Consider the following 70,733-nt stretch of genomic DNA (forward strand, 5'->3'; position numbering starts at 1 on the left):
ACAAAATAAGAACAAATCATGGATACGAACAAACATAATAAGATTTCTTCGCATATCACTTCCTGCATGAGGCCCAGTGTCTCATAAAAATTGTTCATATTTTCATTTCAGTTTAATTTTCTAGAAAAGACCCAATTTCTATAAAACTGACATAAATGTGAAAATCAGACAATCTATACTAACAGTTTATGTTATCAAGCAAGGTTATTTCAGGTGGTAAAGCACTTATATATAGTATTTGGTGCAAAGCAGTAATGGCTTTCTTTTCTTTTATCATCAGTTGTGAAGTAGTTTGTGAAGTCTGTTTCAATATGAGTACTGTACATTTCTGATCATCCTTCTGACATATAATAATGATGATTGAGATATCACCACCAGTGACGGTTTACAGGTATAAAGGATAAAATAGTGGTAAGGGTGCTATAAATAGCCACAACTGTGCATAACAGTCCAGCATAATGACAGCCGTTCTGATGCTGTTGGAGAACCTTGCTGATGCAACACAATCAGCAAAGCTGCACTTCTTCTTTGCCATTCTTCACACTGACAGGTCTAATGAGTAGTGGAGCGGGCACATCATCAATCTCTGGCCTAGGGTGTTCTGTCAGTAGTCCACCTATGAATCACCCTACTCTATGCTTGAACATGATGTTTTTTAGGGCCAATCCTTGACTTCCACAGAAGTTCAATAGCAAAACACCACTCGGGTTCAAATTGGGCAGGCCATTCCTCCCAACACAGCCAACAGCATGTGAGTATCCCACGTCCACCTGGTGCCTCTCACCCTGGGTAACTCTAGTATATCTAGTTTGTACCACTCTACCTCTACCTCTTAAATTACACACTTCTGACACATTTGTTTTATTAATTTCAACCCCACATGGAAACATGGGCAATAAACTCACTGAAAATTAGTTAGCAGTTACTTTATACTTTACAATGGAAACTTAATGGAGGCTTAATGTGTCCACAAAGGTATACACACTCTGGTAGGCAAATGCTAGCATACACCAGGGTTGAGTACCCTTCATTTATGGGATGAGGTATGAGTTTGATATGAATTTAAAGGTCACATATTGTAGAAAGTGAGATTTCCGTGTCTTTTTTTTTTTTATTATAAAGCAGGTCTAGGTGCTATATAAATACTGTGAAAGTATCAAAATGCTCAATCCATGGAGAAAAGCCCACAGCCCGTTTTCAGAAACTGTGCCTTTAAACGAGTCGTCAGGACTTCCGTAAGATTGTGATGTCACGACTATAAAGTCATAGCACACAGCCACGCCCCCAGCAGGTCATCTGCTCCAGACACAGCACCCCCAAAAAATACAGGGAATCGCTCATCCACCCACTCAGTCTGTCTAAGCTATTCGACCACTCTGCTCTGAACTACTCTTCAAGCTTTTGGAGGTTGTTCAGTATGTCTCGCAGAAAGTTTTTTCTTCGGTTGTGAAGGAAAGTTAGTTATTTTCTTGATGGACAGATGGCTTTACTTGTTGCTAAAGTAATCGCTAACTACTGATAACTGTAGCTGCCATTAGCTAGTTTGCTCAGTTAGCCGTGCAGCTTGCAGTCCTATTAGCTAGCTGACTCTGCCTGGACTGGGAGCTCGGAGCCTGGGCCTGAAAACCTCCTCCCCTGGTACTAAGCTAATAGCGCTGCTAGCTGCATGGCTAACTAGCCAATGGCAGCTAAAGTTAGCAGCAGTTAGCGGTTACTTAAAAGCTATCTGTCCATCAGGAAACTCTGACATCAGAGGGAAAAACAGAAAGAGAAAATATTTTCTCCATAAAACATGGTTTCAGTTTCACCAAAATCAGTGAATAAAGTTATTAAAATTGTTTTTGTGTGCAGTGTTTTTGTACAGTAATCAGTGAGGCCCGGCCCCCGAAACACTAAGCTCTGGTGTCTATCCATTTTCCAACCTAAATCTTGTCTCTGATTGTGGTCTGATAAACAGTAGATTTATCAAACTCGGTGCCCCATATCACTATTTTCCAAGCTAAGTTACTGAAGCTGTCACATGCCGTTGAGCACTCTGGCAAGAGGATGGGGCGGTGCGGGCTGTGCTCAGAAACACTGGGTGCTACCCCTCTGTAGGCTTCCGAAAGTTGGCCAATCAGAGGAAAGTTGACTTTTACGGAGGGGGGCCTTAAAGAGACAGAAGCTAAAATGAATTGTTTCAGACCGAGGGTCAACTGAGGAGCTGCATAAAGGGCCAGTTTATGATAAATCATTTTTTTGAACTGTGAATCATGCAAAGCTAGTGGAGTCCCAGAATAAAAATATACAGCAGGAAATTTTTCCTAATTCGAATTGAGTTTCTAAGGGTAGAGGGTGCTGTATGCTGTAGAGATTGTAAAGCCCACAGAGGCAAATTGTGATTTGTGATATTGGGCTATATAAATACAATTAACTTGACTTTAAATTGGCATAATATGGGAGCTCTTAAATTAATTAATTGAATTAATATTTGAACAAAGTTGGGTACGCAAACCCCACACAATTTAAACCTTTACAAAATCTGCACAAAATCCTTAATGTCCTGCATCCTAATATGAAGCTCAAAACAAAAATGGAATCCGGGCCAAATATTGTAAGAAGAACAAAAAAATCTGTATGTTCACTCTCAGGTTTATTAGGTAGGGTTATCTCTAAGACTGTACTCAAACAAAGCCTAAATATTGGCATTTGATGAAACTTGCAATATGGTATCAGGTGTGCCTGTGGTCTAGCCTGTAGACAGTGTCATAGTGAAGTGGTGCCATCATGTGGAGAGATCAGTGTTACAGCAATTTCAAAAAACTGTTGAACAGAGAAAGACACATGCCATTTCATGTATACATGTATACATACATTTTTGGATTTGTACAGGGGCTTAGCAGATTTAACTATGCGTTTTATAATTTAATGTGGGGAGGTTATAAACACCAATAAGATTTTAACATGTTCATTTAAATTATAGTGTACATTGAATCTTGTGTATCGATGGCCGAAGAGCAAAACCTCCTATCTGAAAAATGCACTTTTTTGAGAAACCAAAAATTGTTTGAATTGTAAACAAATTGCTGACCTGGTACAGTAGTATTCATGAAGTTCAGGAGAAGTTTCAGTTTTGAGAGCCGAGTTTTATTTTCCTCACTAAGAATGTATTTTTCACGGGTAAAGTGTGAATGATTCAGGAGTCGAGCAAGGCCAGAAATTCTTAGCATGAAGAGACACACAACTTTAACTATCTGTAAGTTGCTTGTTAATTTGGTTAAATAATTGCCTAAATTATTTGAATGGAAACCATTACACTTTGTATACACTCCCCCTTTAATGAGACCTTCGCAATTCAATAGTATCATTATAACTGACATTACAATCAGAGAATTCCCCATTGCTGACCCAAGGTCAAAGTCCTGTAAAGGCTGTTTTTTTTTTTTTTTAGGAAAAAATGTCTGTTTTAGGAGATTTAGCCACCCATCTCTGAAATTTCAGAATGTGTGCCTAAAGCTGTAATGTTTCTTATTGTATCTTAGCTAATTTCAAGACTTCTTATTGATTTATACCTCCATAAAAATGAACAAACAACAATCAAAAACATGCATTAGATTGGGTTAATTTACAACTCCAGGAAGAAAAAGACAAGGATTGCTATAGCTTATTTCAAGATGCTTATCAGTACATCCCTCAGTTAAACAAATAAACAATCAGAAATATCTGTAATATGATTAGCTTACAACAAAACAAAGAGACAATGATTCAAACTACTATGTACTGTTCTTTTACTATGTACTCTAAAAGGCCAAATTACTAGAATTTGAAATATTCTGAAGGCCTGAAGCACATCAGTTTTCTGTCTGTAGAGACACATATTTACTGGATGCTACTGGCTAATTGTTTTGGTGTAATTCTGAATGAGACCTTGGAAGTGCTGTGGTGTGTTTTTGTTTGGTTGAAAAATGATGATGTAACATTTTGGGAGAAAATACCACAACAGAAAGGAGTAGAGACTGGAGAGTACTGCCAGAGCGTTAAGAGTTAGGATGTACTTTCCATGGTAAAGCATGTACTCAGTGGCAAAGATGATCCAGGTGAGGACCAGCAGGAGCAGGCAGAATGTTATTGCTTTGGCTTCATTGTAATTTTTGGGGAGGTCTTTTCCCATGTAGGAGAAAATGAAGCAAAGGAAGCACAAAGATGAAAGCAAAATCACGGAACCAAAGGATGCTTTAAGATCAGTGTCACAGCCAAGTATGGTTTTGTCTGGGTACCAAAATGTGTCATTGTAGGGCTTTGGGAGTGCATATGAGTAGCCAATAAGAAGTAAGAGTGCCTGAGTAAGAAATGCCACAGTGATGACCAGCCATTGTCCATGATATTTCATCCACCAACTGTGGAGCTTGGGGAACTTGGCAGCTATTTTGAAAATGCACACAATTTGAAAAGAGCGCACAACAAAACATGCCAGACAAACAGTGTAGAACAAGATGAATGGCAAGGACCTTAAGATACAAAAGGAAATTGTTGGCTTTCCAAAGTAAAAGAACACACTAAGACTACACAGACTGAGGCAGCCTAAAATTAGGAAGCACATTGGTCCCCCAGCAGATCTGACAACAGGTGTGTTGTAGTTGATGGCAAAGAGAACGGCCATAGCTAGTGTGAGACCCACCAAAGCCCAGGCCCCGACCATGATGAGTATAGCCCCGCTGTCTGTGAATGGGATGTACTCCACCACCCGCAGATTGCATGATGTACTTCCTACTGCAGACCATTCTGTCTCCTTGCAGTGGATGCACTTGTAGGGATCCTCTGTGTTACATGAGAGACGTACAATTTGTCAATAAAGTTAAGGGTATGTTTTGAAAAAATCTTCTCTGGGTAAAGAGATGTCAAACAGCTGAGGAACATTGTTAGACACTTAATCTGTGATACTGTATGTTCTCCTAAAATTAGGTTTTACTTCATGCCAAACTTGCTTTAGTACTACTCTAACTACTCTAGAGGTAATTCTAAGAGTGTAAGAATGCATTGCAGATTTCCAGGAAATTGGTTCATTGTTCACAGTTAATCCTTAAAACTATTTTACACTTATTGCATAGATGTATTTCATTCATTAAGCTCAATAAAGTTAAGATTAAAGTTTGAAAAAAGATCATACATCTGAGGATGCAGTGTTACACTCTTTTATACAGTATATTCTCCTATGACGATGTGGGGATCCTCTTTTTTACATGAGAGAGGACTATTACTTTTGTTGTTCATAGTAATTACCAACCTAATTTTCACAAAACAAGAATGTATTGCATGATGAAAAGAAATAGTCCATGTGATGCAGAAGACCATAGCAAAACCTTTTATAGTCATGTTTTTACTGATAAAACTCAAGATTAGTTGTCATTTTACTTGTCAGAGTGGAATTAACACAAAATGACTGTTAAACCCTCTTAGCCATGAAAAAAAGCTTAATAGTCTGAAAGTAGCTCCTTTCAAGGCCAGAATGACAGCACTGCTTTTACTCATTTTCTCCCTCTTGTGTATAATAATAATAATACAATAATTTACCTGTGCTGTTAATATAAGTTCCATGTGGACAAATTTTACAATTGAAGCAGCATTTGTGGATTCCATCTTGCTTTTTTGCATATCCTACAGGGCATTCTGTAGAACACATTGAAGTAGGCACCTGCACAAGACAATTGTTTAGCAGACAAGTAAATGTAAGTGCAGGAAAGAGAATACATTAAGAGGTGGAGGCAAATGATAGAGAAGTAGCAGTAATTAGGCCAATACAGTTTTTTTTAAATTCTAAACCGGTTTTGTAAAATGTAAACAACATTGAGTATTATACCAAAATGTCCCTGCAAAGTACACCAAATACAACCACCATTGGCTAATGTTCCTGATATTGCTAAATAAACATATCTTTGTGTTCAGTATTTTTAAATCAACATATACCTTATAAACTCTTGGTATGAAACAACAACTTACTTCTCCCTTTGTGTGCCACTGAATTTTGCTGTTGTTGATGAAGACATGGGCCAATTGGTGAACTTTATTAAAGCCGACCTCCTCTGCATCACCATTGTGGTTCCAGAAAACTATAGAGTAGGATCCGAACTTGGGGTCACCATTCTCATCAAACTCAATACTGTGGTTTAGAAGTTTAAAGTTTGACTTCTTCAGTTCTGCTAGAACCTGATGTGGATACACAAAGTTCAGATGACCATTATTTCTTCGTGTTCACAATGAACATCTTATATTCTGATTAAACAGATTGTTAACCCTGACTTCTTTTGACTTTACACTGATTAGATAGGTTGTTTAAATATTGCTGTGTGATGGCAATCCTCCCATTTCTCTTTGGAATTTGGTACATGCTAGACTTTACCTCTCTCTAAAAGTTCTTGCCTGAGATTTTAAGGCCAAGGGGATGTTTGACAGATGAAATATCAGCTTTAATTGTACTTTGAGGATGTAAAGGTTTATATGATATGTTATATATGATATATATGTGATGACAAAGCACATTTTAGACCAGTATCAACAAGGTAAAGCTGTCATAATCATAAATGTAATGAATAAATAAATAAAATTCAGATGGTTAAATCAAATCAATTAACTAATTATCTGTATACTCACCATATGTGGGTACACTGTAATATTGCCATTACATCTATCAACTCCACATTGCAAGGTATTGTGTAAGGCATGAGCGATGGCATACACAGCAGAATAAACTGAAAAAGAAAAAGATGGGTCCATAGAAATGATATCCTCAGGACTCAGGCTGCTGCTGTTGCAAACCTGATTACAAAGCATATTTTGTTTTGCATTTTCACAATGAGTCCGGCTTTTGGAAGAATAGATAAAATCACTGAAACCAGATATTGTGACTACTGGCTGAGAGACCCCAAGTACAGTTCCAATATTTTTGATTCCTTTCTCCTTGCGGAGCCTCTCGTTTAAGGACCAGGTGTCCCCTGCTATCCAGACCTTGTTGGTGACATTCTGTTGTATTGCTGACTCAATGAGAGCCTCAGCAGTAATTTTTGGAGCAAAAAGAATAATGATGCGTATCAGCTGTGCTTCTATCTGTTTGAACATTTGAGGGTAATTTGTATTGCTGTTAAGATCCATGGTGTACGCCAGACAGATCTCCGTATCCTTAATCCTCTTCATGAATAATTCCAGGCCATCTTTGCCAAAATCATTATCACTGTTAAGGAAAGCAACCCAGCGCCAGTTGAAGTGCTGCACAATGTTAACAATCACTTCTATGATGTCGTTATTGGAATGCACTGTTCGTAGGAAAGAGGGATATTTGAGTTTATCTGAAAAGGCAGAGGTAGCAGCTCCATAACTGACCTGTTAAAAGAGAAACTGTTGTCATTTTCAGTGACAATAAATGTAAATACCTTTTATATCAATTGACAGACTTGATCACAGGGAATTCTTTTTTAAAACACAATAGTTGGCAAACTCACCATGGGAATGAGATTCATCATGAAAAATGGGGCTATAGTCAGGGTGTCAGTGCTTGAAAAAGGGCCGACCACTGCCATCATTTTGTACACTTTGGACAGATTCTTGTGTGGTTCACCCCAAGGTTGGATCAAGCCATTGACTGAGAGGAGTTTCAAAATTCCTGGGAAAGTGTGTGTATCTGAGCAGTGGTCAAATATCTCATAGCCGAGAGATACATTTGGCAGTAGATTGGTAGAGTTATTGATTTCCTCTACAGAGAATCTCATCAACTGAAACCTCCGATAACTTGACAGAGTGAATGGTTTACTGTGAACAGAGAAAGGACAGCAGGAGAGTAGGATTACCTTTGAATTAACATTATCAGTCTCCAGACCTCTACGCAGATATGAATGTTACAAAAAGGGATTTCATGGATCAAGGCCTGAGGTCAGTTTTAATGTTATACAGCAACTTTGATAATGTAGCAATTAACTGGATTGATTTAGGGGGGAAATGGGCTACTAAGCTATAGCTATTGACCTTGCATTTGAGGTAAAACTCTTGTTCAATGTTCAACAATTATATAATCTGTTACGGTTTAGAGTTTTTCATTAGAGTTACAGTTTTTTATTAATTTCATCTTGAGAAGTTATTTACCCAGATGTATTATAAGACTCACCTGGAGCAGTCGATGGCTTCTGGTCTGTCTCGATAAATTGAGGCACTGACATGATGAATATCAAAAAGTCCACCTATCAAATAATCTCCTTCCAGCTGAAACTCTGAGGCCGGGACAGTGCATTGAGCCAAGGCATGTAGAAGAGATTCAAGTAGACACAGAAAAGCAAGAAAATGTTTCATTGTTGTAGTTACCATTTACAGATCTGATGTGAACTAATGGGATTAGCTTCTGCCTTTAATAAGCAATGTAATGCTCGTAACAACAAGCCCCCTGTGTTCATTTCCATGCACTTGGCAATGCATGACTTCAGATGTCATAAATGCACACCTGTAAATGGTTGGGGGAGAATACACAAATCGGTATGCAAAAAGCATCTGATTTGTGTGATGACAACACACAGAGATTAACAATTATTATGAGCAAGCAAATGTAATACCTCTATTGTGAATTATTCTGGTAATCGTGGGTAATCCTTCCTTTTGCCAAGATAACAAATGCACTGTATACATAGGAATCCCTCTCTCTTTCCTATAACATTTGCACTGTTTTGCACACTTCATAGCAGCCCCTCATTTCAACATGAAAGGCTTGAAGTACTCCTGAATGGTTTTAGAGAAGTTTACAGAGGAAGTTTAGCTGTTTGTCCTTATTTGATGAGTGCCTGCAGAAAATGGTTTCAGCAAAATGGAAGTTCTGTGTTGAGAAAGGAAAGCTGACATCATGTTTTAATGGTGCACATTAACTGAGGAAAGCATGGACTGGGAAAGAATTCAATGATTCATCTGCAGACCAGAAAAATTTACTAGATGAACTCAATGTAAAGGGGTGATATATCATTCAAAGAATACAAGGAGTGCCCAAAACCTCCATAGCGACCATGTAAGTTTATGAACAGGGTTTTGGTCAAAGGCATTATACCACCACTTGTGGTCCTTTAGGTTCACCTTAGTAACTTAGCACACAGGCCCAATGATGAAGCGTTCTGATAACCCCCATTTCCCATGTGTGAGTGGGTGTCAAGGCTTCTGTCCTATTTCAAGTTCACTGCACAGTACAAGACAGCCAAGACTGATGTCCTCTCATGTGAACCTGATGTTGCTGTCCACTGAATTGATATGTTCTATGAAGGCTTGCACTTGTTGAGCTTTTATTTTGACACAGGTGTTGTCCTTATATCTGAACCAATGGCAAAGTGATGCTCCCTGAACTCAGTGAGATTGGTTCTGTTGCCTAGGGTGTCATCCTGTAGCAGGTATTTCCTTATGGACTCCGCTGCCTCAGTAGTTGGTACACATGTGAAAAGTGAGGTAACATAGATACCATGGTTTCATCCATGTCTAGTTTTCATTCCCGAACCTTGTTGGGAAGTCTTTGGTAGCATTGAATGTGACCGTGTTGATGCTGCTGCAGATGGGCCTGCATTGTGCCCCTTCCTCGTGTTTGTAAGTTAAGGATTCCATCTAGGCATGGGGTGGCTTCTCAGGGATAAACATGGTGATATTGGGACCAATTAATGGCTTTGTTCGTCTCCAGCTGTTGTATGCAGTCTATGACATTTGTTTTATAGCTGCTGGTGGGATCTCGCCTCAGTGTCTCATACTGTATGTATTCATATCACTGTTTGGTCATTTTGGAGTGGTAGTCTGCTGTGTTGAGCACAAGATGTTCATTGATCCTGCGGTTGTAGGCACACCCATGGAACGGATTAAGACTATTTATTAATTAACACCTGAGTCAGTTTGAGACACTAGTTTTTCTAAATGTAAATTAGTCTACACATGCAACCTGAGACAAACATGGTTGATTGACACACATAATGATAATATACAGTCTACAGCCATAAGGGGTGGACATAATAACAGAAACACCTGTGCAAAATAATGCAGTTGAATAAAATAGCCCCTCAAAAAATTATGCACAAACGTGTGAAAGTCAGGCCACGTTTAACACAAACTGTCAATAGTTAACACAGAAAATTAGCTATTAAACAAGAACTCATGCCTGTCAAAGTGAAAGTTTCAAAAGTATAGTGAAACGTTGTTATACTGAATGAAAGTTTTGCTATAGAGATGATCCATGGAAGACAGGGATGAAAGAGTAAAGAGGAAGTGCAGATGAGGTAAAGATCACATGGGGTCACAAACAAATGCACACAAATTAATTAATTAATTCAACCAGGTATCTTTGGTTTATGCTAAAATGCTACATCCTCTTACAAATGAGCTCTGCATGGCTTAAGTTTTGGCCACACAGGTCATTTGAAAGGAGATCATTTGCAATCACTCTGTGAATGACAATGATAGATGGCAAGGCCATGAGCTTGACTCTCGCCAAAGTTTGAATCCAGGTATCCTCCTGAAAGGGCGGAACTCCTCGTTCTGCTTGGTAGGAAGGGATGGGCCCTCATCTGCAGGACAGATAGGTTCTAGGGTGATGTTGTGGTTAATAAAAAGTATACATAAAAACTTTTAATGGAAGCCATGTGAGGTGGGTAAACTAATTTACAATATGTTTTGGTGCAAAGCAGTCATTTCCATAAAATGTTTTCACTACCAATAGATCACTCGCTAATTAATAGTGTGGCCTGTACTGTGACATTTTGTTCCCTTGTATGTTAAGATGACAAAAACATTTCTCGTATGTAAACAAAAAAAAGGACTACACTGGTGTGTTGTCCTTTGCCAGACGTGTCAACGTTCATTTCACATTTGTTGTTTATTAAGTAGTAGTAGTATTCAGTAGTCATATTTAAGTACCAAATGTCCTTTGATGTTGGGATACAACTTGAACAAGACTCTGCTACAAAGGAAACGTATAAACCAGATAACTAGATCTCCACACTGTACTATCATAAAGATGTACAACTTATCCTGGTCTTTGCTGAAACAATAGGGATCATGAAGAAATCAAAAGCTAAAATTATCATTATGAACATTTAAATATTTTGGGAACCTCCTCTGTGGAATTAAGGAGATCAGATGTTAAAATACATGATCTGTCTGCAAGGTGTCTTCAAGATATAGTTTCAGAGAATCCCTGTATTCATGGAAAAAAATTATGAGCCATCCATTCCATAAAAGTAACATGTTTGTAATAAGATCTACTTGATGCTATTGACTGATAATATATTTAATCACTGCTTTTTTCAAGTGTTAATAATCTGCATCTTGTGTGCTGAAAGTGGTCCCCACAGCTCTGTCCAATATTTGAAAATAACACACTAAGTACTCATGTTTATTATTATATTAATTTAAATCTAACCAATGGTGACAGATTACATGTCTACAATGCATAGTTCAGTGTATAGTACAATATGTGTAATTAAAGCACACTGCAACACTATACAGTGGGCACATGTCATTACTGAGTGACAATATCAAGCTAACCAACCAGTTATTGTTGGTAAAGAGGCAAGGGTGAAAAATAAAAATTAAACCACATCTATTTTGCACATCTCTATCAGTCTCTTGCATAAAGCAGTGATGTCATTACAGCTGTATCACCGTACAATAATGTACTGATACAGTTGAAGATTATATGATGGGTAATATGTTATTGTATGGGTGTATAAGTGAGTAGAGAAATTGATAAAATGAGGTTGACCAATTCGGGTAGAGGTTTGTTTCTTACTGGTGCAACTCATTTCAAAGGTATACAGCATGCTCTTTTTTGGATTGACATGAAAGACGAACATTAAAACAGTACATATATATACATTATTTATAATAAGGTAAATTTTAAATGTATATTTGACCAAAGTTGCGCTCACAAATCCCACAAAATCTTGAATCAGTATATCTGCTCAAAAACACTGACATCCTGCACCCTAATTTTGATCTCAATACAAAAAATTATGTTACACAAGTATATTCAAGGTGTGACTGTAGACTGCATCACAGGGAAGTGACGTGTTTATGTGGTGACATCAATGTAATAGCAACAAAAAACTGTTGAACAGAAAAGAAAACACACATTCCATTTAACATTTTTATTGAGTAACATTTACTGTTATATAACTGCTATACACAGGGCTGTTTCTTGCTATATGCAGACTATGCTATTGCATAGGGACCCCAAGCTGTGCCCTTGCGTGTTGAGTGAAAGCACCTATATGCTCAAAAACAAAATATTTTTAATTTGTGTGTGTATATATATATCAATAACAATTGATAGGGGGATAGGGGAGCTGTGTCTTGTGAGCAAAATAGTTCACAAAATAGGGGCCTCCAAACAACATTTTGCATAGGCCCCCTAAAAAGTTAGAAACGGTCCTGGCTGTACACGTAAAGATGTAAAGCAGTACAGGGTTTAACAGATTTATGTGATTTATGATAACAGTATTTATGTGAATTATCACTGAATGTGCTGCTTTGAGCTAAATGCTAAAGTTAACAAGCTCACAGTGACAATGTTAACATGTTGATGCTAAGTAGGTATAATGTTTAACATGTTCACCATCTTACTTCAATGTGTTAGTATGCTAATTAGCACTAAACACAAAGTACTGCTAAGGCTGGTGGAAATTGTCGTTAGGTTTTCAAGTATTTCATCATAAGATTTAAAAAAAAGTATACTGTATATATTTAATATATTTTATATAGCACATCACATCAGCTTCTCTAATCCTCTTTAATGAAGATTCAAATAATTAATGAAGGTACTGGCTGTGCAAGCTATTCGTAAAATTATGCACTTCAGATAAAAAAAATGGAGACTTCAGATGCAACGCTCATATTTCTTCTACTGGTGGCTCCAGGTTAAGGTATAATATGTAACATGTCTGCATTATTAATGTTTCAAAACAACTAGACCAATTTATTTAGTTGAGTTGTGTACTAACATTATCCCAAATGTTTCCAACAATGTTCAAACCCAGAGAAATCCGTAAATTTTATTGAAGGTAACTCTGCATCGTCGTGTAATGCCATCATTGGTTCAAATTTTTTAATTCATCAAATTGCTATAATGAGCCTCAAATGCACTTTGTGTTGAGGCTGCTTGGCAAATGTTAGCATTCTAACAGGCGTAACTAAGATGGTGACCATAGCAAACATTATACCAGCTTAGCATCAGCATATAAGCATTGTCAATAATTTAGCCTGTAAGTACAGTCTCACAGAGCTGCTAGCATGGCTGTAGACTCTTAGTCTTGTTTAGTTTCTGAAGTCAGAAACTCTCATTAGGATTAAGAGATGCCAACCATCCCCAGAACATTATGAGTGCCTCTTGTTAAAATGTTAATCACTGTATTTTGTTCAAGCGAATTTCAAGATGCTTATACATCCCTCAGTAAAACAACCAAATAAACAATCAGAAATATCTGCAATATGATTAGGTTACAACAAAAAGCAACAAAAACAACAAAAGACAAACATTTATTCTACAATGTCCTTTTTTGACCATCTACTCTACAAAGCCAAATTATTATCATTTCATTGAAAGTTTTCAGAAGGCCTGAACCACATCAGTTCATATGTATACAGTAACACATTTACTACAAGCTGCTACTGGCAAATTCTTTTGGTGTAATTCTGAATGAGACCTTGGAAGTACTGCTGTGTATTTTTGTACGATTGAAAAATGATGATGTAACATTTTGGGAGGAAATAAAACAAGAGAAAGGAGTAGAGACTGAAGAGTACTGCCAGAGCATTTAGTGTTGGGATGTACTTTCCACGGTAAAGCACATATACAGTGGCAAAGATGATCCAGGTGAGGATCAGCAGGAACAGGCAGAATGTTATTGATTTGGCCTCATTGTAATTTTTGGGGAGGTCTTTTCCCATGTAGGAGAAAATAAAGCAAAGGAAGCACAAAGATATAAGTAAAACCACAGAACCAGAGGCTGCTTTCAGACTAATGTCACAACCAAGTATGATTTTGTCTGGGTACCAAGATGTTTCATTGTTGGGCTTGGGGGGGGCATATGAGTAGCCAATAAGAAATAAGAGTGCCTGAGTAAGAAATGCCACAGTGATGACCAGCCATTGTCCATGATATTTTATCCACCAACTGTGGAGCTTGGGGAACTTGGCAGCTATTTTGAAAATGTACACAATTTGAAAAGAGCGCACAACAAAACATGCCAGACAAACAGTGTAGAACAAGATGAATGGCAAGAATCTTAAGATACAAAAGGAAAATGTTGGCTTTCCAAAGTAAAAGGACACACTAAGACTACACAGACTGAGGCAGCCTAAAATTAGGAAGCACATTGGTCCCCCAGCAGATCTGACAACAGGTGTGTTGTAGTTGATGGCAAAGAGAACGGCCATAGCTAGTGTGAGACCCACCAAGGCCCAGGCCCCAACCATGATGAGTATAGCCCCGCTGTCTGTGAATGGGACGTACTCCACCACCCGCAGGTTGCATGATGTACTTCCTACTGCAGACCATTCTGTCTCCTTGCAGTGGATGCACTTGTAGGGATCCTCTGTTTTACATGAGAGACGTACAATTTGTCAATAAAGTTAAGGGTATGTTTTGAAAAGTCCTCTGTGGGTAAAGAGATGTCAAACAGTTTAGGATTCATTGTTAGACACTTAATCTGTGACACTGTATGTTCTCCTAAAACATCAAACTTGCTTCACAGTTTACTCTAGAGATAATAGTATTGTAAATAACTAGACTAATAATGTATTTCTCTGGTGTAATTGGTGTGTGCAGTGTTCAGAGTGAAAATGTAAGCCTATATAGCTATGTCCCATCATCATGATATGACTGTTAAACCCTCTGAGCCATAAAACAAAAGCTTATCCCATCAAGGCTAGAATAACAGCACTACTCATTTTCTTCCTCTCATGTAAAATAATGTACCTGTGCTGTTGACATAAGTTCCCCTTGGACAGATCTCACAATTGAAGCAGCATTTATGGACTCCATCATACCTTTTTGCATTTCCTACAGGACATTCTGTGGAGCACAGTGAAGTAGGCACCTGCACAAGACAATTGTGTAGTAGAAAAGTAAATGTATGTACAGGAAAGAGAACACAGAGAAGTAGCAGTAATTAGGCATATACATTGTTTTAAATTTCTAAACAGGTTTTGTAAAATGTAAACAACATTGAGTATCATATCAAGATGTCCCTGCAAATTACACCATGATATTGTGTTTTGCCTCCGTCGCAGCTATTACTAAAAAAAAACATATCTTTGTGCACATGTGCACTCATTCACAGACACATCCTGCAGAAGTAGGAAAACCAAAACAAAACAAGTATTTTTTTAAAACAACATATATCATATAAACTCTAAGAGGTAAGGTAAGAAAAAGCAACTTACTTCTCCCTTTGTGTACCAATGAATTTTGCTGCTGTTAATGAAGAAATTGAAAGACGGGTGAAAATGATTAAAGCCGACCTCCTCTGCATCACCATTGTGGTTCCAGAAAACTATAGAATAGGATCCGTTCTTGGGGTCACCATTCTCATCAAACTCAATACTGTGGTTTAAAAGTGTAAACTTTGTCTTCTTCAGCTCTGCTAGAACCTGATGAGGGTACAAAAAGTTCAGATGACGATTTTGACATTGGAGGTGTTGATTAAATAGGTTTTTGAAAATATTGTTATGGAGAGAGGAACTGCAGTGTGATGCAGGTTTTAGGGAATGGTTTATTAGATCGTACACTCTTCTATCTGAAATTTCTCTTCTGAGATTTCGATACCAAGTCAATATTTAAAAGTTAATAAGACTAGAGAGAATGCACATGCAGGATCAACCGACTCAATGCTAAAGGCAGAAATCAGACAAAACAATTGCACACTGTGCTGGTAGCTCCCAGTAAATTAAATGTGATACTACAATGATTCAGCCTCAAAGACATCTAATGAGATTGAAATGTGTCACAAGGCTTTACGAAGCCTGACAAAGATCTCTTTGAGATTGAAATGTTGCTCTATTTAAAGTATCCTACTGGAAGCAATCGGTAGCGCGTGGATCTATGATCTGATTTCTAATGTTTGACAGATAAAAATCAGTTTTAATTGTTTGCTGTGAATTTAAAGACTTTGTTCACATCTCGTATGTATGATGAAGCAGACACTATGTTGTGTTGTGATTGGTCATTTTCAAATAGGCTTTTCTGTAAGATAAACTTGTAAGAAACATAAATAGCCAAGAATCAGATGGTGACCTGTAGAATACCACGTGAAAAGTTTTGTACTGAAATGTTGCAGGGTGTTCGTGAGAAGAAAAAAAAAAGAATCAGATGGTGAGAATAAATCACATGAATTCTGAAATTATTTGTATACTTACCATGTGTGGGTAGACTGTAATATTGCCTTTACATCTGCCAGCTTCACATTGCAAGACTTTGTGTAAGGCATGAGCGATGGCATATACAGCAGAATAAACGGGAAAAGAGAAAGATGGGTCTGCGGCGATGACATCTTCTGCACTCAGACTACTGCAGTTGCAAACCTGATGATAACACATACTTTGTCCTGCATTTTCACAATGAGTCTGGCTTTTGGAAGCATTGATAAAATCACTGAAACCAGGTATTGCCATGACTGACTCAGAAACTCCAAGTACAGTGCCAATATTTTTGATTCCTTTCTTCTTGGGAAGCCTCTTGTTTAAGGACCATGCATCCCCTGCTATCCACACCTTGTTGGTGACATTCAGTTGTATTGCTGACTCAATGAGAGCTTCAGCAATCCATTCAGGAGCAAAAACAATAATGATACCTACTCCCTGTGCCGCTATCTGTTTGAATATGTGAGAGTAATTTGTATTGTCGTTGAGACCTTTGGTGTATGCCAGGCACATCTCAGTGTCCTTAATCTTGTCTATGAACAAATCCCGTCCATCATTTCCATAATCATCATCAATGTTAAGGAAAGCAACCCAGCGCCATTTGAAGTGCTGCACAATGTTAACAATTACTTCTATCACGTCTTTATTGGGATGCACTGTTCGTAGGAAAGACGGAAAATCCTGTTTTCTTGAAAAGACAGAGCTAGCAGCTCCATAACTGACCTGTTGAAAGAGTATTTGAGAAATTGTCATTATTTTCAGTTACAATAAATTCTCAAAAGTTAAAAGCGGTTTTGATTCTTAAAAACTGACACAAAACATATGTTAAAATACAAGTTAGGAAATTTACCATGGGAACGTGATTCATCATGAAGAGTGGGGCCACAGTCCGTGTCTCAGTGCTTGTATAAGTGCCGACCACTGCTATCACTTTGGAGAGATTCTTGTGTGGTTCATCCCACGGTTGGATCAAGCCATTGACTGAGATGAGGTTGAAAACACCTGGAAAATTCTGTGTATCTGAGCAGTGGTCAAATATCTCATAGCCAAGAGATATATTTGGCAGTAGGTTGGTAGAGTTATTGATTTCCTCTACAGAGAATCTCATCAACTGAAATCTCCGATAACTTGAAAGAATGAAGCGTTTACTGTGAACAGAGGGTAAAACTGGTATCATTGTTTAAGTATTACTGTTTGCGAAGCCTGTACAGACATATTTGTTACATGGATTTCATAGAACAAGTACTGGGGTTAATAATGCAGACTTGATGTCCTTCAACTTTGATTTAATTAAATTGATTTGGGGGGGAAATGTGCTACTAGCTATATCTGCTGACCTGAAATCTGAGGCAAAACTCTGGATTGTGTAATAATGTAATCTGTTAAACTTTGTGTTCATTAGTTTCATCTTCAAAAGGTATCCTCTCAGTTTTATTATAAAACTCACCTGGAGCAGTCGATGGCTTCTGGTCTGCCATTAACATGATCAACAGAATCACTGGCATGATGAATATCAAAAAGTCCACCTATTAAATAATCTCCTTCCAGCTGAAACTCTGAGGTTGGGGCAGTGCATTGAGCCAAGGCATGTAGAAAAGATCCCAGGAGACACAGAGAAGCGAGAAAGTGTTTCATTGTTGCAGTTACCATTTACCAATCTGATTCAAGAGTCGTGAAGTTATGAGACACTGGTGATGGCTAAACCCGAGTGATAATTTCCATGAATTTGGGAGTGATGTGGCATAAATAGAAACCTACACATGGCTGGAGGAAAATACACAAATCTGTATGCAAAAATCATTGGAACTGCTGCAGAGTCCCTGCGGTACATACACACAGGGTTTAATGATCATCATGAGCAACAAAGTTTAATGTCCCTATTATTAATAAATCTGTTAACCCTGGAAATTACAGATTTGAAAATTAGAAATATTTATCTTTTATGGGAGACACCTCTGTTGGGCTTTTTAGTTTCCCTTCCTCCATAGCAGCCCAGGTTTAAACAAGTAAGGCTAATAGTGCCCATGAGTGGGGGAGAAAGTTATACTTGTCCCCCTGATGTGTTGAGTGCCTGCAGAAAACTGCAAAATAGAAAGTTAGATATTAAAACAGCAAAGTATTTGCTAGCATTTCTGAATGTGGCCTATCTTAAATGGTGCACATTAAGTGTGTTAATTAACAGGATGTCAAACTCTTACATTGTCTTTTTGTTGTATTTCTCATCACCAATCTAGAGATGCTTGAGTGTGGAAAATGTTAAGTGAATTATGAACTGTATTGAAAGGCAGTCGACTTAAGGAAATAGAAGTGTATCGACACCTTGGGCCCCAATCAAATTCTGGTTGTTTGTCCTTTGACTCTCCTCCATGAATTCCTACAAAATATGAAGCCGAGACACCTATGTACTGTTTGAAGGGACACAGCCTCTTTAATAGCATTTGGAGTGAAAAAATTACACTTAAGTTATTAAAATCAAGTTTTTGTTTGTAACTGTAGCACAAGAAAACAACATGCAATCCATGAGAAACATAGGCTATTTAATTCATCAAATCTAGAACCCAATTAACCAGTTCTGCTTTCATCAATTTTAGCTGAAATAAATTTAAACACTTGGAAACAGTATGGTGGTTGGAAGAAAAAACTAAAATAAAAATAATCTCAAAAAATTTCATATTTTAAAATATATATATATATACATACAAATCCTCCAGACAACCCTTTGAAACACAAACTTTTTACAGAAAATGTTTTGATCCCTTACTACAGTGTTGATCAAAGTTTAGTAATGACAGATAAGCCCCAGCATTCTGATAGAAATGGAGAAAAAAAAAATCAACAGGTTTATAGAAAAGAAAGTGTGATCACCACCCACTTCATCCATTTGTTATAATAAAAGCTCTCAATCTCTGTTTTCTTATGTTTCCTCTGCAAAAGAAAGAGAACAAAAGTTTGCTTGGAATGACTACATTTACCATAACGTTTTGTCAAAGTTAACACAGAATATTAAGGACTACAACAGCTAGTCTACACAAATCGAATGGACCCCAGGCTTTGAAACACAGATGGGAAAATGTTTCAAAGAGAAAAGGTCATCGGGGTAAATGTGTGATTGTTTGACTATTACCTCAGATTAGGCCTTGTTCTGAAATGGACTTGAAAACTGGCCGTGCACTTTGAAGACACAGTATATTTTGAATAATTACCCACATAATGGTGTAATAATCTGAGTTACAGAAAATGAATTCACTTGCCATTGTAAGCTACAGTAAATGCCCCCTAAAATAGAAGAAATTTGGTTCATAAGGGTAGTCAACAACATAGTATCCCATCTGTTAAACTCTACGAAAGGGGCAAAAGTAGAAAGAAGGGATTTAAAAAAGGTAGACTACAGGCTAAAGGAGACTAAATGGGTTGGGGTTAGTGACACTCTTTGAATTATGCATTCAATGATGTGGTGGGTGTCTGAAGATTTAAATGAAGTCACCGATAACCATCCACATTGATGCTTGTTCCACTGGCTATGCCCGTGAGAATCAGGTAATACTTTAAACTTACAAAAGTTCAATCAAAATGTATTTGTGATGAGCGTTATCATTTCAAAAGATGAACTATGATAGGTGTTTTTTTTTGCCCGTCATGAATGCATATTCAGGTGAAATGTGACTAATTTCTCCAAAGTGTCTGCGTTTAGTATAGAGGACAGCTGGCTGAGACACTTCTAAGCCAGATTGGCCGCACACTTTTATTACAAAAGATGAAATAATTCAATTTGAAGATCGTTGCATTTCCTTCAGATTTCATCTTACACATCTAAATCATATTATTTTGCTACTAACACTACTGACTTTCAATGTATAACTTGTTACAAATAAGTAGGTACCAATATATTAATCAAAAGTTGGCAGATTTATTTCACTTGGGAAAAGTAGATGTACTGAAATTGCCATCGAATAAAAAAAAAAAAAAGAAATCACAAATTTCACTGCATATATTTTTTTCAGTGTAGTTCCTTCTTGATGACTTTATACTTACCCCATGGGGTTAAAAAGGCAAAAGGCAGCACTTAGTCTCACCTACTACTGAACAATTGCAGACCAATCCTAAAATGAGGATCAGGGTCCTCAAAAAAAATTCCTACCCCTTAATAGACAAAGGCAATATTCCCAGACTAATTTGATCCGTGTTGCTCATATCCTCATCCAACACTGTAACCACGGATCAAAACTTGTATTTTCCACGTTATGTTACTGTCCCGCTTACAAAAAAAGAAAGAAAATAAATGTCTAATCCTTGTCACTCCCCACTAGCTGTGACTGATAGATTTCAAATGAGAAGGAGAGGAAGGGTAAGTGGGAGTTTTTAACTAGCAAAAGTTTTCCCTGTGTCGTCCTTGCCTTTGTATGTCCTCTTCCCATGTGTGAAGGGTAGGTATCTGTACTTGACCATGTGCTAGAGAAGATGGGGAAGAAAGAGGAGAGTTAGCAGGTATTTCGAGGATTTGCTCAAACATTTTTACCAACGTATCCCATGTGGAATTAGCACTTAAAACAAGGTATTCAGATATTCAAAATAATACATATGCACTGCACGTAAAGGGTGGACATAATAGAAACACAGGTACAATATAATGCAGCCTGAGGTTTGTTAAGTCATCTTGTCTCTCAGCTACAGTGTCAATATACACAGTGCATGTATACGTCGGCCAATGTATATATTTTTTTTTACCTTGATCTGCCTCTTCATGGTGATGCAGAAGAGCATGATGAAGTACATTACAAGTATAGGCCAGAACACTGGCACATTGAAGGCATCAAAAAATGTGCAAATCATGGCGATGACGATGCCTTTTGTCGCTGAATGCCTGCCAAGAAAAGTAACATAATCTCAGTTGAAACAGTGTAACCACATTTGTGACATTGTCTAGACACTAAAAGATATTTCATTTTGGGATCAATGAGGGGAGAGTAATCTGAGGAAGGGATTTATCAGGGTGTCTACATGCGTTTGCAAGTTTAATGCAATGCCACCGTTTAAATTCAAATTCAAGGCCAATTATGTTTATTTGCATGAAAAAAATATATTTGTCCTTAATGATATTAATCACTGTAAGTATGAATGCCAATTTCTATGCTGAAAGTCATTTCGACCCCTGTATTATTATTGTGGTTATCTGTTTTATAACTTATACGCAGCTTTTAAATAAATAGGTAAATGCCATCCTGTCTCATTTAGCCTATGGACAGGCTGTTGTCATAAGGAATCTGGTCAACTTCCTCGTATAGATTAGACTGATGATTGCCCCACTTTTTAGAGTTAGTTGTTTGGCCAAATATTGCTGGAGTTGGACAGTTATTTACTCTGCAGTGTTTCCTACACATTATTTAGCCAAATCATTCCTCGGATTTATATTCTGAATAGGGAATGCGCGAGGGAGCATGTGATGCGAAACACCAGTTCAAGACGACTGGTGCAATGACAATGAAATACTGGAGATTAACAGCTAAACCGAAGTGCTGGAGAAAGGGTTAAATTTAGGTTGAAAGTAAACCCACAGAAACTGGTGTGTTACCTAACTAGCTAGCTCCTCCATGCCACCCAGACAGATGACATGTGATCACCAAGGGACAAAGTTTGCAAACACAAATAGCAAAACAGGATAACTGACACACTCTTGTCGAATTTGCCCAAGATTAAATGTACAGGCATTTTGTGCTCAGAGTAAATTTTTAAATGATGCTTACAGCATTCAATAAAATATTCAATACCTTCCCAAAGAGCTAAGTTACAAAGCAACCAATGCCAAATCCATGCATTGATGTATAAAGAGAACGGGATACAGTGACGGAGGCAGGGCCCCATTCATTCTGGACACTTTACTTTATTCTGGTCACTGCACTGTTTGTTATTTATCTTATTTTTATTTTTATTCTTATTTTACCTTTTATATTCTACTTATTAGTTATCGAAACAATAGCACCTTCAAACCACGGCAAATTCCTTGTATTGTATGTTACTTGGCAATAAACAGTTTCTGATTCTGATTCTGATTCCTATAAAAGTTGCTCAGTGGTGCATGAGGCCAAAAAAGTTTGGCTTCCGAGTATAAAATTACCTGGATCTTCCGCATTGTGTGGCCTATAGAGCAAGCGCACTAGCGTTTCCTTTAACCCTGCCTCCCAACCTCTCGGTCTCGGGCTTGCTCACATGAACGAAAGTGACAATACCGAGGTGAATAACCCTTGATTCAGCCATTTGTGAATTTTACAACTTTAAGGACATAATGATTTAGGGCTTTGTAAGTGTTTGTACTGGAAGATAATGTACCACAAAAAAAAATTATCTGCTGATTTATAGACATCTCTATCATGGGAAGTCTATGGGAAAAGGTATTCTACAAATATAGACTACAATTAACATTGTAGTGAAAGGTGTAATGTTGCTGATATGATGTCAATATGACTATCAACAGATCATGTTCACTCTCTACTTTTGCTGACAACTGCTTGCGTCACACGAAAAAAAAAAAAAAACTCTAGATGACACATGCGGACGCAGGCTGTTAACATGGGTGTCAAAATAAAAAGCAAGAGGTTCCACAAAGCACACGCGCTGCTCACGCAGGATGTGTGGCCCAGCTGTAAGACAGGATCTTACAACGCTGTGCAGTGTTTTGCCGTTTGAGAAGCCTTCAGATTCACTGATCTCTTACTCAAACTGGAGGCAACCTGCCCCCACCAACATAAGTCTGTTTGTCTGAATGCCTGCTTAGGCACAGCGGTGCTTTGAGCTAAATGCTAATGTCAGCATGCTAATATGCAAACAATGACAACACTAACATGGGCTGATGTCGTTGGGCAGGTACCATGATCACTATCTTAGTTTAACATGTTAGCATGCATTTGCTAATAAGCACAAAACGCAAAGTTCAGCTGGTGCTGGTGGGAATGTCATTAGTTTTGCAGGTATCTATTTGGTCATAAGTTAACTGATAAAAAACATTTGCACTTAAACATGAGAAATGCGGCACTTTATAGTGAACAATAGGTCTATTTTTTCATTCATTTAAATGTCTGGAGGAGTTCAGTAATAAATTGTCAACTCATATAATAAGTTGCTTTTTGTGGGTGGATATAAATGTAAATGTGTTAAATGGGCATATGATATCGTCTCATATCGATCGCAGGCCCCTGAACTGAATCGAAATTGTATTGTGGCAGACTTTATTATAGACAACTATCGTATTATTGTCCAAAGAATCAATATAATATTGTGTCCTGATGAAAGTTGTGCTTTACAACCCCTACTATTCAGTACTATTACAGTTATCTTACAATTTTAAAAACAACTTGGTCATTTACATTTTCAAGTTGAAAAAAACCTGAAATGTTTTGACAGTGCAGAACCACATGGAAAGGGGAACCACAGATTATCTTTTAGACTAATGCAAAACTACTTTAATCTCTTCCTGCTTTAGCACACAAGAGGATCTGGAGTTTGCATAAACACAGACAAGGCTTAACACAAACTGTAAATGGTAGTCCAGGTAGACTTAATCCTCAATTACACCATTTTTCTAATGATCTAATGGAAATTCTCTGTTAAGGTGAAGGTAATGCGATAGGGATGGTCTATGGATGACAGGAATCAAGTATAGATTAAGTTGAGATGTATAGGGTCACTAGCAAATACACGCAGATTAATTCAATCTTCTTTGGTTTATGCTAAAACATTGCAACTTTGGCCACACAGGTCATTTGAAAGCATGTAATTTGCAATCGCTCTGTGGATGAAAGTGATAGGTTCCCAGACCATGAGCTGGACTCACCAGAATTTGAATTCAGGCAACCTCCTGATGAAAGGGCGGAACTCCTCGTTCTGCTTGGTAGGAAGGGACGGGCCCTCATCTGAAGGAGAGATAGGTTACGGGGTGATGTGGAAGTTAATAAAAAGGGGGAATCTTCAATCATGACTCTTAAGACCAGCAATATCCATAATCAACAATAAAAAAAACACTATCCGATCAAAAGTATGATTGTTTTGTTTTCTTGAAAAGACCCAATTACTGTGGAACAGACACTAGTCTGAAATGTTTTCACAATCTATAACAGATTATGTTTAAATTAAGACTATATATATACTATAGCGGCTTTTGTAACCCATAACAACAAGTTGGTCCATACCCATGTTGTGTATGAGAAAGTATTCTTTCTAACATTTTACTTTTACCTTTGATGGAATTGATACTGAACATAAACGTGACTAGTCAAAAGCTTAAATGAACAGGCAGCACCCAAGAGGCAACCTACTGTCGAGTACACAACATGACCACATTACAAAATACCAATCTGACATAACTGAATCAACTTGCCTTCGTCAAGCAGTGAAGGGTCCACTTTTGGCGATAGAAAAGCAATGAACAGGTTGAGATGGTATATTCCCAAAGCATATGTTACTATATACCAACCCTGAAAAGCAGTATAAAAGGCATATCATCACATTAAAATGCCTTCTGGGCAGCCAGTAAACACAAAAGAGCAACTTTGTTAGAAACATATAAGCACTTTCATGGAAACAGAGAGGTGAGTAGGCAAACATTTAAAACACACACATTAGACCGGTGAGTCACACAAAAAAAAGTCACTATCCTCTTGGAGGGTCCCCTAAGACAATCTTTCACCATTAGTGAAAATCAGCAAAAAACAAAAACAATGAGCTTTATGCAATCCGGTACAGCAACAGCACAGACTACTAATAAATAATTAGTACAGGTGAAACACTTCTCACTCTGACAGTCTCAAAAAACTGGACATTGCAGGGCAATGGATAATTTTATAACAGTATTGCTTTTATCAGAATTATCTGTAACTCTCATGGCTTACATTTTCTGAGCAAAGAACAATATAGTAAATTGGAAAAAAACTGAAATACACACTTACCTGTAGTATGTACACTCTGATCATGTAGACAGCAGTAAGTAGTAGAGTGGTTGCCCATCGCACTGCATAGAATGGCGTTGACTTGTCTAGCCATGACTGATAGACCTGTTACAAAAAATACACAACAGGAAACAAAAAGTAGTCATTAGAGGTAGAGAATATCACCTATGAACAAGATAGACACAACCTCACATAAAATATTGCAGAGCCTCTGAAAAACTTTCACTTTGTGGAGAAACAGTGATATTGGACATTAGCATGGCTATCATTGCCCTAATTTCTACTTACAGTAAATGAAAATATTTTCAATTTAAGTATCCCCTAACCCTTGAACCTATGTCTTTCTCTGCCTGACAATGCACAATGTCAGGAAGCACTGATACCACTGTTGAGTACAAAGCTTGAGGATTACTACACTGTCACTGAGTGGTTATTTTAACGACAAAGGAGAGAAGAATGTGTGAGTGAAAATATCAAACTGAAAAAGTGGACAAGTGCTACACTGGGAGACTGTGCTGCTTATTTGCAATTGATGCAAATGACATATCTAACTTCGACTATGGTGTAAGCCTGTGTTTGTGAGAGTAAGACATTTGAAGATGGGTGCTGTGATAACAGGACAGCAACACTAGTCATGTAACATTTCAGTACAGAAGTGTTTCTGAAAATAAAATGCCACTGGCATAACTAATTCATTCCATGGAAGTGACTTAAATCACCACTGCTTTAACTGATACCCATTTAACGTTTTAGCAGCAAATCTGAATATTTTAACTTCTGTTAGCAAGGTAATTAGACTCGTAGCTGAATGGTCATGAGATACACAGTATCAAATAATTTAATCCTTAATTACTTAAATGATATAATGTGTGTGATCTGAGTGATAGGCACGTTACCTGTCCAATCCGTGTGAAAAAGGCAGCGACTACAGATGGTTTCCCATGGATTGAATCCCCAACACTGTCCCCTTCTGACATTCTGCCAATGAAGATAATTAAAATAACATTTTGATTCGTGATGCAGGAATATAAGCTACTGACTGAAATAGACTTTATAAGCTGCAGTGGGCAGTACCATTATGTAGCATGCACAAATCTAGCATCTCCTAATCTTGGTTATATAGGCTGGAATTTCAATCAAGACTAAGACAGAAACTGTTTCCAGCCTACATACCTTTTTGAGAGACATATCAACATTGACTTAATTTGTTGTTTATTGACTTTTTTTAATATTTGACCTCTTAGTAGGGGTAAGCAAGAAATGCCGTTCTTTATAAATACCTAATTTCCTTGGATTACATCTCTAAACCGTAACATCCGAAACATGTCTAATTTCTGGTCTCCTCTATAATTGCAATGCTGTGCTTCAACAATAAGAACTATGACAAAATAAAAATCTAATAGCATTATTATGATGAAATGTTTTATTATTTTTGAATATTTTTCACAAATATACTATAATTACGGCAGTCATGGGGCATTAATACCATAAAGTTAACATGAGTTGGTATTACAGATCTAGTGCTAATAATAAACATCTGGTGAGATGAAAGTTGTACCAAGAAAAGATGAAACGGTAGAAGAGGACATGGATATTGGTCTGTATGCACCAGTTTAGTAGGTGTGTTCTCAATTCTAAATAAATGCTGTGCCTGCTTTTAACTGAAGGTTCTGACAAGTAACCCTGTAAGACTGGTTAAAAAGGGAATGCGCCGACTGAAATTTGCGATCAGCTTTACAAAGAACCAGCCGTTTGGAGCTGTAAAGAAGTCTCTGTGTTGTGTACTCTTTCAACTGTGATGGAGTGAGTGCAGATGGGCAGCTGCCTGGCAGGTACTGACGGTCCATGCATATTACGGACATGGCGGAAATGGCCTGGAGAAAATGTAGTCGTCGCTTTGTTAAATTAACAAGATAGGTAACGATTTTTATCACTTAAATCTAAGTAATATTTCGGCTACTTTCACTTATGACTTTCAAGAGATCCATTGAGTTCGTAACTAGTGGATCATGAGTTTTCTAGGCAACGTTAACCTAGCCCACCTTGAACATTGTAGTTTGCGGTCATGTTTCAGATATTTGATTACCAACTTGCACTGTGTTGCCGTAGCGACTACAAGGGATATTAATGATTCATTTTGACATGTAACATTAGCTAAATAAAGGCAAGACCACGTAGAACTGTTCGTGGTTGTAGCTAACGTTAGCTGCATAACTAGCTATCAGGCTTAGGCAGAAAAGAAAGCAGCTAATAAGTCATATTTATCAAAACGGACTCTCTAGGAAAACCACAACATGGCTACGATCAAAACAGATAATGCAATAACTTCTACTAACGTTTCGTCGGTGATAATATTTAAGTTACTCACGTTAGCTTACAAATTAGCCCTAGAAGTAGCTAGTTAACTAGCCATCTAAATGTACATTGCCCTTTGGCCCAAATTATTGCGTGTATGGGTTATGTAGTTTTAGTAAGGCTTCGGTTAACCCCTGTCGGCCCTTAAATGAACGCATGTAACTACATTTCCCAGAACTCCAGCATAGTGCACATTAAAGCCCGGCAAACGAAAATGTAGTTCATGGCCCGTTCTCTCACCATTGCAATTAATGTCTCACAGGAAAACGTTGAACTACAAATACCAGCAAAGGAATTTCACAACCTGACAACTCACTTCCGGAGATACGGTACTACGTTGCCAACTGCTCCACAGCTAGCCAGCTAGCCCAGTTAGAAATCAAACCATTCTCTTGTAACCACAGCCGTATTCACTGAATAATACAATCACTTTGAACTGTGTTTCTTAGTTTCAGTACCGGCCTGCCTCTCTTGGTTGTGTTTACAATTGCAGTGAAAAGAATCAATGACAGTCCTTTCTTACCTGATACGGCCGCTGTGTCACAACCCGGCTCTACCTAGCTAGCTAAACTAGCCACTTCTCGTGCAAACTGATGTGAACACGTCAGTACTTCCGCGAGGATTCGAACATACGACAGGCAGGGTAGTAGAGCCCCGAAAACGACGAACTACTGAGCCTTGATAAAGATTGAAGACTCAAGCCAGTATACGGTGGAATGAACAAAAGCGCGTACACTGCCCTACTCGAGTAACATAAATTGATAATATTTAATAACTTAATTTCGATGTATAAATGCTGCCAAGATTTTTGCATTGAAAATTAATTTAAATGTCCATTCAAATAAAACTCAGAACTTAGTCTGAAACCTTTTATGACTTTGATAAAGAGAGACATTAAAGGAAGGCAAATATTTTAATATCCACGATTTTAAGAAAAGAAAAAACACTGAACTTAACAACCTCAGAAACTAATGGACATTGATGAACAGCAATAGCTATATTTATACACATGTTTATCAGCTTTACAAAACTGATAACAAAAAACTTACCAGGAATATCAAAACAAGCACTGTTTCTATTTACATTGTGGTAATGCATAATACTTATCATAAGCACAAATAATCCTAGATTACTTTACTTTCAAAGTATTAAAGTGCTCTTTGTTTGACCAGTTGGTGGTTAGTGGGTGAAAATATGTATGTATTTGTAAGTGAAAAGGCCTTTATAAAGAAAATGGCTGCAAGTCAGGTACAAATTATTATCATGGTCATGCTACAAAGTCATGTAGTTACTACAAACAAATTTGCCACCATTACTAGAATTGCGTCATGATTAATCATGCTGGATGACAATCTAGAAATAAAACTGGAATGTTGCTATTAAATATTCACAAACAAGTGCCATGAAGATACATACGTGGTACACAACTAGTTATAATCAATAATCAATATATGAGGACCTTGCCCTGCAAGGTTTTTCAAAATACACAGAGAAGGAAGAAAATGCTACTGTCTTGTCTAGTGTCTTGGTAAACAGGGATGCTATTCTTAATTTATTATTCACAATTCTGATTAAGTCCCTGCTATTAAGATATAATACTGTTTTGTCACTCAACTGTTTTGCGATGTGTTTCTATACAAGAATTAACACAGTATTTCCTACGACTTAATAAAAAAGAAATTGATGCAATGTCTAACTTCTGATATTACTTGTTGACTGTGATTTCCATTAGTTTTCATGAATACACACTATTAATACCAAAGCCCATTAAACATTTTTTTAAACAATGAAATGATAAGGGCATACCGAACTAGAGGTCATCACATCATCATAGCCATGAAAAACATACATGACTATGTGTTCCCGCAGCTGTGAGTTTGATTTATCATTCAATTCTATACATTTGGTTCAAACAGGATACACCATTTTGAATCTAAATACCCCTTTTCAATCACATCTAGTCCAAAACATTTACAAGATACAGTATATACATTTGTACAAGTGAAGGAAAACTGAAAGAACAATAAATAAGTTAGCTGAGAACTAATTATGTGTATTAAAATACAAAATTGAAACCAGCAAGTTGTGAAATGGTGATACGTGGCATTATTGCACGGTACAACTAAACATCTGGTTTTCCAGAAAAATGTATATTTCCCTCTTTTAACATGCACTTATCAAAATCCCCAAAAGTACAGTCCAGACCATATGTGTTTAGCATTACATTGACAATGCTATTGCCAGTGTGGTATTTGCTATTCAGACTTGAGACGTCCTTTTGTGTAATCTCATGTTCAATCTTTTGGGTGGAACAATTGTTCAAGCGCAAAATAAAGACTGCACAGTAAAGTGTATTAACACACTGAATGCCCCACACTCAAAATGGAACTGGATTCTCTGCAAAATCACTGACTGAAATATGACAACAACACCTAAAAGCACATTTAAAGGCCTTATCCACATTCTTTTTCTCTGTAAATAGGCCGATGCTGACAATAATATTGGCAAAACAGTCCAAAGACTCTTCTCAGGCTCAGTGAACATCACTTTCCATGAACTCCTCCTTGATGGAGTGCTTGCTACGTGCCAGCTTGCAGTCCGGCATGTCGAAACCAAAGTCGGCCCACTCATCATTAGCTGCTGCCATCCCTGACGTCCCAACGACACCTGACCTGTTGGGGATGGTGATGGTGTGGCGGACACGAAAGTGCACGGCCTCCATGACGCGCTGACGCTGCAGTTCCCCTCCGGCAGCCCCAATGGCCGCCATGGCAGAGGCAGCCATGTTGCTGCTGGAGCGAAGAAGCTGCTGTCCGTGATAGTCATGGTGGTGATTTGAGGCAGGCAGTTGGAGCGCAGCACCTTGTTTCATGTCCTGCAGACCTCGCCAGATGGTAAGGCGGGACTGCTCCGGTATCTTCAGTGCACCTAAATCCTGGTGAAGACACACAGTTAGACATTGGAGGAGTGTAAGAATGTAGGAGAAAACTAAGAAAAAGAGTGTATGTGTATCCTCATGTGTTTCCTTATAGACACAAAAAATGGGGCCTGCTCATCAAAACATTGCTCTACATCATCTCTAGTGGTCAAAAACTCTACAGGGTACCTTAAGTAAGACTATAAAATATAAAAAATATAAAAAGTTATTTCCATCTTTCTCTTCTGACTTTTGTTTGTTCTTCCCTTTACTGCTTCCTTTTCCCCCATCCTTTTTTTTCTATGAAGCTCTATACACATACAATTTGTTATTATAATTATTATAATCGCTGTGAGATTGTGAGTGCAAGAAAAGAGTTACCTCCATGGAGAGAGTCTGGAGATGGTAGATAGACTGGACGCCTTGGGAGGTGAAGTACTCGATGAAGTTCTGACAGCCCAGACTGGTGAGAAAACTGTATGGGGAGAAAAGCAGGGCTGCTTAGACTGCCATTAGAGCACAGCTGCAAAACTAAAAGTAGGACCAATACAAAAACCACCTTCATTAACACTGATGAAAAGTGCAGTTGTGCTTGAGAAGAATAGATTATCCTAACTTGATAATTAGGGTCAACATTTATTTTTAAATAGAACAGGATAGAAAAGCACCTCATTCGTTATGTTGCGTCGTTATCTCACTATCTACTCAAGCCATTATTAGTTTATTTCAAAACTGACATTAGGGCACAGATCTAGCCTCAAGTGTACAGAAACTATACATCTTGATGGATGCAGTGGATGTAAAATCATAAACATGCATTTATATTAATGATTCATAAGGCCACTCTTGCTTTGATGAAGAACCTTTATTATAAATACATGAAATGTTAAGGTTTTGGCAACATACAGTGTAATTGGAAAAAAAGCTAACTGTGCAATTGAACTGTACAATAAACATAACAATCTACAAACCAAAAAGGTGGACAAAGTCTGCTGTATCAAAAGTGTTAAAATTGCAAAAGCGAAGTCTAAGAATTAAAACCACTGTATCGACACATTATCTTAGAAAAAATATGAAAACAAACAGTAATAAATTTAATTTAAACAGAACTTAAACAATGGAAATTTCTTTTGAAGAAAATTCGCTATAGTGCATTGCAAAGGATGGCTGTATACACAGTGACAGTGTGAGTGATTTTAGATGTAAGTGTATGACACACAGTTTGGGCCTTCGGGTGACATAACAAACCCTCTGGCAGCCATAGTGGAGGTCTACTCCACTCTTACGCAGCTTGGCTATATGAGCAGAGTATAAATAGACATGATTAATGTGCTGGTTTTGAATGGGAGCTGATGCGTATGCAGCTAGTAGGAGCTGGCTAAGATATGAACACCAATTGCTTTGTAAATTACTTTTGACAGGCTAACAAAGACAGGGCGCAAAATTTGGAAACAAACGTACCAAAACACACTTTTCACTTTTACTTAAAACATTACTGAAATAAGCTACTCCCATAACACAACCCCTCCTGGTAATGTCTTTTTCCAGTTTAGTTGTATTATATTTAGACATTATTTCCATGCAGCCAACTCTCCAGTGGACCCTCATTATGGCACCAGGTTGCGAGGAGATTTGTGATGTAATTGCAAGCGTTTACAAAAGCAGCCATAATCAATTCAAACTGTATAACACAGTTGCATCGAGACACATTTTGCTGCAAACGGGAAAAAACGGTTTGACTAAATTTGTACGAACATTGCACCCATTCGTATTTAACCCAACAAGTGCATGTGATTGTCTGCTGGCCCTTTACAGGAGGATAAAGAAGGAGTGTCAATGGAGGGTGAGGTACCTGACAAGGCTGGGGTCAGGGTTATACGGAGGGGGCGGGCTGCAGTGGGATGCAGACACTAGAGTCTGACTGCTGTGGCCACCATTCATATCACCATTGGCCTGCATGTGGTGGCTGTTGAGCATGTTTGAACCTGTGAGAAAGGGAGGGGTGATCAATAAAATAATGAGCAGCAAAACAGCACAAAGAACTGTTCTACACTGGCATAAGTAGGCTCTCTTGGCATTGATGTTTTCTGATCAGAAAACTTTAGAACAACTTTTGGGTACATCTGATTTGATTTTAATCACATAGATACTCACTCATATGAGCTATGGAGGTGGGGGCAGTGACGTGTTGCTGGGGCTGCTGCCCCACCAGCTGGTTGACTGAGGGCGGTTTGCTGAGGCCTCCGTGGCTATGAAGCTTGTTCATGTTGGACAGAGGGGAGTAAGAGGAGGGGGATGCTATATGGTTCCTAGAGAAAAGAGGAGAATGTGGCTGAGGTTAGAGGAATATGTGAGTCTGATGAAGTCAACAAGACTCTAAATTCAGCTTTTTGTGAGGGTAATTTTTTTCAATTCTGAGTTTATAACCTCAACTTCTTCCCTTTATTTTACTCATAGACTTCAGCAGAAACATTTGTCGTACAGAAAGTGAAGAGTATCTGTGTTTACGGGCCATTTTTTGTACACGCATGTGTTTGGTTTGATCAAATCTCTTCAGTCACACATTTATGTACAGTATGTATATATGTGTACCAGGAGGTATCTGTGTTGGAGTTACTCACGGTCTCTGCAGAAGTTGCTGCTGCGTTTGTTGTCTGTAGGTTTCCACCAGTGGCTGTGGCACCAGCTCCACCAGCTCCAAACTGTCTTTAATCTTCATCAGCAGCTCAAAGTTCTCCCGACCACGAACCTACACACAAACACAACACACACAATACTGTAACATAAGCCAGTCTGGGAATTATGACTGGTGAGTCCGTCCTTTCAAAATGGTTAATTTGTTTTCAGTTTGTGAAGCAATGGTATTAAACTTCTTGTAGTCAGCGAAAATATTTCCACATGCATGAATTTGACAATTTGAAGGGCTAAAATCTCAAACATCAAAGTCTAAATTATCTCTGACATATACTTTGTATGTGTAATGTGTAATGTATTACACTGTTAACACTGTTTTCATTGAAAATGAGTGTGAAAGGCTCTTACAGGAATATAGTAAATTTCTTCTTCTCCATGCCGCCTCTTCCTCATGTTAACATTTGGACTGGGAATATTTGGCGGACTCTGTTTGAAGTCTGCAGATGACAGGAACAGAATCACAATCAAACAGTTTTCTAACACATTTCACCATCTCATTCTCTCTGAGGACCAATATATCTCGAACCATTTTGGTCGGCGTTGACAGACAGCAAGACAAGTATCACAATATATGAAAAGTCACTGGACCTGTAACTATTTGAATGTGTCGTTAACATGAAAACGTGTCATTCGGTTTAATCCAACTTACTGCGCTTGTTGGCACTGCCATTTTTGGCCACACTCTCATTCAGGGCCTGTTGTTCCCTGAAGTGGTCCTCGTCTGCTTTGCGGTCTCGGCCAGGACACGCACATATCCGACCTTCAAATGACCTTCTGCCCAACACTTGACCACTGTGAAGATGATTGGGGATATTAAATAAACTGGTCAAGTGCAGTTTGTTAAGAAAATTCTGATGAAATGCAGGTTCTCTAACATTCCAAGTCTACGATCATACTTTGGGCTAAAATGTGCTTTATCATTGTAAAAGGTGCTGAATATTAAGTATATGTAGAAGTGGTATATATAATCTGATGTGTGTAATGAAGTATGCTCTGCACTTCCCATTGTACTATGGGTTGGTCATTCTGTCTTATATCATTTGCCAGTATGTACTGTTGCAAAACATTTTGTAAATTCATAAAACCGAAGTATCCAGTGCCATAAAGACTAAAAGTAAAGCAAGTGACAAAAGACGAACCTTGTTTGACCTGTCTGTGTGTATGAATTGTGAATTGTCGACTTACTCTCTGGTTTCCAACGTGATGATGATGAGGATGGGTCTCCTGTTCATGCCGCCCACGCAGCTGCTGTTGCACATGAAGTTATACAGGATAGTGGTAAACTCAGTCCCCACCTGAAACACAAAACAGTGAATCGTACCAATAAGTCAATGTTGAGGGATTTAAGTCGGTTTAATTGTTGGTTTAGTCTCTGATACTTATCAAGAAATTTCAGGATTTTTAAGGCTCAAACAATTTCTTTCAATCTGCACACAAGCAAACCTCCCGTTTTACAGTAAATGTGACCAATCCACCACTAGAGGGCAGTGTTGCAATGCACTTTGATGTGTCAAAGAGACAATTGTGCTTTTCATTAATCTCCTCAGGTGCTATTGCAGACATGATGATTTCTGACTCTTGCACTTGTTTGGACATGCCCGGCATCTTTATTTATAGAAGTGCCGCAAATGAAGAACCTCACAAAAATTGACTGTTTCATTGATATGGTACATCCTTTGTGTGTCTTAGACATTTGGCCTTAATGTACAATATATTAGGGACATCTTTCAGATATTGCGATGTGTAAACATTTACGCAATCCACATCTAACAACCACATCTCATTTTTGTCAAAGGCGTTCTCTATGTCTCCTTTTATTTACCATCAGCCCAACCCCTGTTTTTAACTGGTATAATGGAAATCAACGAGGATTTACCTCATAAGTATGCTTCATGAAAAGCGTAAATCTCCCAAATATTTTGTACATTCACTGTAGACCATCATTTCTGGTGTTCAAAGTCATGAATCCAGTCCCTAAAGCACCTAATACAATGCATTGTGTGTCTCTATGATACACAGTAGCTGATGAACCACCAACCTGTGGAGCCTCGTATGGCACGAAGACACTCTGGCGGCCAGTGACAGGATCGTCGACGTACTGACAGAGGTTATTCCCCTCCACCCGGATCAGGTGACTGGCTGGGGCTGCTTGACCTGTGAAGAAGAGTGATGGGAGAAAGGTGAGGACACAGTTGAGTCAAAGTAGTATTTAAAGTATAACGCACAAAATTCACACCCAAGTTATGATTGATGAAATATGTATCTTCTCCTCTCCTGGGTGATTTGACTTCATAACCCAGACTTTTTCACCCAACAACAAAATAATCTCATTTTGGGATATTATTGGCATGTTTTGCGGGGGTAGAAAAGTACAAAATGTCAAAGGACTTGTGGATCATACCATCATTGAAGTCTCGTCCTAATTCGTGGTTGGGGCAGCGTTTGACCACTTCCGTGACGTGCTCCGCCTTTTTGTAGACGGGCATGGCTCTGATGATGCTGCCATGTGGAGGAGAGGACGACAGCTTGATTTGGATTGGACAGGTCTTGGCGATCTGACAGTAGAGCTTCTTCAGCAAGGGAGAGTACTGGGTGGGGAAAGAACACACACACAGTCATTCAGTTACGGGGGAGTGTGAACTAATGCTTTGCCCAACAAAATGCTGGTGGCAATTGTTGTGTTAAAATGTGCATCCCCAAACTGCAGTTCTCTCTGAGTTTTGACTTCCTATTTATAGTTGAGTCATTTTGCAGATCATATCCAAAGTGACTTATAATGTAGTAAATTAACATACCTAAAGAATCTGGTGCATTAGTTATCAAGTACATATCAATTAATGCCTTCACATTTACATTTTCTGAACCTACTGCAAATCAAATTAACATTAAACATTAAAGATGCACAAACTAAGAGCTGTGTCTTCTCAATTTCATGTAAATGCTATCAAGAAGTAGCTATGGTTAAACTGGACTGAGCTACCACTGACATCATAGCAAAAATAATGTTTCAGTAGGTGGAATCGTTGTTATATGAAATAACATTTGATTTGAGCCATTAAGCCAGCACAGCAGCCAAACAAGTATTTTAAATAATAGAAGACAAGGTGGACAAATGAAGAGCTGGGTGATAATATGATGATAAGATAGTGGGGTGTGACCACAGGACACTGTTATTATCACATAAAATCATGACTGGAGAACAAATTGTGCCATTTGAGGAAAGGGAGAGCATGAAAAGAAGGGGAAAAGAAAAATACATGAGGACTGTAAAACAGTCAGCAGGAAATTTACGTCTGAGAAGTAACGGTAATTACTGTGTTATTAGAATGAATAAATGATTATTATCCTGCAGACTGGGTTTGTGGGTGGTAATCTGAGATGCTACAGCTGGCAGAGGAGAAGTGGTGGAAGTTCAAAAGGACAGTTTGGAAAAAAATGGCTGTGTCTCTGTAACAGCTGCGCCAGAAACATGTAAAGTGTAGGAACTTTACTACTGTCAGTCAGTTACAGTAAAGTTCAATGAGAATATTCTGAGTTGTGCTAAAGCCAAGTCTTCAATGATTCCTCAGTTTATGGGCATTTACGCACACACATGCACGCTTGCATCTGTGTGTAAATGTGAGTACAGCATCCAAACACACCGGGACAAGGGATGGAAAAGCCTTAACATGCCCCAACACAATCACAAAATCTCAAAAATCTTCCCTGTGGAAATCAAATTGGGAGCTTCCAGAGAAAAAACGGAGAAGACGGTTGTCCTGTGTGGACTTGCTACAATGGGCCTGAATACAAATGCATCCGCGCACCCTGTGGCAGAAATACAGTACATGCAGTTCAAGGTCTGTAACGCTGCATGTGAAAAAAATATAATGTAATTTTGCCTTTTTGTATTTGATAGGTGAGAAAAAGCAGAGAGAATCAAAAAAACAAGGAGAGAGAGAGAGAGTCGGAGGAATGGCCGTACTCGAGCCCAACCAGTATCTTAAATCTCTGGGTAACCAGAATCCCATTTCAAGCATTTTTAATGTTTTTATCTGATACATTTCATCAGATGATTTGCCATTTGGAGAATGCTTTTAAGCAAGAAACGTTGAGCTTCATAGGTGTTTGCATTAAACCCTGAACCCTGGTATTAACCAGATCTGTTAGCCAAGTATCAATCACCCTGTTCTGTTGTCGGCAATGGTTTTTCAGAAAATACACAACATAAGCTAACATGTTATCTTAGAAGCACCTTCCACCAGCTTTATCTTTCTTAAAGGGACATTCCACCAAAAGTTATTTTTCTTGCCGTTTATTTCTAAACTCATCTCTCCCCCCTCATGCAAGATCATTCTTGGATTAATTACTATTTACTTTTTTGTCTGTACTCTCTGCACCTTGCTGCTACTTATAATTTAAGAATTTAAGAGATTTCAGATATTTCTATTTGAACTCTTCAAATTTAAATGTAATAACTAAAATGTTCCACTGATTATCCAGACTCTGATTCGACTCTCCCACCAGACAGCCTCTGGCCCAATGACGACTGGGAAAGAGTCATTCCTACACCAGCAACTGCTTGGATTCCTTGTTGTGACACCGTTACTAAGCCCCTCACAACCACACACACATTGCAAACTCTCATACACACACACACACACACACACACACGCCCTTAGCCATGAGAACTCCCTTGAGGGCAATGAAAATACCTGTGCACAACATTACCTTTTCCCACCTAGCTCTCCCTGACAAGTCTCAACAGCCCGTCCATACCATGAATAAATAATTTCTCTGCGATGCAACAGCCAGACAGACGTCTTATTTACAGACATGGGGACTTTTCCTGCTGCAACAATCCAATGGTTTTCTTTCCAGCAATGAATATGAACTCCTTTAGCATTTGCAAAGAGGAGCATAGGAAATGTGGTTTCTATGTTTTAGTAGGCAGCATCACAGAAAGAGTCACTAATATCCAGTCATGGTGGTGGTTAAATGCATTTGTGTAGAAAAATGCTGGCAGCACACTGACTTTGTGTTTCAGTATCAATAGTACCCTACCTCATTAATGCAGCGCTTTTTAGCAAATGAGTCGCAAATGTCAGATGTGAAGACAACAAGAAGAGTTTCAGAAGTATCCATGTTTTCAGTTACAATGATAATATAACTTTGACAAAAAAGCACTGTTCATATTGGAGGACATGTTCGGTCCTGTGAGCTGATTAGTCATTAGTCAGACAGGTTAACTGAGTAAAAACGCAGGGTGTTTTGAAGTAAAGACTAACTCCAGAGGACTAGGTTTAACATAAAAATACTCAAACCATTTACCTTTACCTAGTGCATTCTAAAATCCTGTTGGCCCACTATTCAAAGGAACCATCACAAAAAAGTTTGGTTTTTCAGTCACAGGAAAAAAGATATTTTGATAAGTTGTGGGATCAGCAGGGACCAGCATTTGGTGATATGGTTTTTGAACACCGCAGAGTGCATGAAAAAGTCATAAATTGCTTTTTGTGTTTTCAGTCTTCCGGGGTACAGATGCCATGGGAGGCGTCTCAACTCGTCCACCACACAGACTAGTGCGCACATGCACCAACGAGGCATAGGCATGCACGCGCGCACACACGCACGCACGCACGCACGCACGCACGCACGCACGCACGCACACACAAATCTGTGAGTTCAGCTCCATGTGTCATTGTCAGAGGTGAAGCGCAGCATTAATAAAAGAACTACAGTGTCTGATGAGTATCTTCTTGTACTGGCAGGTCATGAGTGATGGATAAACTGGGCTTCGTTTCAGGACATAGAGAAGGATGAGGGGATGGAGAGGCAGAGGAAAAAGATGGAGAGAGAACAAACACGCTTAAAGACTTAAAGATTATTAGAGATTATTTGCTTTTTTGATGGCTTGGGAAAAAAAGAGAAAAGGGGGAAATTAATAAAGGGAAAAATTAAAAAATGGATTACATGACGACTAGATCCTAAGCAAGATAATGTTTTACATTTTCAACAATATTAAGAAATCCTTTAAAATGTCCTGAATCTGAAACCTTGGCCAACTGCCTACCTTTCCACCAATTTTCAGTAACAATTTTAAGAGATATCAGACTACCCATAACAAACACATATTTCCTGTAAAAACAAGCTTTGCAAAGAAGCTTTATTATTTATCTTTAGTATAATTTACATGCTGGACTTCTGTCTTTTCTAGAAGTAATTAGGAAGTTTTTGTTTTACTACAAAAATTACTTTGCGTTTTGAGCTATAAAATGTATCAGTAGCTCAATATATACATTTAATCAAATGTGCTGGTCTCTGGAACAGAAACTTCCAGCAATTCATCCCAAAATGTTGTAATGTGATCATGACTTTACAAGAGCACTGTATAATGCTCCAAGTAGCTATTTAGTTGTACATTTTCATTGCAATTCAATCGGTCGATCCATTAATCCATCCATCAATCCATCCAACCATCCATCCCTCCCTGCCTCTACAAGGTGGACCAGTGGAGGCAGGTCTTGACAGGCTCCTGGAGACAGGGTGATAATTGCCAGACAGTCATCCCTATACACAAGCAACAGCTTGCCCGCTGCAAATTCGCTTAACTGTCCAAATATCGAATATGCTTACGCGCACACACACACACACACACACACACACACACACACACACACACAGCGCTGACATACAGTAGGCATAGTGAACACATCCACACAGTCTAGGCTGAATGTCTATACAGTCTGTAATTATATTGGACTCAAATCAATATAGAAATTTAGAGACTCTGCTACACTTTCTTTCATGTCATGGTAATTGCTGTTTGTCTCTATAAGACTTAGATGTAATGACCTTTAGAGAGTGAGTTTTTTTAACAACAGCTATTATCTAAACTTGGTTGTCTGTAGTTAAAGATCTCACCTTGAAATAATTGATGTCATCAAAACATTTTTGTCAAACATTTTTGCGTCAGATAGCATAAATTCGAAATTTCACTGCAAAGTTGACCTTTTTAAACATAAGTGTTAGAGTTGAGGGAACCATTTAAGCTTACGATCTGACGATAATAATTTCGACCCATCCAACCTGTTGACAGATCACATACTGTAAGTAGTTAGAGTAACTTGAATAGCTTCATTATGACTGCTTGTCACTCTCAAGGTTGCTTTTACAGTACTGACACAGTCCATTGAGACTGTGAAAGTTCAGTCTTCTAGACAGGATGGCATACACACCGTGTTACACAGAGTGTTCAGGGACAAATAACTAACACATTAGTTTCCTGGATTGATGGCATCCCACAGCCAAGAACATATCCTGTCCTGTGTTGATACTGGACAATGTACACTGTTAGATATTCATCCTGGAGGCTGTTTTCTTTAAGCACTTCATCTACTGGGTAACTTTAACAAGCACTAGCACTGGCTATACAAACTGATCTGAATCCCACAAACTTGTATAATTATGAACAACTTCATGTATTTGCTTGCGTGTTAATAAAATGCACCTGAGCATGTGTAAAAAATCCTCCTCATCATGAATGTTTTCCAAGATCTGGTGCTTGGCAGGAAGGCCTGTGGTGATGTGGCCACGGATGATGCATGGGTAAAGGAAGGGAAGGATACATTGTGCAGGGCGTGTTGGGACCTGTGTCCTAACGGAGAGAGGCTAATAGCCGGGAAGAGCAGCTTCTGACAAGCCGCCTAGCAGTGCATGCTCGAGCCCGCACCCACCGCATCACACCCCCTCCCACCCCTGACACATACTGTACGCACACACACATACACATAAGGTCTGGGTGTATGGAAAGACGTCTTATTATTTGACAAGACTGAGGTGTTAGATCTCATTCCCAGCCGCGGTGACGCTTGCCGGAGTCCAAGCCAAGAATCACCTTCAAGAGGCAAGAGAGCAGCAAAGTTTCAGAGCTATTATCACTAATGCACGATGTCTTGACGAGACAGGAGGGGGACTGGAAGATTACCAGACTAGCTTAACATGGGCTTGAATGGACTTACTGTATGTGGAAACATTAAAATTGTGTCTTCTGTTGCCATCTGTTCTCGTGGTTACTCTTCTCTTCTCTTCTTTCTACTTTTGAATGGTGAAGCGGATGTGGACTGACTTGGTAGCCAGTTGTGTGCAGCAGCCACCAACCTAACCTCCCATCAATCATTCAAGTTGACAACTTGAGAGGAGGGGATTCAATGAGAAATGCTTGACGCATTAGGCAGCTACCTTTCTCGTAATCTCCCAAAGCACTGCATGCCACTGCTCTTAGTGGGAGGCAAAGAGGAGGTGGGGGGCAGCTAGGTAACTGATTATAGTCAATATGCCCCTATGGCATTCGGCATTCCCCACTGCCTGAGGCCACAAGAAATCAGCGAGAAACCCAGAGACTGTTAACTCTTTCATTCAAACAAGGTGACTCAGTCTGGTCCACATAGTCATCCTCTTTTTTTTTCAAGCATGTTCAAACCTGGGCCTTCCTCTGAATTTTGCACCAATACACTCACCCAGATGTGCATGCACATTAGAAACACACAAATCCTCATGCACATTAGAGCACATTAGCTCATGCACATTAGAATGTGTGTGTTTCTAATGTGCATGCACATTTGAACACACGAATTCTCATGCACCCCAGGTGCTATTTGTGGGGAATCCCCTCCTATTAGCAGAGGCATGCTCATTCAGAGAGGCTTGACCGTAACCTCTTTTCTTTACAATACCAACACTTCTAAAATGACTCGACATGATCTGAGCCCTCGACAAGCATTTTGCCCCTGAGCTCAAACGTAGCCTGGCAAACCTTTATGTACACTTGGTTTTCATGGTTTTTTTTTTTTTCTGTGAAACTCCTGCATTTGATTTTTATTTGGGATGAAACATTTTCTTATGTGCATTTGAAGAAAATGTTTTAAAGCAAACAGTTGCATGTCCTGTAGCTACTGCAGATGTGTGTAATGTACTTTTTAACATCTGTAGGGCTTCCTGTAAGGCAATCAATGGTGTCATATAGTATCCTACATGATCACACATGATCATACTGCATAATTTTACACATGAAACATTTTGTTGTTCCATAGCTACTGTATAATAACACTTAAATACATCTTCTGATACTTCGCCAATCTTATAATCAGGCGTGCAAGATGAAAACAAAGCATTACAGAAAACTCCATGAAAGCTATCACCCGGTCTCTCTCTCATTCTAATCCCTCCTGTTTAATGGCAGCAGAGGCATCTGAATAATCACAGGTTGCCTCACAATCCTTTTTCTGCTGCCTCATCTGTATCTTAAGTCGTGTGCCAGTTAAAAACTCCTTTGTCTCTCCTCTCCTGGTAACAAAACAATGGCTATGACTTGAATTGTTCAGGCCGGCGGATATGAGGCCTTCTTCTTTCTTCATAAAACTGCTATTATCCAGGTGAATCAAAGTGGATAAGAGGAGTTTATTTTGTTGCAAAAGGTTAGGTGGTACTGCAGGGTGGTGTAGTAAAGACACTGACTCAGAAGATCTTTTGGCAGGTGATCTTCATTTCGAAGTACACATTTTGGGGCACACATTTTGATTTGATGTATTTCCTTAATCAAGTTATTAGGAACATTCAAAACTGTAAGCTAATGGGATATCAAGGAGAGTAAGGCAGGTTAATTCAAAGGGCAGAGCATTTAGTATCACGTGTAACCAAACGGGTTGAAACAGGTCTATGCCATATTTCAGGATTTCATTTCATTGCAGTAATTTCTCAGGTAAAACGAACTAATTTTTGTCCATGTTTTCTGTCGGTGTAGTTAGGATGTGACAAAGACCTGAGTCAGAGAATGGACGTGAGAGAAAGGAGATGATAGACGTATTTTAAGAGAGGACCGGGCGAAAACTTGAGGCGCCAGAGGTGACAGCCGTGAGTGTGTGTGTATTAAGATCCGAGGACGAAAGAGACAGAGAAAGAAAAGCAGCAGGTCAAAGACCACCGCTCTAATGTCCAGAGGAGGATCTTCTTACATCACTGAGGGCTGAGTAAAGGAGCCCACCACGCATGGTTACTTCCAGCAAACACAGCCACGGAGGAGCCCCTCAGTTGATCACACAGAGACATTCACAGGCCTGAACGCACACACACACACACACACACACACACACACATAGTGAAGGAAGTGCAGTTTGTGTCGTGATTCTCTTGTTTCAGGGAGGTCAACTGTGTGACAGTCGGAAGTGACACCTTTCAAGCAGGAGACCTTTCATCGGGTCATGACAAATTACACAGCTCCCATTTCACCTGACTCTCACCAGCATCACATCACAAGCTAATTGTGAGGTTTAGTCAAGTCTTGCCCTAAGTTTCCTTTTTTTTTGGTTTATTCTTGTACCCCATAAAATGGAAAAATTTATTAGTGTATTACCACAACTACTACTGCTACTGTGTTTTGGTAGTAAGTCTTACATTTAGGCTTATCATATTAACAATACACGTAAATGTGTTCATATCATTCCCATTGAAAAACTCAATATGTGGAAGCCCTCTTGGAAAAAAGCATGTCCCAAAAGTTAAAATCGAAGACCAGATTTCAGTAACAAAAACGAACAACAGCGAACAACCACAGTATCATATATGGTTTAAGAAGAGATAAACAACTGACATACTATGACAGCCTTTTCCAAAATATTGATATTATTAGTGTAATAATATATTATTATTATTACAATGTATGTATTTATTATCATTTCATCATGTAGGGTCAGATCATAACAGAAGTTATCTCAGGCATTTTTCATATAGAGCAGGTCTAAACCGTATTCTTTATAATATTATTTACAGAGAGACCCAACAGTCAACAATGTGTTATTATTGCATTGATCTCATATAGTGAAATAGTATATGATGTAACAATTGCTAGACTTACATTACACTCATTGTGCATAAACTCATTGAGAAATTGATAGAAGAAAGATAAAATGGTCTCTAATTATGATCTCTAACCAAAGTGTAATTTTTTTTAAAACTTCTGAGACAAACATTGTTTTCTTTTAACAGATTGAGTTGTCTAAAAAGACAAACATACAAAGGACCACATGCCGAACTTTCCCTGTTGCATTCATCACGCTGGATTTGACTACAAGAGGTGAGTAGAGGACAAGATGAATCACTGAATGATGCACTACTTTCTCTTGCACACGACACGCCTGCACATGTGCTGGCTTGAGTGAATGTGTGTACATGTGTGTGTGTGTGTAAAACAATGTCCTTGTGTGCATGTTTATGTATGTGCAAGATAGTTACTCAGTAAGACAGAGACGAAGAAACACATGCGCACACACACACACACGCACGCACGCACGCACACACACACACACACACACACACACACACACACACACACACACACACACACACACACACTGCTGCATGCCAAAGCCAAGAAAGTGTGTGTACTCACGGTCCATGTGGCAGACTTGGCGGTGCTAGATTGCTGGAAGGACACCTGGAAGGTGTGCAGTCCGGGGTAGTCGGTGTTAGAGGGGATGGCCGGGGCAGGCGACAGGCCCTCAAAGGTGGAGTTGGGCTGGGAGTAGGGAGAGGGGGTGGGCACGGCCGACGAGGAGGCGTTCTCGGAGCTGTAGGGGCTGGCGGACGTCGCACGGCTCCCCAGGCTCTCCATGCTGCTGCTCAGCAAGTTGTATTGGGACTGGGGAGAGAGGAAGAGGGAAGAGAATGAGGGAGGCGAAGAAGGAGGGAGGAGAGAGGCGGAGGGAGGGCACAGGTAGAGGTGCCAGAGAGACATTGACTTGGAGGCTTAAAGGGAGGTCGGATTACATTGGGAAGTGTGTGTGTGTGTGTGTGTGTGACACTGCATGTGACGGGTGCATGTTGGTGTCCATGATTGACGGTGTGACTTATACATGATAAAATCCTCACGAATGCAGGGACACAAACTTGTGTGTTTGTGTGAGTGAGTGAGTGGCGGCTGCATTGAGGTCCCCACAGTAGCCTCCTTGGGGCTATTTGAGGCGTAATCTGCTAATTGCCTGCCATTCCCCTCTTGTCCTCTTCGCTGTGTTTGAGAAGAGGGAGGATTTGTTGCACTGAGGTGTGCATGGTGACACGGTTGTCAAAGTTAACGCACTCTTTGAGGCCCATATATATAGTTGTACACATACACAGAAGCTACTGTAGAAAGAAAACTGCTTTGTGGCTGCTGTGATTTAGTTTTCTTTTTTTTATCATCCATGATCATTTGTTGATTCCTTATCACACTACTTGAACAAAAACCCATAAAAGTCGGAGAGCACCAACAGCGAACTGTAAGTCCTCCTGCCCACCTTCTACTTATCAGCATCAAACAATTACTTTCTTTAAACAGCAATTAATCAATCAGATTGATTCAGAGTCAACAAGACAAACCGACCAACACGTAATGATATGAAAACACAAATACATTTAATCTAAAATCTATTTAATCTATTCAAATCTAAATCACTAATTAAAAAAAACTTTCCCAGATGTATCCCTGTTGGTTCACAGTGATATAGGACAGCATTGCACACACATACACACACAATTACCCTATGAGTAGAAAAAAACTGAATTTTTACCTTCTTCTTCACGTAGTACATCCTCTAGAGCTTTAATCTCATTTGTCAACTCTTCAGTCAGAAATGTCCAAACACAGCAAAGCAAAGAAAGTGCGGGACCATAGCCTAACCAGAGAGTTCAAGTGAGGTATGCATCAGTGGACACACACACTCTCACACACTCACACACATACACACAGACACACATGTATAGCCAGGACAGGGAAAAAGGTGAGGACCGGCGTGGAGAGAGAGGAACGTTAGACTGAGACGAGGGGAGAGAAGGAGAGAGGGATGGGAACCCGAAAAATGGTACGACGTTCTAATTATGGCATGCCCGGACATAGACGGCAATGCCGGGGCGCATGTACACACACGCTCCAAAACACCTTGTGAAGGCCTGCACTAAGTAAACACTGTCTGGTGTGTGAGAGGGAGAGAGGCAAGTAGGAAAACACATGAAAGAACAAGAGTTCAAGGGTCAGATCCCCCTCCCACCCAGTATTGTATATCAACACAGCATTAAATCAGCAGACAGAGCTGAACATTTTTAAAAACGGACCCTTAAACACTTGAAAAAGATCATTGATACTGGACGGAAATTATCTGAATTTTAACTGCATACGCTGTGGATGTTTTAGTTCCAAACTGAGGAGTTCTGTTTTTTTTTACTCCACTTCTGGCACATAAACTATGCCCTTTTGAGAGGATTCAGATATTAATATTTAATTTGTACACAGAAAATGCCACCAAAAAGGTTTTGAAATGCCCCCTTCAGCTGTGACTAGAAGTAAAATGATTAGTGAATCTCATTTAACTGATAATAACATCTTTGATCCTGGTGACCTGCCAGTCACTTGCACAAAACACCAACAAGCTCTCACAAAGAATTTCTTTCATTCTCTTTGCACCTGGAGACGAGGGAGTACGACAGATAACATGAGTATGCCAGCTGAAAGCATGAAAGCATACACTCTTTCACCTGTTCCCCCCACTGGACACCTCACGCTCATTGAGACTTGGGGGTGCTGGAAGTTTATTTTCACTTGTTATATTCACCTATACCATACTCTGCAATAAACAGCGTTCACTTCACCTTGTGGTCCTGCCCCTCAGCTCTGCTAACCTCGTTCACCGACAACACAAACAGATACAGACACAAACTGAGACAAAGTCACACAAGGATATGTAAACTTCATGTGTTTCTATGCCATGGTTCAGCAGATGGGACAGGTCAACGTCCCAGACTTAATGCAAATTGCGTAGGTTAAATGGGGGAAGCGCACATGCGTGTTTGGATCTATACATTGACTCTGACTCAGGTACACGCAGCACAACACATCACATGGGAGACAGCTGGGTTCAAATCAACTAATACGAAATGGTTGTTCACTTGTTATCAAGCCCTATATTTACTGATATATTAGACAAAACAATGAATTGAGAAAAGAATTGTCACATTAATCGATAACAAAGTTAGTGAGTGGCAGCCTTAATCAAGTGTCTTAAATGTCTCATGTCTGGCAGTGGAAAACAGGACAGCTATAGAATTTGCTGAGATACAAATGATATTCACTCTTATGAAAAATATGAAAATGAGTATCTGGGCTCTGATGTGCTCTGATGCTTGTTTTCTCCTGATAGGTGAATGAAAAGAGTCATTCTGTCCTTCCTTTAATATCTGACTATTCACTACCTTTGAAATCTTCCTCTAACGGCTTTTGTCAAAAGGGGCTTTACGGACACAAGGTAAGCCCAGGTGTATATGTCAACAACACAGACCCATGCGCTCACAGGTGTGCTTGCTCTTAATACCTCAACTTGATCCGCAACAAGTTGAAACAGAGCTAAAAACCTCCGCCGCCACTGTGTGTGTGTGTGTGTGTGTGTGTGTGTGTGTGTGTGTGTGTGTGTGTGTGGTGTGTGTGTGTGTTTGTGTGTGTGTGGTGTGTGTGTGAGTGTTTAAGCCTCCCATCCCACCGGCATCTGATGTCCCCTATGGGCAGCCATCCTGGTAGCTGCCACTCAAAGCTGAGCTTTAAACATTTAGAGAAGTAGATAAGCCAGCCACAACAACCCTCACTTGTCAATATGAGTGAAACATAATAGGCTGAGGATCAAGAGAATATCACCCTGCTAATGACCTCTGTTTGCAGCTACTCTTTAAACTGAACTCTATTGTTTTATTAACAACACAGCCTGACATGTTGTCATATGGCCCTGTTGAAATGAGGAAACAGCATGACCAAAATGAAAATGTTAGGCTACATAAATGAATGACATGGCATCATATGAAAACTGGAGCATGCCTACACAACGGCAGCTATGTTAAACAGAGGTGAGGATGAGAGGGGGTAAAATGTGGAGCGATGTGTAAGAAGGTTGCCCCCTGTTGGGAATACTTGGCAAAGTGCAGGGACAGGATATACCATTCATTCTCAACAGGTCAACATTCACATTCACGTCAACCTGTAAAATAAACATGATTAAATTTCAGGTAAATAGTGATAGATGACTATGACATCTTCAGAGTTAATTCCTAAATACTTCAATGTCGAAGGAAAACGAAGGAAAGTTAAAACACAGCTAGCCTTCGCATCATTTCAGGGGCATGAGTCACAATCCGCCTTTCCGAATCAATCTTGTTAATGTAACGATGATCAGGCTGGCCCCATTATACAGGGGTACATATCTAATCGTTCTATAAAAGCACACAAATTCAAGTAGCCATGGCCATTCATACATGCATGGAAAATACAAGAGGACACAGGCCTGATTTTCAAACGTTAACTCACTCTCAAACAGCATGATGAGTCATGAGCATACAAGGATTCACTCTTTCATCTGTTTGATTGCCACCAATTTGGAAACAGTGACCCTGAACCAAAGTAATACTAAAAGTTCTACACTCTATAACACAAACCATCTCCACTACCAGACCAGTAAGAAGCCATTTTCAAACACTGAAAATAAAAAAGGTCCTGAATATGCCAGAACATAAACATAGACTCTGGTCCACTTACCACACCGCACAGCATCTTAAGGCTCCTGAAAGAAAAGATGGAGTGTTTCTATGTTGTCTGTGTGACTCGGCTCTCATAGGACTTACACTCTGCTGTGGTCAAGTGTGACTGTACAAGTTCCAGCTGACCCCTCTGTGGAGCAGGACATGATGGAGGATACAGGAGATGTCTGGCCTCTCTTCTCATCCACTTGTTTCCCCCTTGCCTGACTGGGCCTTCTCAACTTGCCTTGCATCTAACAACAAATCCTCGCTCCGCCCCCCTTATTTCTGTCATGACTATTCATTAAGCGGCCAGGCAGGCCCAGGCTTGCCCACTTAAAGATTATATCAGACCAATATTCCAGATCAGAAGGGGAAGGAAACATAGGTGTGTTTGGGAGTGACTTCCGATTTCATATTTGGGAGAAATGTGCAGGATGATCCGTGCACATCAGTGTGATCCTGCAAAAACTTTGCAACTGATCATTTGTCATTTGGTATTACGTTGTCCTGTGAGGGTTAAAAAATTAATTTTCTATTGTCTTCATTCATAAAAAGTTGGCATACTTTCTGTGTATATAGAGTTTCCATCCAGCAACACTAATATGCAGGTGCATACACCGGCAAACATATGTGCGTGTTTGTTAACACATGCACACAGACACATACATGCACACACATACACTCCAGTCTACAGATGGCTCTGCAGAGAGTCAGCAAGGGGTCCTGGCTTGGCGTTTAATTAGCCCTCCCTCCCCCAACACACACACACACACACACACACACACACAGTCCCTACAGGCCGCTCAGCGGGGAGATAGAGAGGGAGGGAAAAGGCTGCAGAGGAGAGGGAAACTACATAGGAGGGAATCTCCTCAACACTGGAGGGAAAAAGTGAAAGGACACAACAAACAAAATGGGAAGAGATGTTTGGAAGTATTTGTGTGTGCTCACAAAGAACACAAGAGGAGGAAAACACCCTTCAGGGAGGCTCAAAAGCAAAAACTGACTGAAGACTGACTGAACTGCAATGAGAGCTCATGTCCCTACCATCACATTGTCGTTCATGTCCCTCATGTGGTAGACGTCCATGGAGCCCTCGGCAGCGCTGCGGTGGCCCCCCGGGGCACTGGTAGAAGGCAGTGGGCGCTCACCCGGCTGGCCGCCTGGGGGGAGCTCAAAGTAGGTGGTGTCTGGCTCCCTGTGAACACACGACACCATCGATACAAGCTGATCAAAGAGGGAGGAGCTTTCAAAAAGTTGTAAAACAGAATAGTTTTAAAGGAAAGACAAATATAAGGTTAGATAAAGTAAATGCTTGATATTGACTATCTTTTGCTTTTTCTAATTATGCAGCATTGTGAAGCATTGTGACTGCAACACCAGAAGCTCGAATAACATTTTTTTTAAAAAGGACATGCTTCCCTGACATGGTATAAAAAATAAATCACACTCTGGACTGGTGTTAAATTAGGAATAATCCTATCCTTATTTGGTCAAAAAGTAATCTGTTAGGTGATGATATGTGTTTTGTGATCACTGCTTGATACATTTCACATTTTTAACAAAACCAATATGTCATTTGGAAAATATGTTCATTGGACGGAAAGTAAAACAATCGTCAGCAGGTGTTGTTGACACTCACAGGGAGCTCCACAGGTGCTCGAAGGTGCCTCCTTCTTCAGTAACGGTGGACTGGGACATCTTAGAGGATGGGTAGTCTGGGGAGGGACAGATCACTCTACAGAGCACACACACACACACACACACACACACACAAGCACACAAACAAAACAAACAATTTACAATGAGCAGGATTACATGAAACAAGAATGAACGAAATAATCAAAACAGACTTTTAACGCGTTAAAAAGATACAAGCAGAAACAAACTACTAGTTCATACATGATCATTTTAGCAGTGTTCAAAAACGAAAGAGAGCAGTTCAGAACACACACGCACACACACACACACACACACACACCCATCCAGGTGTGATCACACCAATGTAGTCCCAGAGATGTGGCACAGGGTGTCAGGGGGCCTGGGCTTGCTCAGACCTGCCTGCCTCATCACCGCCTCACTCCGAGGGGAAGCTTCCTTCCCGTCCGTAAAGTCTGAGCATCACCTCCTCCGCCTCGGTCTCAAAATAACACAGCAGCCTGCACTGCGAAATGTGCTCAGACGTTATGGAGTTACCCAAGCAAGTGCCAGCTACAGCGGACAGCATTAAGCAGAGGGGTGTTATTTAGACCAAGAGATCCACGTACTTTGCAGAATGATCGCAACTCTTATTTTGGCAGAGCAGATGATAAAGACATGATCGCCAAAGTTTAGACATGTAGCCAGGTGGACACCCGGGCCTACTTGCGATGGTTTGAGTCAAAACGCTTCGAGTTGTCAAATAGATCCGGACTTGTTGTCGTAACCAAAAATGGAAAAATCAAACGGACTGCAGTCCTGCCGGTCTCCATCTAGTCTGCAGTTTGACGTGATCACATCCAACACAAAATCCTGTCCGGCATATTTGGTCGTACTAGAGTTTACTACATTCACAGTTGCGCACCACAGCAGCGTCACGTCACCTTAGTAACCCCTCTGAAGGGCTGCACAGGAAAAACTGTGGCAAAGGTGCACGCCTTGAAAGATGCAACAAATCATCACATACACAAACCAAAATAAACGTTACGTAAAAGTGACCCTGTCCGTTTAAGTGATTCCCTTATCTCTACATACATGTAACAGAGGTCTTCACTTTGGTTTGCACTGAATCGATTGAAGATATGCAGCTCAGTAAACATCTGAGGTGATGTCATGACTGTTGAACAAAGGGTGTTTGTTTCTGTTCTTCAGTGCTGATCTTGTGGCTATTGCCAAACATGTAGGCTCCTCTAATAAAGTTTTGATTAATACCACATGATCCAATAGATGTGTCCTAAAAAAATAAACCCAAGAAAGAGCGTCCATGTTAAAGAGGCCCTGCAGCACGCACACGCATGCAGACACGCAAGTAACTTGGTGGGCCTATTGCGGAGCACCGCAGCAGCTGCGTGGCTGCAGGTTCCCGCTGTTCCCGACTTGGCTGCCGCCGCAGGAACCAGCCCCCGTCCCCAGCTCGTCCACAAGTGCCGCCTCGTCAGATCCCAGAGCAGCTCAGGTGTTCGCACAGGGGATCTGACGCAGCGTCACTGCAGGCCGAGCAGAAGACTGACTGAGACCGGGTTGGCCGCAGAGCTCCGCTCCGCACTGTGAGCTGCTTAATTGGGATTCCACCTGGACTTTTTTCACTTAACCTGCACCTCGGGGAAGGAGTATCCCTCTTTCTTACCCTGGCCAGAGATACTAATATTATGTCCTACAAGACTTACGCTTATTATGTATTATTTGATCTATAATATAGACCATACATGCACCTATAGGCCTACATGTCTTTCAGAAATTTTGCTTTGCCTTTTTTTTTATTAAAGGTGGGAAATATTAATACATGTTGAGGAGAACATAGCCTATATTATTGTATCATCAGCCCTAAAAAGCCCGTGCCTGAAAAATGTTGAAGATAGCTGTAGATAGACAACAAAGCATGGTTGTGACCTTCAAGTATTGGTCATTTAAATTTGAACCAAAAATCGAGACAGTTATTGATAAGCGTTTGGGTAAATTATTTATATATATGCCATGCATTGACATAAAATATGCATTTCCATTTTAATATGAATTTATTAACACTTGCCCTCTCCTATTTTAATATTCTACACGCCTGTGTTACTTCTGTAAAGCACGGCCTCTGCTGGTTCTTTGCCTAAATGTCATACCATCATTTTAAATTTGACACTGTGCCTCTCTGATATTCACCTGTCTCTACTTTGTGTCTCCACTCCCGGGTTACTGCATCCATGACAACACACACACACACACACACACACACACACACACACACACACACACACACACACACACACACACACTGTCTTCCCATGGGCCATTTTATACAAAATACACAGTCCCGACTGAGAAGAAATTAATTTAAAAATAGTTTTTGATTCGATCCTCCACAGCCCCAAGTGAAATATTCCATACGCCATATGAAGACGCAAAGGACATCGGTGTCGCTCGTTATCCCTGTTTAAAGCACTGAAATGTATTGAAATAAGGCCAGCACATATAAAAACCACAGTAGTATAATAAGTTAATAACTCAGGCTTTTATGAATGTTAATTACAAAATAATGATACAGAGCTAACAATCATCAGCTCGATTTTTTATAAATATAATTTGAAAATAAAAATCGAAATAAGATTACAATGGTGCATATGCCCACCATAGGGATTGTTTCTAAGGCTTACATTTTTATTTAGACAATTGACTTTTATTATTAGGCCTATTTTATACAGCCTACTGTCCTGAGAATACATAAGACCCTTAACAAACTCAAACACGATCAGCTGCAAAATCTTTTAGATTTTAAACAATGAAACTTTTCGTACATTCGGAGTTTTATCCAGCCTGAGCCACTTCTCAAGACCGCTGGGCCTTTCTTATCAACAAGCTCGTTTTTTGAAAACATTTCTTTCTGATATTTGACACATTTTTCAAAACAACAAACCCCAACAAAACTTACAGGCCTGCGGATGAATAAAATAATCAGACTAAATATGTCTAAATCACTCATTCATAGCCTACTATAGCGCATTAAAATAAATCTACGTACCTGAAGGATATTATTATTCCAATCCAAATACCCAAGAATTATGTTGCGCCGAGCACCTGCCTGTTTATTATCGAACATGCCAAGAGAGTGACCCTCCATAAAAAAACAGCAACAACAAAAGACTGGAAAATCGACCGAGTTTACTGTATGATAACAGCAGCTGGAGATGATTGACTTTTCGGAGAAACAAAATTAACTGCGAGGAAACAGGAGGAAAACTGATTTGCACGCTGTTCAGGGAAGTGTGAGCTTTGCTGAGGGAGTCCAAGAAGGAGGTGAAGCGTTTTTTGCGCTGGGAAGAAGCAGGGAGGCGGTAGCGCGGTTTGGGCGCACATAAGCGGGAAACCTCTTCCAGCTCAGCAGAGGGGTATAATGGTGGGGGATGTAAAAAGTAGAAATTGTTCTGTAGGCTAGACACGTTTATGTGAATAAAACATAACCCACAGACTATAAAACGATTAAGAATGAAAGGCAAATAAGATGGGAATAGATTTTAGATTATGAGAAAATATAAAAAACATTCCAAATTAGCCCACATAATGCAAAAATCCAAGCTGATAAGCCTTTAATAGAAAAAGAATATTGTTGCATATACGTCTATTGTCATTTGGTAGACACGCTCACATATGAAAAAAATGAGAACACACAATAATGAACTACATTTCCCAGAAGGCACAACACAGCAGACAGTATGCTGATTGGACACCGCCGGCGTGTCGTCATCTACTCATACAAACAAACTAGCAACAGTTAGATCAACAGTCTGTGTCCCGAAGGCAATCATGCGAAGAAAAAAACTTTTCTAACCTGGTTGTAGGACTTTTGACGTCTCTCATCTGATCGACGAATCAACACAATAGCCATTAGAGGTACGTTTTTGCCACCGAGTGGGAAGTTAGTGACGGTTAGCTACCTGCTAAATTGCTAGTAGCGTTTTATGCTAACGGTAGTGTTGAATGAGTCCAGTGACAGCTAACTTTACCGTTGGCATGTTGGTTTCTCTCCATCTACTGGCTTAGACATCACCTGAAATATATTGATAGCAAGACGATAAGGTGGCAATGACGTGGTGATTTAGACGGGTTCATGTGTGGCTTTATTTTGCTTTAGCTACTTATTTAAGTGCGAGCCAGCTAGCTAGGCTAACTTAGCTACCTGTAGCTCAGCTCTGTCTGCTGAGGTTAGAAAACAGACTTGATCATTTTTCATGCAGATAAGTACTTTCCCCCATGTAATGGCTCTTCTTGTATAACTGTTTCTGTGTATGTAGTGTATGTGTGTGTGTTTACTGTGTGAAGCGTGTTTTTTTATTGGACTTATGGCGCCATCACGTGTTAACATTTGGGAACGACACCAGTTGATTCGAGTAGGCTTTGGGTCAGAACTGCCCAGCTCTCATGCACTTAAACGTTTCAAGAAACTTAATGGGGCTTTTTTTTTTTTAAAGTCATGATAACTGTCATTTTTTCTTGCATAGGAACATTTTGTGATTTTAAGATGAATTTCTCTGAGGTCTTCAAGCAATCCAACCAACTTTGTAAAGTTTCCCCAGATGGGAAATACTTGGTAAGTGGTTGAGATATTTTTTTAAATAATATTTGCTAATGTGTGATTTTGAAGTGTAATGTGGAAGTGTTAGGTTGCTAATTATACATGGATAAAAGTGAAGTGTGTTTGAAGTCTTGTTCTTTCTGACTCATCTCTTGCTGGCTGTACTCCTCAGGCTACCTGTGTACAGTACAGGCTGGTGGTGCGAGACGTGAGCACGCTGCAGATCCTGCAGCTCTACACCTGCCTGGACCAGATATCCCACATGGACTGGTCCTCTGACTCTCTCTTTATCCTCTGTGCTATGTACAAGAGAGGACTGGTACAGGTAGGCTATGAGAAGAGGACAGTAATGTGACTCAGCATGTATTGGTGATCAGTCACATACTTGATGGGTCACAATTAATCTTAATCTGCTAGATTAATGATGAATGAATGAATTGTTATTTTAAATGGAATACTTTAACTATTGATCAGACAATAAGCAATATAAAGGCATCTCTATAGGCTCCATTAGTTTGTGGTCGTTACATGCCACTAATTTTGGTGTAATTTTTGACACTTGTCAATCCCAATCACTTGGATTAACTGATAAACGAAGTGATCTAAAAAATAATTGAGTGATAAATCATACAGTATTGCCCAAGCAAAACACTAGTTTTCTATTGCTTACTAGCGCGATAAGAAATGTACAACAAAAGTAAGAGTTTATATGGTTTAAAACTTTTTTTGGCATATTCGAATAGTACTATGTAATGTAATTATTAAGATAAAAAACAAGAGGAAGTATAGAAACGCTACATTATTGATAAGTATTTTAAAGTGTCATCGAGACATTGTAATCTACACAATATGATTGGAATGTATATCTGTGTGATTTATTATTTTTTTTGTGGCTAGGAAATCATTGTTTGTCTGATAGATGAGCTAGACAAGAGGCCTTCTTGAAATAGGTAAACATGAGATGAAGTGCTTTCTGGATTTCATTTGCCAAGAATGTGTGAACTAATTTTGAAATAATTTAATCAAATGCAAAAGTAAGATATCCTCTTCAAAAAAAACATAGTGTCTTCACTAGAGTTTGAGTATGTTTGTAAATTTCACTTTTGCTTCAATCATTCCCCATTTCACGTCACAGTTGTCTTTTATTTTAGAAATGATTAAACTCTCATTTTGTGTTATTCTGTAAAACACCATGTATCTACGCTGAACAGCACTTAACAGCATGGTAGATACATTTTGATTAAAAAGAAAATGCCAAATGTATCTACAAGCTTTTCCAAGTTTTTGGTTTTGTCTCTTTATTTGAATGTGTGTACTAGTTAAATAGTCATATTGTTAAGTAGTGTTTCAACGTTACAGTGATTAAACATGTAGACCACGCATAAGATATAAAGTGATACACACACTCCTTTTTAACACTGCAACGAAGGATTCATGAACCTTTTTTTTTAACAGTGACACTTATAATTCTTTTATACATTTATGTTTCCTGAATACAAAGACACATGTCATTTGATGACTCTAGATATATAGAATATCAATATTTGTTGTTAATGATTCATTCACATTTAGGGATACTACTTTTGAATGAATGTCCATACGTTTTTTTAAACTTGTAACCTAATCGACAGACAGAGCTTGTAACAATTACTGTTATTTTAAAGAGCTGCAGTGGTGAAAACAAGTTCTACATACTAGAGAAATGTCAGATTCTTGTGTATCACAGGTCAAGTAGCTTACCTTTGAAGGGGTATCCAACGCCAGTCTTTCATGGTTTCTGATGCTCAAGTGTTTCTTACTGTAAATCAAGTTTAAGTAGATGCAGGATGTGTGTGAGGCATGTCATCAGTGATGGCTGATTGCTGTCCTTCTGTCACTCTCTGTCTTTCTCTACAGGTGTGGTCTCTGGAACAGCCGGACTGGCACTGTAAGATTGATGAGGGCTCAATAGGACTAGTCTCCTCGCGCTGGAGTCCAGACGGACGTCACATTCTCAACACCACTGAGTTCCATGTAAGTGTGAAGTTGGTGCATGCATTCATGCGCACGGAAGTGTGTTTATGCATATGCTTGTCTGGTTTCAACTGTTGCTGGCCCGCAAGGAAGGGGGACCTGAAAATAGCCAGACACCAGAGCCTTTCTTGACCGCCCCTACACCCCCCCCCCCACCCCCCAGCCCCACCCGATGCATGTATTCAGCCTGATTTCATAGCTCCCCTCCTGTTAGCGTCCTGTCATACATGGGTCTCAAGTACCTCTGGAACATGGGTGCAATGTGTATGTGCCCTTCCAATGTAGGTCTGGTATTTTCTTTGGCAGTAAGTCCTATTAATGATGTTCTGTTGCTCAAATAATAATAGTAAACTTAGTAAAAAGATAAAACATCCAAACTAAAAAAGCAGTGATATAAAGAGATGAAAGCAGTCAACCTAAAACAGAAGGTGAGTAGTGAATAGTAGTAGTAAGTTTTAATGGTCTAGTTTGGACATGTTTCTTACATTTAGTGAAAACCTGTAGTTTTCTCAGTGAAGTGCTATAAAACCACAGGTCTCCAGGTTTGGAGGAAAAGGAGTTAACTTTGAAGATGTTTTTCACGCAAGGAAACGGGAATGTATGACTTGATTTATTCCAGAGGTTTTTATTGAATTTTACTCCTCAGTATATGGCAGCAGTTTGATTAATATAAGGACCAAATTAAACAAGGTCTTGCAGTGCAGATGGATACTGGATTTTTTAGGTTTTTGCCAATATTAGAGAGTTTAAAAAATCTTATATTTCAGTACTGCAAAAATGTTAACTGTACAATAAGCTAATAGAATTATATAGCATGCAGAGGACAGTAAAGGACCCAGAATCAAACCTTGGGGAACACCAAGTTTGGCAGTACTGCATGTTGTAATTACAATCTTTTTTTTCTCTGTTTTTTTTCATCCCTTCGTAGCGGTTGTGACTAGTGAAAATTCTTTCATACCATAATATTGACAATCTAACATAACAAGGGTACACATGAATACTAATCTGTGTCATTTAAAAGGCACTGTACATTGTAATACAATGATTGCTCTTGCCAAAAACTGGCTTATGAAGAAAAAGTGTCGTTTATAAATGTCTGCAGAATGAAATCCAGACTAGATTAAAGATACATTTAGTTCCATTGTATCCCTCTTGATGGATTAAATTCGCTCCTAGTAAGCACGTGTTGTAAGGGGTGAGGTGCTATAGCAGCTACCCTCGGGCCATGTGGAATATGACGGGGGCACCGTGGTGAGCCACGTTTGTCGTGCTGAACCTGACTCCAGGAATCATTTGACAGGTGTTGTGGCCCAACACACAACTGTGTCTGGTCTGGAGGAGGGTGCAGGGAGTGCAAGCGTCTGTGGCATGTCTGCTTTGTGTCTGTCTGCATCTTCAGGGAATAGGATAGAAAAGAATGGAGGCTCCTTCCTCAAGGAGATATGGCATCTGCATAGAACAGTATAGCTTAGGTCTTGGAAAGTCCGAGTGCAACTTGACTCTCATTAATTCATCTTATATTTGAGCATCAGGTCTTTTAAAACCCCTTTTGAACCGCTCCCTGTCATTCATTTCCTTCTGCGATGTTTTGGTGAAACTAACAGAAAAATAATATGCAACTATTTTGATAATAGATCAATTGTTTTAAAGTCATTTTTTCCAGCAAAAAATGTCCGAAATGTCTTTGTTCCAGCTTCTCAGTTGTTAGCATTTGCTATTTTGCTTTGACTTACGTCATAGTAAAGTGGAGTTTTGAGTTTTGTTGTTGGGGGTGTTGGTCAGACAAAGCAAGGAGTTTGAAGACTTTGGGCTTTAGAAAGACCATTTTAAAGACCAAGCAATTAATAGAGAAAATAATAAACAGATAATATCAATATCAATATCAATAATGAAGATAATCGTTAGTTGCAGCCCTATACCAGTGTTTCCTAAAGCACATCATTAGATTTTTTGTTTTCCTGCCTACATCTCAAAGTATCCTTGGGCAAGACGCTGAACCTGAAATTGCTCTTGATGGTCAGGCCAACCACTGTAGCTTCCTGTTTTATAAATTATTGATGGTATTTATGGTTTAACAATGACAAGCTTTTAATGGTAGTCCATGTCACGACATCCTCTCACCTGTGGTGCTGTGCATTACTCACTGCCCTTATCACCTGGCTAAATATGAGCCAGAAGTTAAGTACTGCTTACTGTTATTACTGAGCATCCCTTTGTAGTGGAGGTAGCAAAACTAATTCAACAGAGACAAAGTAGGCACTGGCTACCACGTTGCCAAGGGGCCCACTGAACTTACCTTCACCCCAGCCCAAGATTTCATTATGGCTGTGCCAGACGGGTGTTCGTGTCAGGCTTGAATTTCAGCCCCACTCATAAACAGCCTGCTATATTAACTTGTTTAGGGACAGCTGCCTGTGGTGTGGATCGTGCCTCTGTGTGTGTGTGTGTTTGTCTATGTGTCAGTAAATCTGCTTTGCTGGCTGTGTGTGTGTGTCTGGCTGTCTTTTAGTAGCTGTTGCACTATTTTTTCTTTTTAACCCCAAACAGAGTATCTTCAGTTCTGTCTGATTTGCAGCTACACAATAATTTATTAGCTCACAACTGACATCGCCACAGTAGGAGAATGACTATTGGTCTCTAGTGCTAACAGGGCTTTCAGTGGCAACCCTACACAGAATACAGGTGAGTGCCTCTTTTCCAGCCAGCTAAAATGCTCTTGAAATGCTTGTTAAAGGCTTCAAAGTAGGACTACCTTTTTTTTGGGAGGTGGATAAGTTAAAGAACAGATGGTGCCATGTCACAGATTTAATAGAAAGTTGCATTGCTGAAACCTAGCCTATGTATTGAGACTTCACACAAGTCATCCCCTATTTGAATTCCGATCGTTTATCTTAGGACCTCACAAAATGCCACTCACACATCCATGTTAATCTACCTTTACTGGCTGAGGGGTGATAAACTGAGGGTGGAAAAACTCCAGCCAAGGACATCATTGAGCTTGACTTCTCTAATGGTTTTTACATTGTTGGGATCGGATTAGCAATAGCATTCTTGGCCAGTACTGCTGGAGCCTTGCTAACGTGTAGCATTGTTGGCAACAACGCTACCGGACTAAACTGCAAATGTAGGCAGCTGCTGCACTGCAGCATGGGACAATAGCTCGCCCATACCTATGTGTGGGCGGCGAGAGGCTCCGGTTCCTTGGCAGAATCATGAGGCTGTAACAGGAGAAATAGGCTATATTGGTTTGAGATGACTCCCTATGTGGAATGCCTACAGTCTAATCCTCTGCTGACAGATAGGCCTATATGGCATCAAATACACTCGCCCATTCTCTCGCACTCGCCTCGGTGCGCAACAAGAATGGCAGATAGATAGGTTTTATTCCAGGTTGCTGTCAGTACCTTTGGTCTACAACTGATCGTGGTTATCATGTTGCCCAGGCTGTCTTGTTGGGAATGTTGCCTAATTCTGTGGTTTTCTTGTTATGAATACTTGCTAATAGATACTAAATGGACGTGATAGTAGAAAGGAGCCACAATTGTCCCATTTGGCAGTGTGAAGAGTGTCTTGTCATAACGTTTAAGTAGTGATGTTTTTTTTGTACAGCTCTTAATTACAGTTACAGTTTCAAAGGGCTTCACAGAAGCCTGTTTACCCCTTTGTAGAAGACCCTCACAACCACCCCATTTGATGAAGGAACATTCGGAAGCATCTCCTAATGAGGAATCCTCGTACATGTAGTGATCAAAACAATACAAAAATAAAAAGGTGTACTTGTCTGTAATTACAGCCGGTACTGATCAGCAGTTGCAGTTATGCTAACCCCGGGACAGAATTTTTCCATGTCTGATGGATAAACAGCAGCTGTTGTAGAGGAGTTTTGCCTTTTCACACCACCCTCAAGTCTGTAGCCCCCATCTCCAAGTTGCTGCTCACCTTTGGTGAGGATACCTCATCTAAAGTGTAGCTTTACCAACTAAGGATCTTGTTGCGTACCACCCCACATGGAAAAGCATTTCCCACCTATTTTCCTCTTGCTACCCTTCCTCCACCCAGTTTAAAGTTACACTGCCTTTCGGGGTCTTGATCTCCCCGCATCCCCTATGTGGTCGGTTCATGGCATCTAAGAAGTGTAAGTGTGTTTGTGTTTGAGCAATGTTGATGTAGGTTGCCATGGCACCATGTCTGAGGGGATGTCCAGGAAGCGTGCAGTGAGGTGATATTACAGGGCCTACACAGCTGGATGTCTTGACCAAACAGGAGGGTCAACACTTCAGCCCAGTGAGGTGACAGACTTGGCCAAGTTCAAATGTCTGCCTGGACACTATGATGACAGCCTTGTCACTTCAGCAGTTTTAGCTCTGCATATTTTCAAATGCAAAAATACAGCTTTAAAGCTTACCTCTGTCATTTATTATTCTTATTATTTATGTGTACACAGAGTTCTCTCCAGAAAATTCAGCTGTGAGGGTGCTAAGAATTAGAACAGTATAAACTATGTGTCTGTTTGCTGCTGCACAAGAATACACAACAATGTTATTTGCAAGTGGAATGACTATGAATATGATAGTATAGTGTCATTGTGCATGTGCGTGTGTGCAGACCATGGTTTTGAGGATAACATAGTGGTTAAAATTGTAATTCACTCCACTAATTCATTTTTTTGTTCAACCTGTAATTTGTCATTTCTGTTAAGGCGACTTTCCTTGTTTTTCTACGAGAAAAGGAATGCGTTTCACAGTCTTCTTGGCTAGTGTATGCACCCACATTATATGGGCTTACTGTAAGCCATAAAGGAAGGTATGAGGGCCATGCATTTAACACCCTTAATGTTGCAGTGTTGTGCTTGCATGCCTTGCTATTTGGATTGTTAGGAGGGAACCAAACAGGATACATCTTTGTTGTGCAGCATCAGGAAAGCAGCTCTCAACTATTGAACTACTGCATGCCAAACTACAAAACGGTGTCCTGTCTCCGACACAGTGACCTGTAGAAAATTAATGCAGATGTATACTGTTTGGATCATATATGTAAATGTATGTATCACTACGTTTACAAAATGTAATGTATTTGTGTACTGTCACTCTGCGCCTGTTGTTGTTAGCAGTGGGATTGCAGCAACAGCTTTCTCTGTGAACACCTTAACACCCCAGGCAACTGTACAGTAGTACAGACCACAAACTCTCAAACGGTGTCCCAAAGACTGCCATGTGCTCCTTGCTTCTTGAAGGGCAAGATACCACATATCATACTGGTCCTTGGGTCAGAATATGCTGCATTGTTGGCCACGTGCCACCCGCTTTTGTTGGCATCAATCTCGTTGAAGTGGGACTGGTGGGTATTTGAGTGACTGCTGTCAAAACTGAGCATTAACACATGTGTTCTCTTTGTCATGCTGTGTGGCCAGATGGTTATTCTTTGGCGCTGCTTCACATTTGTGGGAATGTACACAACCTGCTGGCTGCGCAACTTGTACTGTTAATTTGTCACACTTGTGGCAAACATGTCTAACATTACATCTTGGCTACTAAATGCACTGGTCCTATTTTTCTGCTATGTGTCGAGATGTTGTTTTGGATCTGTTAATTTAATGAGTGCTCAAGTCCTTATTTAACTGGTATAATCTCTTTCAATCCCTGTCAGTGACCGCAGCCCTTAAACATATGCGTTCATTCCCTGTGGAAATATACTGATAGACATCACTCCACACACTCAGGGCACTACAGGGCGGATGGATTCCACGTCAGGTTCTCATATCCCTCAAGGACATTTATCATAGACCTCTTGAAAGACATAAGGCACTCTGTCCACAGCCGTTAAAGGGCATGGTGGGCCATGCTAGCCTGGACTGTAGTCTGGATCTGCCTAGCTGACGGACAAGTCTTTGGGTGTAGAGGAGCACTTAAAGGCCTCATTAGGCTAGTGGCCTGGTTGATTGAGCTGTCATTAGGTCGCTGTTGACACCCAGCAACAGTTATTAGATCATAACCTCAGTTAAGATCTTCTTACGGAAGATTAGTTGTTGAATTGATCTCATATGGAAAGTCAAATAGAAAGCGTGTCTGTCCAAATGGAATGGCTGATATTATTTGTTCAATTTAGCTTATTGCAGCTATTGCTATCATTGTATATAGGGGCTGGTAAGTAACAATGGGAGACAAGAGTCCCAAAGACATGTTTGAGGTAATTTAGGAGCAGTGTTGGCATTACACAGTTTGTCCACTAGAGAGCACTCAAAAGTTCATTTTTTAACTGTCCCACTCAGTACATATCTTGGTCTTTAATAACCACATTTAAAGGATCCTTATCAAAATGTTTGTTTATGATATGTGTCTATGTTAGAAATGAATATCTGCTGGTATATCTTTATTAGGTTTTTTAAACTCTCAATCATCTGATCAATATATGTATTGGCCTCAAAAATCTGGTATTTCTTCGGCACTAACTTGGATGTGATACTTTCACTTGGAGATAATCCACGGTTTGTTTGTTTTTCCTCTTTCCTCTGGTGCCTTGACAGCTGAGAGTCACCGTCTGGTCCCTGTGCACCAAAGCTGTGTCTTACATCAAGTATCCCAAAGCATGTCAGAAGGGTCAGTACGAGAATGATATTGTTTTATTTGTTTTCTCGCGGCTTATGAGTGTATATGTATTACCAGGAGTACCTGAGGACAGGGCCAACAGTCTGAGTGCCTCGGCATGCCCCACGAATCACATGCTGTTCTTTACCTTGTGGCGCGACCCCGGGTATGTGGCCAAACTACGGTCCTCTTTGCTGACAGCTGTGCCCCTCTTCAGTAAATGGGGCATGCTCCTCATAACAGGCCTGTCAGCAGCTTGGGGAAAAATGATTGTATATGACTCTCCCCATTTTCCACATGCAATACCATGCCCTTCTGCAACCCGCGTATCCTCACAGCCGTCATATAAATAATATGGCCATGATAGTTGCATACCACCGACCTGACGGTGCCAAAGTGTGACATAATTATATTGGATGAAATACACACGGAGCCATGAAGTTACATATTCAGTTATCAGAATAGTTAATAGAATAGCCAATACATAAGGATTGTTTTGCTAGTTGAAAATATTTGTTATTGTGTCATTCCCCTGAGGAATCAACTGTTGATTAAAGTGGCCCAAAACTGAATATTAAAGCCGTGAAATGATTGCTTGATACATGCTTTTCAAGGACTATGCTACCTTGTAAAATTTAAACTTAACTAATGCACGTCTGTTTACGCTGATTTCTAGTTTTTCACTTTTTAACAGACTATATTTTTCAGTTCAACACGGCTGTTACACAAAAATTTGAGCTCTCTCTCATCATCTTTCACCCACAGGTATAGATTTCAGCAGAGATGGCTGCTATATGGCCTTGGCTGAACGCCGTGACTGCAAAGACTATGTTAGTGTATTTGTGTGTGATGACTGGCATTTACTCAGGGTAAGTTAAGATATTGGAATTTTATTACATACATTATTATACATTTCACATTTGAGTAAGCTAAGAAAGCAACAGTGGAAGAAATCTAAATTCAGGCACCCAAAAAGATGTAGAGTTTCGGCCTCTGACAGTAGGAATATAATTTAGCAAAACAACTTAAACATGATTTGCTTTACAGATATGATTTACAACATGGTGTAAAAGCTTCACTGCCACTCTAAATATTCATTCTTTGAAACTGTCTTTGACCAAGATGGAGAGTAAACTTTCATTGCAGATGGACATACTGAGACTAACAAAAGATGTTTATGCAAAGGAAGGTGCATGCATTTTTTTTCTGTGTAGTGTAAAGTAAATTAATTTAATTTAACTTAACTCTTTCACAGCATTTTGAGACTGAGACACAGGACCTGGCAGGGTTGGAGTGGTCTCCCAATGGCTGTGTGCTGGCAGTGTGGGACAGCTGTCTGGAGGTAAGTCATTTTCCTTACAGACTCGAGATTCAATAAGAGAATATGATAGATGAACTTCCCTGATAGCAATGTTGAGCAGGAACTTAATCTTTCTGCTCCTGTAGATCACCATTTAAGGTGTTTGATTAAAAACAATCTACAGAGGCTGTTGTCCCATACTTAAACACAGAAACTGAAGCAGCTGGCTAAGAATGGTCAATTGAGAGTTGAATACTCCAATGTATGAGTGCACTCAACCCAATTTTAAACAGTTTGACTTTTGAGGCCTGTTTGGTACGTGAAACACCTTTTGACATCATATCATATTTTATTGTACACGTGTCCTTGCCTAAGCATAGATAATATAAGATAAAATAAGATTTTATTGATCTCCAGAGGGGAAATTTACCTGTTATAGCAATAGGAAACAGATATACTATATAACATATACTGTATAAAGCAAGTGGTTTGATAGAGAAAGTCATAATACAAGATACCCTAAAGCCCCCACATGCAGCATAAGAGTCAAAACAAATGTTGCTTAGCGACAGATGTTTTTACTTATCATCAGTGTCAGCATTGAATTTAACAATGAAGCACATTTACAAAGTTGTCATCTGTGGAAAATGTAGCACAATTTAGTACTAGCAACAGAAAAATAACGTTTAATACCCTGTTAAATCCTAGTATAACAGAACTGTAAAATAAGTGACACACTTGGTTTGTGTTATCGTGAGGCATCCTTATTGTCAAAGTAGTTCAATAGTCCAATTGACCAAGCCTACTGGGCACATAAACAGGATGAGTGAACTATTGTTTTGTGTGTGTATCATCTCCACAGTACAAGGTGTTGCTGTATTCTCTGGACGGCCGGTTGCTGTCAACCTACAGTGCCTATGAGTGGTCGCTGGGTGTCAAGTCTGTGACCTGGAGCCCCAGCAGCCAGTTTCTGGCCATTGGAAGCTATGATGAAAAAGTATGGACAAACTCTTTATATAGACATCACATTATCACACAACTAACACAAAGTACTAGTAATCATTGTAAAGCCACATGACTTAAAAGAGTACTCCACCGATTTAGCATAACACTCCCCTAACATCATGATGGACAGTTTTAAGAAAAGGATCAAAATCGATGCAGCAGAACCAGAGATATCGTCTTTTTTATTTCACACATTCTTCCTCCTTGTCAAAACCTGGCACCTACATTACCCACAATGCAACTCGGCCGCTGACAATTTGGTCGAAGATTCGGAAGGGTTGTGCTAGTAGCGCCTAATGTAGCCTCGAGCTGCTAGCCACAAGCAGTGAGGAGCAGGGGGCTTCTGAGGTCTGTTAACTTCACTTCCTTGTAACTCCAAACCCCCAGATTTGTTTCATTTTAAAATTTAGTCTTCAGCTCCAACTGTCACAAACTCAAGTGACACCACTTTATCAGGCTAAGGATATGTAAAACATTTTTGCAGACATGCAGTAAAACTCCCCTGACCTGTAAACAGACTTTGTGTAAAATTGGTGGTTCCTATAAATTTTTGCAAATAAAGAGTAGTATCAAAAGTGTCAAAAATCTTTATATCTGGACTATGATTTGTTGTGTGCATTTGTCAATATCGGTATATAGTAAATGACAAGACTTTAATACCTTCACGCCAGGTGCGCATCCTCAATCATATCACATGGAAGAAAATCACACAGTTTGAGCATCCAGCAACCATCAGCAACACAAAAGCTGTGAGTATTTTCCAGCCTTCATAATGAGCCTTGATGGCGTTGCAGTTCAATTATTTACCGTTTGTTGTGCTTCAAGGTTGTGTATAAGGAAGTGGAGAGAAGGCCAGCTGTTGGCAGTGATGACCTGTCGCTACACAACATTACCATTGGCACCACCCTCTTCAACACCCAGAGCAAATGTACGTCAGCTTTTGACATTATTCAAAACATATTCTAAAAGCAGTATTTGACTAAAATTACTGAGGCCGAGTAACTCACAGACATTTGTTGTGGTGCCTGCTCCAGACGAGATCTGCCCACTGCCAGTCCAAATTCCTGTGGTCAAACCAGACCCTGACCGAGCCAACCCCAAGATCGGTGTCTCTACTTTGACATTCAGTTCAGACAGTCGCTATCTAGCCACCAAAAACGGTAAGACTTCTCACAGCTCTTCACTTTTACCTTCACTGTGAGCCCAAGAGAACTGTATTATATGGAAATTACTGTATTATATGGAAATTACTGTATTATATGGACATTTTTGGTCATAAACATCAACTTAGGTATTTTTGCTGCAATGCTAGTGTTTCGTGGCTCTATAAGCTGAGAGGGGCTTTGACTGTGCATCTGTGTTTCTCTGACTATAGACAACATGGCCAGTGTTGTCTGGGTGTGGGATATGCAGAAGATGAGCCTGGAGGCTGTGCTTGAGCAGATATCGGCCGTGCGTTGCTTTCAGTGGGACCCCCGACGCCCCCGGCTGGCAGTGTGTACAGGCAACAGCAAACTCTATCTCTGGTCCCCGGCAGGCTGCGTTTCTGTCCAAGTCCCCACTGAAGGTAACATGCTCGGCCACTAAGGGTTGGAACTGTCAAACAGCTGGAATACACATCTCCATTAGCGGTGTTCTCAGGTGTAGAAGAGGGCCAGTGCGCTCTAATGTCCTTCCCACCAGATTGATTTAAGCTTCATGAGGAAACTTCAGCATGTTGGCAGCAGGAGGTCACTGTTTCAGTTTTAAAGACAAACAAACCTGGAGCTCATGTTTCATGACAATGGCTTGATCCCAGTGAAATGGTTGCAAGGTAAAGGGTTAGGATTTCCTCTTCATTTTCAAATCCCTCCTTCCAGTGCAAACGGAAGATATCTCAGTTTTTACTGATGTGACGCTCATCTGTGTTGCTGTGGTGCATTTTGATTTTGCCTGAAAGGTGGGTGTGTTTTACTAAAAACCCCTAAGAAGAAAACAACAACAAATGAAATTGAAATTGTCATTGCATCACATAACATAGTTGAATGTGGATTCTTAAAATGCACAGTGATTTCTTTTGTGTGTATTTGTAGATTTCCATCACACTTGCCCCTCTCTCTATCATGCCAGGTGGTTTCCAGGTCCAGTCACTAAACTGGCACTGCAGTGGAGACTCTCTGATCCTGATCGGAAAGGAGCAGCTGTGTTTGTGCTACATGGAAACAGACCAGGAGGACAAGTAAAACACACAGTTAAAGGCTTATTGAGCCACACACTCTTGGTGGGGAATGTGTTAAAGGTGATGACCAAAAGACTGGCGTAAACGTTCCTCGTCAAAATCTCTGCGTTCACATGTTGAACTGTAGCTGATCACCAGGTTTTTAAGGCCCTCAGTGCAGGTTACTGGGATATTCCTTTTCTTGTCAAGTTGAAAACATACGGCAAACCTGACCTTACATTTCCTGCTATAAATCACTTTTTATATAACCAAATGAGTACAGAAGCACTAGTTCCAAACACTGTGAGAAGATAGAGGTTTACAAAGTTTTATAGATTTCACTGTAGATGTAAGTATTTTGTATGTTTTACCTTGGAAATGTGTAATTATTTTGAATAAATTTTGTAATGAATAATGCAGTTTAAGGTGACTAAAATGTGTGCATCTAAATCTTTCAGTTCATCGGAACAGTTTGTGTACTTCCAGACAACAGTGTTTCAGTGAAAACAGTAACTGAGTTACATTTAATTAATCTTTTTACCTCAAAAGGTACTCCTGACCGTTCAACACAAAGCTTCACAAAGCTTTAATATTTGTGGTGATGAATCTGCTCAGTGGAACGAAGGCATGAGACAGGTTTTTCAATGTGTATTTTAAAGCATTGTACAGTTGTGCAGTTCTTAATGACACATGAGCGGCATCATCTTTAAACTGGAAATACTGCATTATTACCTACCTGTTCTGACCAAAGTGAAATGCCACTAAGAATCCAAACAAACAGGCGGTACTAAATATATAAGGGCCGTATTACATGGCTGCAAGGCATCTTTCTGTATGATGTCCCATCTATAAAAGCTTGAATTATACAGCAACTTTAACTGTAACTTCATCAATTTGTTGCAGTCCTCGACAGTACGAACACAATGTACTAATGACTAATGACCAGAGCAGAGGCCCCCGACAAGAACATGTAGGCATTTATTATTCTCCATTGTGGCTACTGCGCTACAAATATATGGAACAAAAAAGTAAGCCTTCACATTGTTTGTAATAACGAGTTAATCTCTAATCCCTCAATAAAACACTTCAAAACTGAAATGAAATATTCATTTTCTAGAAGCATTCATGAGTTAGCTGCATCAAAATAACAGCAGATAAATAAAGCTTAATTAGTATTTACAAATCCATTTCGGATAATCCTTTAAAAAAAACAAAAACATCTGTCATGCAAACTCAACGTGCAGGGAACATGCATATCAAGTTACGACCAGAAAAGGGCATTTTGGGACACAATTATTCATTGGCATTGTTGAGCATGAAAACCTGTTACCTTTGGTAGCACAATTATTTAAAAAAACCAACAGCTAAATCATCTTCACAAGATACATACAGTATGTGGTTAATGAACTGATGCAAAGCTTTGTCCGCATGTATTTCATTTTCTAACCCAACCATTATTCCCACTGCAGAGTTCAATGCAGCTGAGTGCAAATGTGTGCCTAAAACCAATGCCAGTTGCAGGACCTTTTTTTAAGGCAACTTACAAACATAAAAATATGGTTCACAAGTTCATGTTGCATAAAACATCTTTAACATACAAGAACATCTTAGCTATAGTTAGCTAGTGCAGCTCTTCAAGTGGTACATCAGCTCCCTACATAATTCAGGCGAATGTAAGCATGGAGAGCACAACGTTGGCCAAAAAGAGAGGAAGGTCACAACATGTAATTCATCACTTCCACAGAACAAGTCTTCATGAATGCTGAAAAGTGGATTACAGCTGTTATTTTCCACAAGCTAACCTGGCTGAGCCCAGAGCTTTTCAGTACAGCAGTGCAGTTTCCCTATTAGTAACATTTATTACAATAAAACTCAATCCATCAGCTGTTTCACTGCTCTCCTCTGCCTTTTTATTTTGCTGCAGAAAAAAGCCCAAACAAAGCACATCCTTAACCCTGCATTCCTCTACCAAAATCTAAACATCACATTAGTCTGTCAATCAGTGGTTAAAAGAGGAGCATGAGATTACAAGAAGCTTAATCTAGAATACAGAGGTGATAAATTGATGCTGTGCTGTGTCCTTTCCCTCCAACGTATGTCACATGGGCATACACTCCTGAGGGTTTCAAGCAGGTTTGGCAGATCCGCAAGCAGCTCGTTGACGGAAAGGGACTGGGGGCGCAAAAAACCCCAAAACAAATGAGTTGACAGTCCATGCAGTGCTGCGCATCATTTACCTACAGTAGGCTGACCACTTGTCTGTAACACCAACTTAAGGAGGTGTGGACGTCTCATGGGCTCAACTGACACACAGATTGGTTTGCACATTACACTGTAGTGGAGCGACGGCTTCCCTCAGACAGCGCAGTGTAACACGGACATATGGGGTTTCAACTCTATCGTAATTTTGGAGAAACCGTGGACACTTAGAAGCCGATCTTGCCACGGGTCATGGAGTAGCCCAACTTGGCCTCATTGTTGATGAAGGACATGATGCCCAGATAGGTCTCGATGAGC

At 39.6% G+C, this 70,733-nt stretch overlaps 6 protein-coding genes across 9 annotated transcripts in view; 1 reads left to right on the forward strand and 5 right to left on the reverse strand.

Moving 5' to 3' along the window:
* Positions 1-3,868: 3,868 nt before the first annotated feature.
* LOC139289262 (taste receptor type 1 member 1-like) lies at positions 3,869-8,313 on the reverse strand. The gene is made up of 6 exons (XM_070910828.1): positions 8,132-8,313; positions 7,473-7,779; positions 6,628-7,353; positions 5,977-6,183; positions 5,551-5,671; positions 3,869-4,797 (listed from the first exon to the last, which is right to left on the reverse strand). Exons 1-6 carry the CDS (start codon positions 8,311-8,313, stop codon positions 3,869-3,871), a joined length of 2,472 nt encoding a protein of 823 aa, XP_070766929.1.
* A 5,279-nt stretch (positions 8,314-13,592) lies between these two features.
* Positions 13,593-18,027, reverse strand: LOC139289226 (taste receptor type 1 member 1-like). Its single transcript, XM_070910781.1, has 6 exons — positions 17,840-18,027; positions 17,243-17,540; positions 16,390-17,115; positions 15,418-15,624; positions 14,951-15,071; positions 13,593-14,567 (listed from the first exon to the last, which is right to left on the reverse strand). Exons 1-6 carry the CDS (start codon positions 18,025-18,027, stop codon positions 13,639-13,641), a joined length of 2,469 nt encoding a protein of 822 aa, XP_070766882.1. The 3' UTR covers positions 13,593-13,638.
* A 778-nt stretch (positions 18,028-18,805) lies between these two features.
* On the reverse strand, positions 18,806-28,276 carry rer1 (retention in endoplasmic reticulum sorting receptor 1). Of its 2 annotated transcripts, XM_070910292.1 has the most exons (8): positions 28,207-28,276; positions 26,225-26,306; positions 25,329-25,433; positions 24,761-24,857; positions 24,218-24,296; positions 21,118-21,253; positions 20,787-20,841; positions 18,806-19,317 (listed from the first exon to the last, which is right to left on the reverse strand). In XM_070910292.1, the coding sequence occupies exons 2-8, from the start codon at positions 26,303-26,305 to the stop codon at positions 19,307-19,309; spliced, it is 564 nt and encodes a 187-aa protein (XP_070766393.1). In that variant the 5' UTR covers position 26,306; positions 28,207-28,276; the 3' UTR covers positions 18,806-19,306. The 2 variants fall into 2 exon arrangements, with proteins under 2 accessions (XP_070766393.1, XP_070766392.1); XM_070910291.1 differs by having other exon boundaries at positions 18,806-20,841.
* A 1,940-nt stretch (positions 28,277-30,216) lies between these two features.
* tp73 (tumor protein p73) lies at positions 30,217-50,577 on the reverse strand. Of its 3 annotated transcripts, XM_070910671.1 has the most exons (13): positions 50,504-50,577; positions 49,909-50,059; positions 44,720-44,968; positions 35,696-35,882; positions 35,333-35,448; positions 34,480-34,589; positions 33,944-34,086; positions 33,643-33,731; positions 33,222-33,349; positions 32,755-32,909; positions 32,453-32,585; positions 30,982-31,075; positions 30,217-30,618 (listed from the first exon to the last, which is right to left on the reverse strand). In XM_070910671.1, exons 1-13 carry the CDS (start codon positions 50,560-50,562, stop codon positions 30,217-30,219), a joined length of 2,016 nt encoding a protein of 671 aa, XP_070766772.1. In that variant the 5' UTR covers positions 50,563-50,577. The 3 variants fall into 3 exon arrangements, with proteins under 3 accessions (XP_070766772.1, XP_070766773.1, XP_070766774.1); XM_070910672.1 differs by lacking the exons at positions 49,909-50,059; positions 50,504-50,577 and adding an exon at positions 45,876-46,023; XM_070910673.1 differs by lacking the exons at positions 32,453-32,585; positions 32,755-32,909.
* Positions 50,578-54,310: 3,733 nt separating this feature from the next.
* wrap73 (WD repeat containing, antisense to TP73) lies at positions 54,311-68,528 on the forward strand. Its single transcript, XM_070910674.1, has 13 exons — positions 54,311-54,435; positions 55,044-55,132; positions 55,290-55,442; positions 57,014-57,130; positions 63,654-63,726; positions 64,480-64,583; positions 64,970-65,056; positions 65,877-66,011; positions 66,691-66,768; positions 66,845-66,947; positions 67,054-67,179; positions 67,395-67,586; positions 68,129-68,528. The coding sequence occupies exons 2-13, from the start codon at positions 55,064-55,066 to the stop codon at positions 68,239-68,241; spliced, it is 1,350 nt and encodes a 449-aa protein (XP_070766775.1). The 5' UTR covers positions 54,311-54,435; positions 55,044-55,063; the 3' UTR covers positions 68,242-68,528.
* Positions 68,529-69,175: 647 nt separating this feature from the next.
* Positions 69,176-70,733, reverse strand: part of tprg1l (tumor protein p63 regulated 1-like) — a 3,873-nt gene continuing 2,315 nt past the window's right edge. The window contains exon 6 of the mRNA XM_070910556.1: positions 69,176-70,733. This exon is cut by the window's right edge and continues 104 nt beyond it. Coding sequence (XP_070766657.1) covers positions 70,643-70,733 — 91 coding nt within the window. The 3' untranslated portion in view covers positions 69,176-70,642.

Source organism: Enoplosus armatus, chromosome 8, assembly GCF_043641665.1.
Source record: "Enoplosus armatus isolate fEnoArm2 chromosome 8, fEnoArm2.hap1, whole genome shotgun sequence".
Classification (NCBI taxonomy): domain Eukaryota; kingdom Metazoa; phylum Chordata; class Actinopteri; order Centrarchiformes; family Enoplosidae; genus Enoplosus; species Enoplosus armatus.

Excerpts from the sequence above, each read along its gene's own strand:
- LOC139289262 (XM_070910828.1), bottom strand. The coding sequence starts at position 8,313 with ATGAAACATTTTCTTGCTTTTCTGTGTCTACTTGAATCTCTTCTACAT. Across the intron at positions 7,780-8,131 it reads GAAGCCATCGACTGCTCCAG|TAAACCATTCACTCTGTCAA; the intron begins GTGAGTCTTATA and ends CTCTGTTCACAG. Across the intron at positions 4,798-5,550 it reads AACTTATATTAACAGCACAG|AGGATCCCTACAAGTGCATC; the intron begins GTAAATTATTGT and ends CATGTAACACAG.
- LOC139289226 (XM_070910781.1), bottom strand. The coding sequence starts at position 18,027 with ATGAAACACTTTCTCGCTTCTCTGTGTCTCCTGGGATCTTTTCTACAT. Across the intron at positions 17,541-17,839 it reads GAAGCCATCGACTGCTCCAG|TAAACGCTTCATTCTTTCAA; the intron begins GTGAGTTTTATA and ends CTCTGTTCACAG. Across the intron at positions 15,625-16,389 it reads TTACAGTCTACCCACACATG|GTTCTAGCAGAGCTGAAGAA; the intron begins GTAAGTATACAA and ends TACCCTCATCAG.
- rer1 (XM_070910291.1), bottom strand. The coding sequence starts at position 26,305 with ATGTCAGAAGGGGACAGTGTTGGGGATTCAATCCATGGGAAACCATCT. Across the intron at positions 25,434-26,224 it reads TTTTCACACGGATTGGACAG|GTCTATCAGTCATGGCTAGA; the intron begins GTAACGTGCCTA and ends TTTTTGTAACAG. Across the intron at positions 24,297-24,760 it reads CCCTTCACTGCTTGACGAAG|ATGAGGGCCCGTCCCTTCCT; the intron begins GCAAGTTGATTC and ends TCTCTCCTTCAG.
- wrap73 (XM_070910674.1), top strand. The coding sequence starts at position 55,064 with ATGAATTTCTCTGAGGTCTTCAAGCAATCCAACCAACTTTGTAAAGTT. Across the intron at positions 66,948-67,053 it reads CTTCAACACCCAGAGCAAAT|ACGAGATCTGCCCACTGCCA; the intron begins GTACGTCAGCTT and ends TGCCTGCTCCAG. Across the intron at positions 67,180-67,394 it reads CTATCTAGCCACCAAAAACG|ACAACATGGCCAGTGTTGTC; the intron begins GTAAGACTTCTC and ends CTCTGACTATAG.
- tp73 (XM_070910671.1), bottom strand. The coding sequence starts at position 50,562 with ATGTCCCAGTCCACCGTTACTGAAGAAGGAGGCACCTTCGAGCACCTG. Across the intron at positions 50,060-50,503 it reads GAGCACCTGTGGAGCTCCCT|GGAGCCAGACACCACCTACT; the intron begins GTGAGTGTCAAC and ends GTGTGTTCACAG. Across the intron at positions 30,619-30,981 it reads TCCAGACTCTCTCCATGGAG|GATTTAGGTGCACTGAAGAT; the intron begins GTAACTCTTTTC and ends TGTCTTCACCAG.